Source organism: Cupressus sempervirens, chromosome 6, assembly GCF_028749045.1.
Source record: "Cupressus sempervirens isolate cs-2001-9-10 chromosome 6, ASM2874904v1, whole genome shotgun sequence".
In the NCBI taxonomy this organism is placed as follows: domain Eukaryota; kingdom Viridiplantae; phylum Streptophyta; class Pinopsida; order Cupressales; family Cupressaceae; genus Cupressus; species Cupressus sempervirens.
The window spans coordinates 262,374,111-262,446,199 of record NC_143123.1 but is presented as its reverse complement, the minus strand read 5'-3'; the positions used below and the strand labels follow the sequence as shown (position 1 = coordinate 262,446,199).

Genomic DNA, 72,089 nt, shown 5'->3' with positions numbered 1-72,089 from the left:
AATAAAACATTAAAATTATTTTAATTAAAACATTCCAATTTCGAGTTAAAACTTTTGAATTAGAACTAAAAAAATAACCTAATAACTAAGTCACCAATCTAACAACAGTTTAAAACTAATCTTATTCAACACTTATTAATAAAATTATCTAAAATTAATAAAAGAACAATTAATAATTAAGATACTATCATTGTTAAATTAACTTATAATCAAGTTCCTAAGATACTAACACTATGTAAAAGCTGCATTTAAAATATTAACAAATCCTATTCTAACTTAAAAATATTATTCTACTTTCTAATGACATGAAACATCTACAAATATAACTAAATTCTTAATGTTACTCTTATTCCAATTTTAAATATAAATTTAAATCCTATCTTAACATTTAATAACCTATCCTAAATCTTCATATTAACTAATACTTAACAATTTACTAACAAAGAAATATAATACTAAACATAGAGATAAAACTCTATGCTACTAACCTAGTCTACAAACTCACACACTACACAAACAAAAAAACAAATATTAAAAATATATATATACATTACCTCCCCCCCCCACCCTCTAGCTACCTACACCTATCCCCACACCCCCCCTCCCCCCCCCATACCCTACCTAGGCCTGCCCATGCGCTGTCCAAGGTCTGCGCATGGTAGGCCTGTCCCCTATCCTTGCAATGGGGAGATGTCATGTAGGAGACATGCATTTGGGGGAAGGAATGGGGAGGTATGAGTATACATATATTTTTTAAACAAATTTTTCTTGCCCTTCCTAATGTAAAGCAAGGTCAATGCATGGAGTGGGGGGGAAAAAAATATGAGGGTGCATGAAGTTAGTTTATATTTAATATTAAAACACTTTCTTGCCCTCCCCACATATGATTTGACACATGTACTTGTTGCAAGGTGGGGGGGGGATTTAATTTAGAGGGTAAATTTGTTTTTTTTTTTTATTATTAATAAAATAAATGGAATGATGGCCTAAGCAAGTACCCTACCCTCTTAGCCACTAGGAGTTTAATGCAAAAGTTTTATGGGTGAGATATGTCAACAAGATATCCACTTAAATATTTTAATTTCAAATGAATTTGATTTATATTCTTTTTAAAAGATTTAATAATGATTTTTTTTTGTTGCAACACAAAGAATAATTCAAAGAATATTCTCTGTGACTTAGGGGGGAATTAAAATTTTCCCCATAAATTTTCCAGAGAGGTTTTTCACTCCTGGAGATGCACATTTTTATTTTGAAGCCAATTTTCTAAGTGATGATATAACTTGATTCTTGATATATATATATATATATATATATATATATATATATATATATATATATATATATATATATATATATATATATATATATATATATATATATATATATATATATATCCTTTTTATTTAGAATACAAGGAGATGCATAATTCTTAATCAAATTTGATTTTGTCAATTATATAATTTAACAAGGAGGGGAATGAATATGTTGTTCACAATGTAGGATTGTTCATTTCCTCTTAATACATATAACATTGAATTGAAAACTTCAACATATCCAATTTACTCATCCTTAACATATTTGAAAACTTGAAATTCATAATTCAATAACATTATCCATTAATCTATTTTCTCACATACATATGCATAGTTTGAAAACACATAAGAGCAATGCAAGGAGGTTTTCACAATTTTTTCCTTTCTCTATTATTGAACCTAGTTCAAGGCTCCATCGAGAAAGAACCAGTAAGAAAACTTGACATCTTTGCCAATACATCAAAGTTTAAAATACAATTTTACAAATATTACAATTCAATTGAATTCTCTTCAAGAGCTTTCACAAGAGATCTTTACCAAAGTCTTCAATGCATCAAGGAAACCATGGGGGAGACAAGAACCAACATGAAGGTAAAACAACACAATAAGATGAAATATTCAAGCATGCATTCCTAACCCAGTTTTGCACAATAGGTTCAACTGTGAACCAAAATAGGGGGGAGGTGGATTTTCTCAATAGGAGATGTCAATCACCATACCATAACATAGCCTTTTTAGGGCTAAAATTCAAGAACTTCCATTCTTCTACAATTGCCCTTTCAGGGCCACTATAACAAGGGTGTTCATTTCTTCTCTTCTTCAAGAATTCAACCTTTCATACAAGGTATGGGATGACAAGTAGGGGCCCATACACCCTACCCTCTTTCCCTCATCTCAACATGAGAGGAGACTCTACATTATTGAGGTCCAACTAAGGCCCTTCCCCCATACATGGCCACTTCTTCCCTATCCAAGGTTGAGTGATGCCAAAACAATCCCCATGAAATCCTCTTAAAACACAAAACATCAAAGCAAGCATGAGAATAACATCAAAAGAAAAACAAGTTAAGATCCCTCCAAATCAACCCCAACACACAAGCAAATAATACAAAAATAACACAATGCCTTATACATGATTCAAGCATGACAAATGAAGAAAACAATTCAAAGAAGTGAAGAACTCCTACCTTCACCAAAAGAGTTATGGCAAAGTGGTGGTTTGAGAATAGCTTTTCCTTTTCTTCCTTTAGTCTTCCAACTTTTCTCCAAAACTAGAGATTGGGTGATAAAACCAAAATTACTCCAAAAATGACTCTAAGTATGACCCTTAACTCAACTAGACTTCAAGTGAACTCAAGATGGAGTTTGAGTCACCAACTCAAGTAAAGAGTCAATCCATTTTCGCAATCAACCAAAAGTAGGGTTTTTGAGTGACCCTAAAAGTCAACCAAGGAGACTAAGGGGTTGGAAAGTGCCCCCCACCCACATCCTTACCCCTAGGGTACTTAAATTTAATTTTTTTAGGCCTTAAAGACTTAATAGGAACAATTAAAAGCTAGGAGAAATAGTAAAACCAAATAACAACCTTTAAAGAATTACAATACAAAGATAGCACAATTTAACAAGGGGTTTAGTTTCATGCTTCCTTTGAGTTTTCTCAGCTAAATTTCTTGCACACTCATTGCACACATCAGGAGTTCAAGAAGCACATGTATATATGTAAAAATACTTATCAAGAAATTCATGTAAATTAAAACATTCATTTTTTACAATTCAATTGTTCATCTCATTCTATTCATTAAAATTGGAAAAATCAAGGTGTTAGTTCTACATTCATTCACTTCATCATCATACATGTTTATAAAGTATTAAATGATGAAACAAATATCTGAAAGTAAAGCATCACACATAATAAATAGCATAATAATATTCAGTGTATCAAATAATGTTCTGACATATCGAGTCATGAGTATCAAAATAATAATGTATCATTGATGCTAGGATGGGTCAGGGCGAGGCCTTACATCAAGCCCTTTGAAGGTTTGAAAAAGTTAGAAGAGCTCCCATTAACTAAGATAGCTAGAGAAGAGGTAGTAACAAGATGCATTAAAATCTTAAGAAATTGTTCACTAAATCCAAATGTCAGTAAAACCTTTTGAAGAAAACTCCAGTCAACTCCATCATATGCTTTCACTATATCAACATTCATCACAAAACCCTAAGAGTTAGATAGAGATAAATAATAAATGTTTTCATGAAAAACAATAATAGAATTCAAAATTTTCCTTCCAAGAGTGAAATCATTCTATTGATCAGAAATCAAATTAGGAAGGATAGTCAATAGACACAAAGTTATAACTTTAGAAATAATTTTGTAGATTGAATTACATAGGCTAATAGGCATGAAATATTCAAGGGAAGCAACACCTCTCTTCTTTGTAATTAGACAAAGAAAATTATAATTGATCTCCTTTAGCATTATTTTAGCCCCAAAGAATTCTTTCACTATATCATAGCATCTTTACCTACAACTTCCCACAGTTTTTGGAAGAAAAAAACTAGAAAACCTTCCAGACTAAGGGATTTATCTCCTTCAAAGGAATAAATAGCTTTATAGATTTCATCCCCAGAAGGAATAACTATCAACATTTTTTTTTATTCATTAGTAATCACTTGAGGACTAGATTCAAGAAACTTCATCTATCTAGTGTCATCAACATCTTGGTCAATAGAGAGGAGGGATGAGAAATAGGATGCCATCTCTCTAGTTATATCATATTCATTTGTGATGTTATCCTTTCCTCTAGTAAAGATAGAAATTTGATTCTTAGCCCTATGTTTCATAGTAGTTAGATGGAAAAAAATAGTATTTTGATCACCCTCTTCAAGCCAGATAGACCTCGATCTCTACCTCCAAAAGGTTTCTTCTTTAGAAATAATATCATGGTAATTTGCTAGGTTTTCATTTTCTTCCTTTACCAATTCCTCTGAATAACCATCAGACTAGATTCTATCTTGGATACTCAGTAGTGCCACTTTCATATTAGATTTACTATCAAAGATATCACCAAAAGAACTCTTGTTCTATTCTGTAAGAATTTGCTTAAGGAAAGAATAAAATGCCAAGATCTAGAACTCAAGAGATAGCACAAGAGAGAAAAGATATGATCAAATGAGAATGGATTAATTAGATAATTAGGTGACAACCATATAGAAGTTCATTTTATATAAAGTCAATCAAGATGACTAGGAGTCATGCAAAGAGATAAGTAACAACTAAACACGTCCATCAAGAGTGGACTATCCTCCATTATGCATGAACGTACGTGAAACAATCAAAGGATAAGAATACAAAGGTGTATCTCATAAAAAGATATAGTAGACAACATGTGCTCACTTGGAGTGCAAACTACTATGTTTTCTACATGACAACTTATATCACTATGCGAACTCCTAGGTGTCTACATGACAACTAATATGAAAATGCATTTACCTAAGTAAACTTAACTAAAGTGTAAATAGTAAATGCTTATTTACACCAACACCCCCCCTAACTGCAACTTAGGAGAATGTACTTAAGCTCACAAAACCTAGATAATAAGGCAAGATGGGTCCAACTACTAGGTCATGTTAGGTACCCATGTACAATATGCAAGTACAAAAGATATGCAATGCAATCTCTCATAAAGTGGAGAAGGAGGGAAAACTAAATGGGAAAAACCCCCTCCAAAAAGAGAGATAAGTGCAATAAAAGAAAATGAGAGAGAAGAAGACGTCATATGAGGAAAGGATCCCCCCCATAAGAGAGAAGAAGTGGAAGAGAGATTGAGTAGCCCCCCTTAATGTAGAATGTACACCCATGGTAGATGCTTTAGGCTCAATATAGAAATTGCACCGTGAGTGTAGAACAACATTCCTCCCCTGAGGAAGAAATAGAACCAAAGGTGTATCAATGAATCCTTTCACATATGTAGGAAGAAACCTCTAAATGTATGAAATCTCTAAAACCTGCTCAAGTGTCCCCTGTCAATACTAAAAGGTGCCTCCTCCAAATCATGTGTACAATGCCACTCTTTTGAAAAAGACAAAATAATATCAACTAAGGATGAATGTAGAACATGTATCAAAGACCCAAGTGTCCCCTCTAAAGAGAAAATGACCTCCTTGACTGATGTATCAAAGTATCCACCATCATGTCAACCTCAAAACATTGATCAAGTAGAGAATGAAGATGAGGGTCAGAGTGTTCCCTCACAAAAATTGAAGGACTGTCTAAACCAAAGAGAATATGAATGTCTTTAATAGTGTCTCACAAATTTGCAATATAGGAATCTACAAACAAACTAGAAATTTATGCCAAGTAGTCATCCCATGGAACTGAGTCTAGAAGACAACGAATATCTTGTTGCACTAAATCACTTGAATCCATAGCTATGTGAATACAAGAATCATAAAGAACAATAGTAGATGGAATATTAGTAGGAGGAGAAGAAATGGAAGGCTCAAGAACTTGATCATATGTTAGAACACCCAAGTTCAAGTAGCCAGAGTTCTCCTCAAAATCTGAATCATCATTGGAAATGTGATCAAGATCTGTTGAATAATCATTGTCATCATCATGACCAAAGTCTAAGAAGTAGTATAGCCAAGATGCATGATCAACCACCCCTATAGAAATGATTTGTCTAGTCTCCAAGTCTCTAATAAAAACTAAATCAGGTGTGAATTCCACAATCCTTCTTTTATCTCCATGAGTGAGCTGACAGATGGAAAGAAGATTATGAATTAGGTGAGATACACAAAACACGTCTTTGAAGTATCCCTCCCCCTTATCAATAGTTCCTTTCCTAATCACATTCATATAATTATGATTTTCCATCAAGATAGGTGGAGTATAGCAATGATGAAATGATGAAAACATAGATTGTGAAGATGCCATATGATGAGAAGCCCCTAAATCTAGAAGCTATCTCCTTGAATCTTGACTTGAAGTAGATACTAAGGCTTGACTTTTGCCCATGTCACCCTTTCCTTTATAAAAATCTAAAAAATGAAGAAGATGATGAAGTAGTCATTCTTGATGGTAGACCAATTTGATTCTTCTTAAGAAGATTCTTGAGTTCATCTATCTCCTTATAAAAATAATGTCCTTCATGTCCATTCTTCTTGTGATATGCATAAGTAAGAAACTCCTTCTTGGATGATTTACCCTTATTGTTGGAGTTGTCTTGTGGTGAGGAAGATTTTTGTGTGGAGGTAGACTGATGTGTAGAGGAAGATCATTATGTGTCATCTTGTGGCTTAGCCTTCCATTGCTTTTGCTTCTTGTTATAACTTTTACCACCTTGATTCCCTCGATTCCCCTTATTAGCTACCAAGGGTTTGGACTTAGAATACTAGAGAATTTCCATACTCACTAACTTTTCATGTTCTAAGACCAACATTCCTAAAAATGACTCAAATGAAGTCTTAGTGAAGACACTTCCCATTATTAACTTGTGAGTATTATAATTTGAAACAAAAGCTACATATTCAAGAGGAAGATGAGTCATTACATGTTTGATAAACTTTACATCCTTGATGGGTTCACCACAATCCTTTATTTGTGCCCTATACATGTCTACTTGGGTAAGATAATCTTTTATGGTATCAAAATTCCTAGGATCCAATTTGAGAAGATTGTCCTCAATGGTGTAGGCCATATCTTCATCTACTATCCCATACAATGCTTTAAGTTTATCCCAAAATTCTATTAGATTGGTAATGTTTCTAATGTGATATTTGATTGGATCTAAGATATATTTTAGCAAGGTTCCTAAGGCCATCTCTTGTTTTGATTCCCATTCTTCTTTACAAGACTCATCAACATCATCATCAGGTTTCTTTGTAGCACCACTTACATATCATAGTAAACATTTTTCAACTAATGGTTCCTTTATCAAAATATGGATGAAAATAAGAGGGTAAAGAACACAAGACACAATCACCCTTTTCACTTAATCAAAGAATCCCCACCCCAAAAATGGATGATTTGGCACTTTATACTTAGTGCATGTACAATTGCTACTATCAAAATGGACCAAAGTGGACTTCTAATTTGGATGGTTACAACAAAAAATATGAAGCTATGTTAGACTCAACAAGATAAAACACAAGACCTCTCAAGGATCTAATTAATTACAAGTAGCAAAATAGGTCAAAAATGACCAAATGTTGAAAGTACTATGTCCACTCAAAATTACTCCAAATTGATACCAGATCTAGAAAGTAGACAAAAATTATGCACTTTCAAAAAAATTGCACATGAATATGTGTCCATATGAGCCCGAACAAAGCCTTTGAAGTTGCAAAAATTGAGATCTATAATTTTTAGAAAAGTTCAAGATTAGGGATTGCAAACTACCTACAGCAATGTGTAGATCACAAAATTCTACCCCAAAAAAAAAATTGCTCAAAACAAGGAGTCTGTATGAGGGAGATATCACTGTTTGAAAATAACCTCTATAATTATTTTTCTTGAATCATTGTCGTCACACTTTCAAAAAAATGACTCTATATTTCACCTCAGATATCCAATTTTGATGAAACAAGAGTCAATTTAGGGGTTTTTTGACCTTCTAAATGTGATACCAACATCTAATTTGCACCAGAAAGCTCCAGTCTTGATCTTCAAAAAAAATCTCTCCAATGGCTATGCAATGACACTCATATGGCTCTGATAGCATGTAAGAATTTGGTATAGCCCTGATACCATGTTAGAATTGCCTAAGGCAAGAATAAAATGCCAAGATCTAGAAGCTCAAGAGATAGCATAAAAGAGACAAGATATGATCAAATGAGAATGGATTAATTAGATAATTGGATGAATACCTCATAGAAGTTCCTTGTGTATAAAGGAAATCAACATGACTAGGAGTCATGCAAAGAGATAAGTAACAACTAAGCATATGTGCACCAAAAGTGGATTATCCTCCATTGTGCATGAATGTACATGAAACAATGAGAGGATAAGAATACAAAGTTGTATCTTATAAGGAGATGTAGTAGACAACATGTGCTCCATTTGAGTGCAAACACTTGTGTTGTCTACATGACAACTCATATGAATATACAAATTCCTAGGTGTCTACATGAAAAATAATATGAAAATGCTTTAACCTAAGTAATCTTAGGTAAAGTGTAAATAGTAAATACTTATTTACACCAACACATTCTTTAACCCTTTTTTTAACATTCTTAAGTTTATTAGCAGCATAGAAAAGAGCATAACCATCTATTTTTATTTTCCATCAAGTTTTCAAAATAGTGATAAAGTTTGGATGTTGCATCCACATTTTCTCGAACCTAAAAGGGAAATTATTCCTTGCTTGAATAGGCTCAACTTTAAAAAGAAGTGGGAAGTGGTTAGAAGCAATCTTCTAAATAGAAGAAAGGGCACAAACAAAATCATTTGTCCAATCTGGAGATATAAGGACTCTATCCAGACAGGCTTGAATATAGTCATCTCCAATTCTTTTATTACTCCAAGTAAAATCAATTCCTTTGAGGTCAATATCCATTAATCCTTCTCTATTAATGAGATCCATAAGATGTAATCTTCCTTCCAATTGGCTCAAATTACCTCCTTTTTTTTTCATGTTCATAGAGAGGAACATTAAAATCCCCAAGAAAAACCCATTTACCATTATAATCTAAACTTTTAAGCTTAGATAGTCCCAGAACTTTTTTCTTACATTTTTATTGTTAAGAGCATATATATTAACCAAATACCAGTAGGTCCCAAAGATAAATTATGAATCTTAATCACAATAAAGTGATTATTAGCATCAATCGGAGTTACAAAGAACATTGAGTTCTTCCACATGACCAAGATGCCTCATAAGGCTGCTTTAGAACTACTGGATAGAAGACCATAGTTATTAAAATATTTCAAATTTTCTATTTTTCCTTTGTCCATTTTCATTTCCTGGATCACCATTATATCAGGTTTGTGATCCTAGATAAAATTTCTAACTACATCTAATTAATGGATACTATTCATCCCCCTTACATTCCAGGATATAATCTTCATTATTTTTTGGGTTAATGTCTAAAATAGTTGCTTTCTTTCCATCAGCTATATTCTACATTTTTTTTGTTTCTCTCTTGTTATTTATAATCTTTCTACCTATTTTTGCTGGGTTTCCAACATCTAGCTTTAATTTTGGTGACCCTGTCTCCAATTTACTTCTTGAGTAGTTATTCCTAATGACAAGACAAGTGATGTTGTTTTCTTTTCAACCTTCTTTCTTTGTCCCATCTTCTATTTTGATTCTTCCTTACCAACTTTATGTTCCATATATTTAGGAGAACTAGATTCAAGAATAGCTGAGGAAATCTCTTCAAAAAGAGGTTCTGATAGAGGGAAATTTTCTCCATCCAAAGAATCCTCCACATAGTTATTTAAAATATCTTCTAGATATCCTTTCCCTTCCTCTGGGATTTCTCCATCCTCAAACTCCCCTTGCCCATCCACATTTCCCAAATCCTCATCATTATTTTGATAAATAACCATTAGGTTCAAACCTTTTTTATTCCTCACATTCCTGTGGGGAAGATAAAATATTTTCCTCTTCATTCATTGTCTTACTTCCTTCATCATCCTACATCCTCCTCTTATCATCTTTAGGCTGATAGCTAAGAAAGGTATTTTTTAGTGGCTAATATTCACAAATTGGCTAATTTTAGAATTTTTTGGCTATGAATTTGGATAATAATATAAGATTTGATACAACCTAAATCGCCATAGTTTTATAAAAAATAATTCTCGAATATTTAAAATTGCTCACTAATTTATTTTTATTAAAAAAATTAAACTCAAATATTGCCACAATATTCATTGCATGATTAGGTTTGAGTCACATAAATATTACATATTATTGGAGAAATTAAATTAAATTAACCAATAATTATCATAATTAGTAGTTACTTAAGGGATATATCACCAATATTTAGTTTTCACTATTGATTTAAAGTATATGTAATGATCCTCATAATATTCCACGAGGTTAAAAAATGTTCAATTTTGATTTGTAATATTCCATGGTGATTAATGGACTTCCTATTATTATTTAGATTCATCTATATTTTATACAAAAAAAATTATGATTTGAAAATAATCACCAATATTAACCATATTTAGAATAAAAAATTAAGAGATTCGCTAATAGGAATTATTTTGTTTTTTCAAAATAATGAAAGATTCACCAATATTTTATATCTTTTTTTGGAGGCAGATTTCTTAAAGTTTACCCTATATCTAAGGACTTCTCATCTTTTTTTCCTTTAGGTAAAGACTCTCCATTTAATACTTTAGGTTTCCATACCCTTTTTGGACCCTTCTTTTCCATAGTCGCCACCTTTTTCTTGGTTTTAAGTTTCAATGGAAATATTTTTCCCAATGACATGTCTTCTTACAGACAAAATAATCATTAGGCAGATCTTCAAGAATAATCTATTGTATTGATTTCCCCATTTGAGTTAATCTCCACCTTCTAAGGTAGATCCTTTAGATGCATCACTTTTACATAGATCCTAGCAAACAAAACTTTATATCAGGATGTAGTCATATTATCAATATAAATTAGCTCTCCAAAGGATCCATCTATCCCTTTAAAAATATCTTCATATCAGAACTCCAGAGGGAGTCCCGAGAGTCTTACCCACATAGGGGTGGTGAGAAAGAATGCATCTAAAAGATCCATCTTAAGTTCTCATTTTTTGATCATTAGGGAATTGTTGCCGAGTAACCATGGTCTACCACATAAAATCATATTCAGATCCTCCTTTCATGTAAATAAAAAGGAGAAAAAAACTTTAGACATTAAAGCAATGTCAACCTGACCTTGGAGGGCCCATTTCCTTTTAATCATATTTCTTAATGTTTCATATCTACTCAAGCCCCTAGAAATTTCCCAACAAGGGTTAAACCAATAGAACAAATAGAAAAATCAACTATCAGATCCAGAACAAAAATTTGGAACTCACCTTTTTTCTTATCATGATTTTGAAGTAACAAGGGGAAAGATTGACTTTAATCTTGGTCTTTTCCCAAAGAGAGAAGACCACTTTCTTTGTCCAAATTCATTTGTATCCTTCTTTTTCTCCCCATCACAAGAACCCTTGATATCCTGATAAACCACAGAGGAAGGGCCCCCCTTTATGATATTCTTGAGTTGGTCCCTATGAGGAGCTAGGAAAGAGGACAGAGGATCATACTGAAAGAAGTCAATATCCCCATGTCTTCTTGAACCAAAACCCAAAAGAACTTTATCTTCTTCCTGCTTTTGAAGTCCACCCAAAGTATCATTCCCAGAATTATCATTACCAGAATCCACATCCACATACCTTGCAATTCCATTGCTAATCCCTATAGCCAAATTCCCACTCAAAACTTCTACCATTCCTATTGTCTTCTTCTATTTTTTTAAAGTGTTACCTACCCATTCACCCATCATTTTATTTTATCTATGCAGTATTTTAATCCTAAGGAACAAAATTAAATTACGAAGATCATAAGTTTCTATTTATTTGTGTTGTAATGTCTAAATCAATACTAGTCTACTTGATCACTTCCATACTTGATATGAACTACAATACTTCCACAAGTGACATGGTTAGGCATAATCTGACTTCCACTAAATATGATGCTAAACATTTTTCTCTCTGATTACTAGGTTATTTACTCATTTCCAATCACATGATTGAAAGACGTTTTAGGATTCTTAACTTAGTTTTCCCCTAAGGTGATAGTTTTCAATATATTTATCTTTTTGTTGGAATACTTTAGAATAACTGAGAGGGGTGGGTGAGTTAGTTATCCAAGGTCTAGATCTATAAATAAAACTTTTCATAGTTTAGTGAACCCATAAAACATTTGATTTCATGCATGCATCCTTAAGATTATGTAATCACTTAAAACTTGTAGGTTAAGGTTAAATCAACTTGCAAAAATGTAAACATGAAACATAATAGATTCATCAACACACTTGACACAATGATTTACATGGAAACCCAATTTGGGAAAAACTCCTAGTAACATGCTACTCATTTTCACTCTTTTGAAGTGATGTTCTATGAAAGGCCAACCTTGTTAAAGGTTACAATACACACTATTAAGTGTGATCCTGTTAAAGGATTTCAATCACCCTGTTAGGAGTGAGCCTTGTTAGAGGACTTTAGACCATTAACTTGGAATGTCACCCAGTTAAAGGATTTACAAATGATTGTTGGGTCAACCTTAATCCAAAGGATTTAACCTAGATTGATACAATTATTAGAGAGTAACAATAAGGCTTAATCTAATAACAACTTACAATGCCATTTGCAAATTACATATCTTTGTGTCAATCCTCCATTATGCTTGGCCTTCACTCATTCTAGCTCTGATAGCTTGTTCACCCTTCAAGCATTCATATGCTTAAGCCTTCTTTCTTAACATGCCATTGTAGATTGTTCTCTTAGGTCACTTGATGAAGAAAAACCCTTCTCTCCTTGACTTCCTTAGGTTCTTGGACATGATAGCCTTACTTCATGACCAGCCATTCCTATAAATAGAAAATTAAGACCTTTTGTTTCTTATTCTCCATCATCTAATTTAGGGCTATGATAGATTAAGTAGGATACAATGAATCTATCCCACATTTCATATCTTTTCTAGAAACTTCTCCTTGAATACTCTTTGAATTCACCTAAAAATGATTCACCTTGAATTTTGTACCTTCAACTCATCAATCTTATCTTCGACCTAGTTCACATAATCCAATAAAACAACTTGTCAACTCAGATCCATCAAATCCATGCTTTTCAAATAATGCAACAACTTGGCATTATCTGGCTTCTGATGCTCAACACATACTGCATTGCTCGGCATCCTCTGTAAAATCACTCATCATAAACTAAAGTTTACTGGTGCTCAACATCAACTAAACTTTACTTGGCATCCACTATTCTTCTTGGCATACACTAGAATGGACATTTACTCGGCTTGCACTGACTTTTCTTGGCACCTACTATCCACTCGGTTAAGCTTGGCAAACAAACTTTGTGTAACTTTTTCTTCTAAACTTTCTTAGCATAACCAACCTTTGTAACCTTAAGTAGATTATCAATACATCATGTTATCACTATCTTAATTGATTCTTGTACTCCTTTACATAATCATAACTCAACCTTTCCTCTAGGTGCTATTGTTACATCTTTTGGTCAAATCCTCTTCATCAATCAAATAAGTGATAGTACTTAAATCATATAAGTAGTTGTCTTACCAGAAAATAGTAGGTTTGATATCAGTGACAAAACAATGATTGAAACATATCAATCATACTTGTATGTTCTCAGCAATCTCCCTCAAAAAATCTCTTTCTTGAATTGTGTTCAATCTATTCTCAACACTTTTATGGTTGAGCATTTATAATTGTTAATACCAATTTCAAATTTTGCTTAGGTTTGCTCCTCAGTGTCACAATTTTTTTTTAAAATATTAGTTTATAAAAATTCTATAATGAGAAATCCCTACTTTGTATATTAACATTTAAACTTCTACACTTAACATGGACCCATTATTGCCCAAGTGTTACGAAGCTAGGCTCTGATACCAGAATGTCATGCCCAAGACTAGGACGAAAATAAACCAATTTTTTTTTTTTAAAGTAATAACAACTATGTTAGCACACATACTAACATAAAATGAGTTGTTGAAGGATTTCAACAAGACAGCATTATTTTTGAGTCACAAAGTCTAGGCAACAATTGAGTTTGTATCACATCCTATGAGGATATAGAGTAGGTATTTAATCATACTACACAAGTTCAAACCCCTAGGTTCTAGTGATATAGGAACACTTAGATCAGGTTGATTAAACTATAGTTTCACATTTAAAATAGTGTGGCATCATGGTCATAAAACATTTGTTAAGAACATAAGTTAGGTTAGGTTGACTTGATACATTTACACTTAATTCATTTTTCTAGTTAAATCCCATAACTGTACTAATCTACATTTATAGGCTGACCTAGAAATAATTTAACACTTAATCCTGATTATAACATAGCCAATTAGAAATAATAAAATATTATATATTTAATGCAAATCTAATTTCAACATACAATCGATCATATAACATAAGCCCTCTTCTATGACACTTCCAACCCTTAACATTTTCCACTTCAATAATTACAACCCATAGAAAATACATGATATTATCATAAACATCATGAGAATTCCTCTTTAATAAATACATATACATATATTTATTTTCTATCATTTAAAATAATACTAGACCATACACATACTTCCTAACTATAGAATACTATCTCCTATACTTAACCACTAACTAGGCCAAATGAACCATAATGTGAAATCAATTAAACTCAAAGACACCAAATTAAAATAATTTAAATAATACATAAAGACATAAAATAGTAAACCTCCTAATAACAATTAATAAAATCAACTAATACTTTCAACAAAACTAATCATAATCCTATCTAACCCTTAAGAACTTATTCCTAGGCACCTAATGACAAAACCCTTCAAACTACTAATTTAAATAAAATTAATTAAAATTCTACCTTTGAAAACATGGATTTAAATAACATTACTTATTACTAAAATTAAATAACAAACAACTAAACTTGATACTAATTTTATTTAAGCCAACACTACACCCTATGTCCACTTGGGAAAGTGGGGGATACCACTCCCAAGGGCCCCTTGGGTGCTCCCCAAGGTTGGGCATGTTGCCCAAGCCCTATGGATGTCTACCAAGGAGGGTATACTCATATTTTAAGTGGGGGACATAAGGAGTGGAGGGATTTTCCATTAAAATGGTTTGAAACTTTTTTAAAACTCTTCCTTCATTAATAATCCAACCTTCACATAAGTATGTACCCATCCCATTGGATATGATAGGTTTGACATAGAGAGGTGCACCAATACTCCAAGTCAGCCACAGGGTGGCCCCAAGGTCATGCATGGGGATTGGAGTGAGGAATTAGGGGGGAGAAAACAAGTGGGGAGGGTAGGTTGAAAATGAAGACCTTTGTGTTTTTCTTTTCGTAAACTGTTAAACCACCACTTGTCTCAACAAGTTAACGTCAAAAGGGGGGAAAGGAAATTTTCATGGGAGGGGTACTTGTTGCCTTACCATGTATGGAGAATGAGGGAAGGATTTTGGAGGGAGTGAGGCAAGTGAGAGGGGTAGGTGGGGTGTTACAGAGAGGGGTGAATTTAATGTAAAAGGTTTATTTTGTAATTTGATTTTTTTGAAAAAAAAAATTGCAGGGAAATTAGCAGAGAATCTAAAGAATATTCTCTGTCACAAATTGGGGAATTAAAAATTTCCCATACATTTTCTAGAGAGCCTTTTTTACCCTCTCAAATACATGAGAGTTGCATTTTTCTTTGCTCCTCCTTAACCATGTGTTTCATTTTAGGAGTTTAGTGGAAGTATCATGGATTATTGTTTTATATATTTCATTAAGTGGATTTTTTATTTGAGTACTAATAAAGTAGTTTTTACTTTATATTTCAATATTTTTAGTAATCCATTAAGCTATCATGGTTTCCCTAGATAGAGTTTAAGGAGAAAAATTATATTTAATGTATAATATGTGATCATTGTATTAAAATTTTATGATCCTAGGGATGATTAATTGCAACTATAATTTAAATAATTCATACCTTAAGATCTTATAATATGAACTTTTGATCACATTGTTTATAAACCAGGATTTAAAAGAAGAAAATAGAGAGTATTCAACTTGAAATTATGCAAAGCAATACATTTCAAAGGAAAGATGTGATTTGCAATCCAATGAAACTTGAACCCATAACTTGATTATTCTCATTCAATAACTACATTTCTATTAATAATATTAGAGTCTAAAAAATTTGATCCATTCCATTAGAAATTCATCTTCAACATCAATGCACAATACAATAGATGGTATTACAATGGAGAATTTTCCAACACAATGACATCAAGAACACCTTCAATGCTCCAATTCCAAAATGGCTCCATCATAAGGGCCTATAAAAAATCTACAAAAAGAAACATATAAAACTAACCATAGAGAGATCACCTCCCATCCTATATCTCAAGGAAACCACCCACCAATCTAGGAGAATTAGTAATCAATTGGTGACAACCAATTCAAATCACACAACATATAACACAACAAAAACACCCATCCAAGGTGTACACAATGGGATTCAGCTTGAACTCATAACAAAGGGGTGAAGGTGGAATACCATGTAGGAGATTTCCAAATGTAAAACATACAATAACCATGTCTTTCCAATGCTAGAATTCATATAAACTTTCCATACTTTCTCCTCCTTATCTCTGCCAAAGCAAGATCAATAACATTGGCATGCAAGGTGCCCATACACATTGTATTTCTTCCCTCTTCTCTCCATGAGAAGAGACTTTACACATCCAAGAAGTCCAACTAACCCCTTGCTCCATACTTGGCCACTTCTTCCCTATCCAAGGGTGAGTAATGCCATTACACGCTTCACAAAAATCCCTCATTAAAAATCAAGATGAACACGATGAGCATGAAATTAAAACCAAAATCCCATCCCCTTACATAACAACAACAAAAATATATTGATCACATATGTAGGATAATGAAAATACATACTAATGTATTAGCAACAAAAACAAAAAAAACTTCCAGGACAATGGTGGAGACCAACCTTCACAAGTGTTATGGTATAATGTTGTTTGACAAGAGCCCAATTCTTCTTTTTCTTCCTTTAGTCCAAAAACCCTAATGTCTCTAAAAGTAAAGAGTGAGTAAGAACCCTCTAACTCCTCAAAGGGCCTCTGAAAAGGCCTCCAAATTCTACCCATCCACCAACATTAAATTTAGAATTGACCCTTGAGTCCTTTGGCTTTCCCTTGTCCCCTATCATAAATACAAGATTGGAAAGGAGTGTGGGTTTGGGGAAAAGGTCAAGACTCACTCAATTTTCGCAACATGTGGGAAATAGAATATTAAAAGGGTCACCAAGGCCACTAGGGGTTTCTATTAGTGCTATAAATGTTCCTAACACATACCCCTAACACTTAGGTACTTGGATTTTCCTAGAACTGGCCCCTATCACCACTTCTGGCCTCTAGAAGTGACTAGAAAAATTTGAATTCAAATAAATTCTTCAATGGGGATTTACAAGAATCTCCAAATCAAAGGGGTTTAATTAGGTTTTTAATAGGTCAGTTAGGTTTAGGGTTACATTTCTAACCTTAGTAGCCATGTTGTTAGATAAACACATGACAAGTGTCAACTAATACTGTAAAATAGCATTATAGAACATTGACATGTCACTAATTACATGGTGAGATCATCTAATACATACATACAATTTATGATCATGAATTAAGTCACTTAACAACAAGGTTTGAATCTTTTTATTAGATTCAACCTTGGCTTTACAATTTGCACATATGGTTGGTTATTGAATCTCTAATAATATCCATGTTAATTTTTCTACACACTCAATTCTAACATTAGTAGCTTGATAAAATCACATGTATATAGAAATAAAATTGTATAACCAATTGACAAAACATTCTACATTCTCATTTTAATAAAAAAAAATCCAATTCTTCACTTGATAACACATAATTGATTGCATAATTCAAATACCATATCATATTCATCAATTTGAATTAAAATACTAAAATAATCATAATGCATGCATATACCCAAACATCATAAACATCATCAATTAAGCATATTGAACTTGTTGGCAATATATCCAATCAATCACATAAGGTAAGTTATGGTTGTCATTTATGGAAATATATTTGTCTTGCAGATCAATCTTGCTCATATATAAAGAAAATTGTCTAAGTGACAGACAGTGTTACAGCAGCATAACAGTTTTGACGATAATAGAATATTCCCTTGGAGTATTCTCTTATGTAGTTAATCAAATATGTAGGACATCATAATGATGTCATATACCAGTGCACATGTCCATATGATCAACCAAGTTTGAGTTATGAAGGAATTAGTAACGCATTGATGATTCGGTGTAGAACAAAGCATGTCAAAAAATTATGTTAAATGACTTGATTTATTATTTTAATTATTATTTCTTTATGAGCCAACTCTAATGATGATTATGTGAGCAGACTAAGGAAGAATTTATCAATATGTTGGTATAAGTAAAGAACTTCACTTGCAAAGTTAAAAAGAGAGGAAGAATATGATGATAATGATGTGTGATTAGTGATTGTGAAGTTGATATGATCTTGTGAAATGTCAGTAACAAGTGAATGTGACATTGTGATATATGATGTGAAGCATTGTTATGCTAGATATTATGTAGATTAAGTTGTATGTAGTCACTCTTGTATGAAGAATTGTCAATTAGAAGATTTGTGAAGTACAACAAGTAACTCAAAATTATATGTAAACTTATTTCCTGAAGATCTCATTATATAGTTGCATGTTAGGGTAGTGGACTCTTCTTCCACACATTTGCATATAATCCACCAACTCCTAACAGGGTTGAAGCAACTCCTAATAGGGTTAAGGCTTCTAATAATGTCTGGTCTCCTAATAGGGACTTGAGACACTATACATTCTTCATAGACTCATAACAGGGTCAATATCCTTAACTGGATTCTTATATATAGTGAATCATCTAGTGTGTTTCATCCCCACCGGGGTTTTCCATTGGCTAGGGCTTCCCTAGTTAACAAAATATGGTATTGTGATCTCTCTTTGTGTATGGTTGTTTATACTATTTAGCATTATTGGTTTACTTTCTTATGTATGTGGTAAAGTAAGTAATGATATCCAATTGTGGGCAAAAAGATTGAAAATACGAATTCATCCCCCCCCCACCCCCCTCAGTATTATCTATTTTTAACAATTGGTATCAGAGCCTAGTTATTTGGAAGAGGCTTAATAGCTTGAATAGATCCCTATGGATATGGAACAATTGAAGAAGCACTTGAACAGATTGATCTCCTTACTGATGAAAGAGATGGCCTTAAAGACAAATACAAGGATGCAAAAGCCTACATTAGTCAATTAAAGGAAAAAATAGATGACCTAAAATAGAAAGGACATAATAATTATACTAATGATGATGACATTGAAGATCTGGAGAAAGAAAATGAGATCTTAAAACATGAGTTAAAGATAGTTGAACTTAAGCTAAGTCTTCAGAAAAATGGAGGAAAGAATGACTTTGAAATTAAAGCTAAAAATGCAAATCTAAGATCCTAGTTAAGCAAGGTAACATCTGAATTCAAATCTATTAAGATAGAGTATGCAGAATTAGAAAAATACAACAACATTGTGAAAGGTGATTTGGTACAAACCAAGCAGCAAATTGAAAAATTATATACTAGTAGTGATAAGATTGAAGAAAAAATATGTGCACAAAGACCCAGTTATGATAAGACTAGACTTGGATTCTTTCTTGGTCAATCCACCAAGAAATTTGTTGAGAGAAAAGAACCTGATACTCCTGAAAGCAATAAGGATCTAAGAAAGATAGATGATACGCCCAAGGACAAAGAGGATATCACTCATTTTGACAAAGATAAAGAATCTTATCAAGATATGGACAAGAAAAGAAAGGAATCTTTTGCCTAGTGTGATGAACTTGAAGACACTGAAGTTGATTGCAAAGGTAAGTCCTTCAAACCCATTTCAAAGTTTTATTTCCATAAGTCTCATGGATATGGTCATTATGCAATAGATTGTAAGAAACCTAAATTTGATAGCAATAATGAAAATAGTAGGATATATAGGAACACTAACCATGCAGGAAATAGAAGAAGATCTCATAGTAATGAAAGTGTAGAAAGAAGACAAATTTTTTGCTATAGATGCAACAATCTTGGACACATTGCAAGGAATTTCAGAGCACCTAACAACTAGCTAAATGAATAGAAAAGAAATGTACCTATATGTTAACTATGCATTAACTTTGGACACACAGTGAAGTTTTGTAGAATGGACAGAAGAGACCTGAATAAGAATTAGAATTATAGACAAAACAATAGAATAAATGATGATAGTCTAAAGAAAGAAATGAATGAGTAGAAAAATGAATTAAAGGAATCATTTGTTAAGGAAAAGGAACTAGAATTCAGAAGATGTACCTGACAAGACAATGAAGTCACTTATTATTTGTGACTCTTCTTACCAGAATTAAGCACTCTCAGTAAGATATAGTATCAGTTATTGATAACTAATGTTAGAGTAACTATCAAAGGTTGTGCAATTGAAAATATGTAGTAGACATTGAGAGAAGTCTACTATGAAGTGCACATTGACTAATTAGGTCAAGATTAGGATATATAAGAAGATTAATCTCTCTGTTGCACAGAGACAATATACTGAACTAGTGACAGACATGCATTTAATGAGAAGTATAAATAGCAAAATATTTAAAGGATACAAACTAACTTGCATACATCATTTTCTTGTGCAAAGTTTGTGTGTGAGATTAAAGCAAGATTTGGAGAATTCAAGAAGCCTGCAATTATGTGAAGTTGCCAAAAACCCTAATACTTGAAATTGAGGTATTTTCTAAATTGTTGAGCATAATCTTTCAAGGATGGAAAGACAAGAAGTCTTTAGTGTAAGCAACAGACCTAGTTACAATTTCAAGAAACACCCATTTGTTTCTTTGCTTGATGACCCCATTGGAGCATTTTTGCAAGTTCCAAAAAATGTTCTTCATGTCAAAGATATAAGAGGATATATTCATTGCAAGATTGAAAGCATAGGTGACTCAGAGATTCATAAGGAATTGGAGAAGATGTGCAATAATGACTTGTTGTTGAAACTTGAACATAGATACCCATAATGACTTAACCTAGTTAAGTATATGTTCTACACAAATTTTGATAATAATGAATGGACAAGGATAATTATGTGCACAATACATGATGATTTTCTATAGCTAGGAGATTCTATCATTTGTATTGACAATGACCTGTTTCACAAAGCCACAGGTTTGAGCAATGAAGGATGCAATCCAATAAACATTAAGAGTGTGTGCAAGATAGTTGAGATGAATCTCAATACATATTTTGATGGCAGAAACATGAAAGTCAACACCATTCAAGATGATGAATTGAGAATAATTTGCAAGATTTTAGGATACAAGTACAATCATGGATCTAGGATAGATTCAATACTTGCAAGATTTCTTCATGCAACTTACTTGGTAGTAAGAGGTGAAGAGGTTAACATGTGTGATATTATCAAAACTTGATTATTGGACAACATATCCAAAATCAAGAAATCAAGGAGTGCATTCTTCAGATTTGAATCCCTATTGACACATATATTTTCCTGTGCTACTAAGAAGTTCCTTGGAATCTCAAACTGGAATGAAAATGAGTGTGCAATGTAGCTAATCACTCAAGCATATAGGTCAAGACCTGAAGTAGTCAAGGATAATGATTGATAGAATAATGAAATCCTTCCAAGCTAAAATGAAGCAAAGGTATATGATACCTCCTGTGCTAGTAGAGAAGTATAAGGATGAATGGTATTTTATGGTTGAGACATATTTCACATGTATGCAGGCAGTAATTCCTTAAGTAAAATTCATTGAACCTATGGGATATGAGATGAGTAAGGAATTGATTGAAGGGTATGTGCAAATAATCCTTTATTCTGATGTTGATTCTGAATGTCCTAGATGGGGGACATATTCTAAGAAAATTAGATAAGTTAAAACTAGTCAAATAATGAAGGATTCCAAGAAAAAGGTGGAGAAATTAATTATTTCTATTTTGAAAGAATATGGGATGACTAGAAAAGAACTTGATGAGGTCAAAGGGATAGCTATGGAAATGAAGGCTAGTGGTCAATCTAAGCTTTTGACCCCTACACCCATTGCAGTAGCAAAAACTATTGAAGAGGACACAATTGCTTAAACAAGTGCACAGACACCTAATGTGCTTTATGCAATAATTATGTAGTAGCAACCCCCAAGCAACCCAGTGAAGTCTAAAGAAACATCAACTATAAGGAAGCCTACAAAGCCTAAAAGGACCAAAACTCCTCCTAAAAGAAGAATGAAATAGACTACAAGTGGCCCAAGAAAAAAGAGAAGAACCTTGCAGATTAGCTCATCTAAATCAAAAGAAGATAGACCAGTTGAGCCAACGGATCAAGAAGCAAAGACATCTATAGGGTGAAAAGCATGGAAGCCAAAGGTAGAAAATCTAAACATGCAAATCATTAATGATAATAATTTTGTACAATTGAATAAATAATATGATTTTTATAATAATATGGATAGGAGACAAGTGGAAAATGTTGTTAGAAACATGATTCTTAAAGATAAGAGATTTGATAGTATAAGAGGTCAAATACCGAAGACTTGTATAATAGATTGAGAAATAGAAAAAGCTTAGTTGTAGAAGAAGACAAACAAATAAGAATGAATATGGTGAGAAAGTTATGTTCTATAAATAATGAGGAATAAATAACAAAAAATTTGAAAGTTATAGCACCATTACTGAGACATAAGAAGAGATTCATTCTCCTCATGGGAGGAAATTATGAAGTTAATAAGGAAACTCTAGAGGCTATAGTTTCATACATGTCTACTATGCCTAAGATAAGTGTGCAAGCAAAGGAGGTAAGCCAGATGCCTAGAGAAAGTGCACAGACAAAGGAGGCAAGCCAGATGCCCAAAGAAAGTGTGCAGCCAAAGGAGGCAAGCCAAACACTTGAGAAGTGTGCATAGACAAAGGAAGCTAGTCCTACAGCATGCAGTCCTCTTGATGCAGAGTTGCATAGTGGAAAGACCCAACAGTCTTTAATCAACTAGGCTCCTTAACACCAATGTTCACCAAACTGCCTCACACCATGTACCTATGTTTAGGAATGGTTAGTATGGGTTTCAACAACCTCTAGGACCACAAAATTTTCCTCCAAACACACTCACCAACTTGCAACAGTGAGTTACTAGGAGGCTTACAAAATAAGGCTACTAGGCCAAATTATGAAATTTCAAGAACTTGTAACTACAAAAAATTCAAACCAATGAAATGGCAATGGATTTTGGTGAGATTTGATGACCCTAAAAACATACCAAAAGATCAAGGATTGGTTTACTCCAGCACTCCAAGGATCAACCTAGGCACACAGTCCTAGTAGGGCCCTAATAGGCTTGGTTTTCAAAGGAAGACCAAAGGAATGGGTACAAAAACCAAATATAAATCTTGAGAACTCCTCTAGGGTCTATTTAAACCACAAATCCACTTCCACTTTTTTAGGATCTTATCACTAATTCACTAACTTCTTCAAATACTAGTAAAATGAGACCAAATCTACCATTAGGTTTAGCCTAGGGCTTGCAAGAATAATTCACTCCTTTTTTTTTTGCAACCAAAACTTCTTGAATATGAAAGGGGACTCCTAAAGCTACCTTTTAGTTTGGGTTTTGTGCCATTTGATTTGTAGAGTTGGAAACTATATGTTCATTTTGCACAAAACCTTCATTTTTAAGGGTTTCTTGGTTATCAGCAATGAAAACTCTATAACTTGAGTTAGGAATCTCCAAATTGGATCAAACCAAGTGCATGAGAAAGATAGATCACCAGAGAAACTTCTCATAGCATCTACCCCCCTTCACGATCTGTACCATACATGAAAAACTTAGAAAAATAGTAAAATTGAGCCAAGAATAAGGGAAACTTTTATTAATGTTTGAAAAATTTGTACATCTAATAGCCTGGTCTTTTGGGAAGGTTTTCTTGGACCTTTATACACCTTCCTAACTGATCAACTATCTTTGAATCGATTTTATTTAGTTCAAACCTCTTATTAGCTTTGTTTGAATACTTTTTAAAGAAAAAATGGAAAGTTGCTCAGCAACTTTTATTGCATTTTTGCAATATTGCAATAAATGAAGTCCTAAGACTTATGAACCTTCCTATGACTCCTATAAACCTATCCTAAATTTTTTCCACCCCTCTTGGAGTATATTACCTATTCTACATCTATTTATTACCCTTATAGGTCTCAAAGGTTCATGGTTTATAAGATCACCAAATGAACCTTGAGCCTTTACAAATGGGCTTATTAGTGACTATAATCTATTCTAAAACATTTATTTCAAGTATCTTAATGTATGGATCTCCTTTGATGTTTGAACTCTATCTTGAACTAGGGTGCCCTGCACCACCACCTCCTCATAGTTTTGAACCAACAACTACATCAAGTTCTTCACCACATATTACTATTGGTAGTGAATCTATGCAAATAGATAACACTAAGGTGATAGTTGAGAAAATAGAGGATCCATTCAAGGATTTTGGTACTAGCATTTTTGGAAATATTGTAGATTATAGCAACTCATCAACTGAAGTAGAAGAAAAGGATCAAGAGCCAAAGGAAGAAGAAGCACCTTCTGTGAAGAAAACTAAGCCTAGTAGTGAAGAAACTACTGCAAATGTACCCTTGACACAAATAGCAGTAACACCATCCACACCACCTACTCAAGAAATAGTTGTAGCACAATCAGATGAAGAAGATAAAGCATAAAGTGACGCAGAGTTGCACAGTGGAAAGACCCAACACTTGTCTTTAATCAACTAGGCTCCTTAACACCAATGTTCACCAAACTGCCTCACACCATGTACCTATGTTTAGGAATGGTTGGTATGGGTTTCAAAAACCTCTAGGACCACAAAAAAATCCTCCAAACACACTCACCAACTTGCAACAATGAGTTACCAGTAGGCTTACAAAACAAGACTACTAGGCCAAATTATGAAATTTCAAGAACTTGTAACTGCAACAACTTCAAACCAATGAAGTGGAAATGGATTTTGGTGAGATTTGATGACCCTAAAAACATACCAAAAGATCAAGGATTGGTTTATTCCAGCACTCCAAGGATCAACCTAGGTACACAATCTTAGTAGGGCCCTAATAAGCTTGGTTTTCAAAGGAAGACCAAAGGAATGGGTACACAAACCAAATAAAAATCTTGAGAACTACTCTAGGGTATATTTAAACCATAAATCCACTTCCACTTGGTTAGGACCTTATCGCTAATTCACTAACTTCTTCAAATACTAGTAAAATGAGACCAAATCTACCATTAGATTTAGCCTAGGGCTTGCAAGCATAATTCACTCCCTTCGTTTCTACAACCAAAACTTCTTGAATATGAAAGGGGACTCCTAAAGCTACCTTTTGGTTTTTGTTTTGTTCCATTTGATTTGTACAGTTGGAAACTATATGTTCATTTTGCACAAAACCCTTATTTTTAAGGGTTTCTTGGTTATCAGCAATGAAAACTCTATAACTTGAGTTAGGAATCTCCAAATTGGATCAAATCAAGTGCATGAGAAAGATATATCACCAAAGAAACTTCTCACATCATCTTCCCCCCTTCACAATCTGTACCACACGTGCTAAACCCAAAAAAAATAGTAAAACTGAGCCAAAAACAAGGGAAACTTTTATTAATGTTTGAAAAATTCATACATTTGACAACTTGGTCTTTTGGGAAGGTTTTCTTGGACCTTTATACACCTTCCTAAGTGATCAAATATCTTTGAATTAGTTGTATTCAATTGAAAACTCTTATTAACTTTGTTTGACAACTGTTTTAAGCAAAAATGAAAAGTTGCTCAGCAACTTTTATTGCATTTTTGCAATATTGCAATAAATGAAGTCCTAAGACTTATGAACCTTCCTATGACTCCTATTAACCTATCCTAAAGTTTCTCCACCCTTCTTTGGGTATATTACCTATTCTAAATTGATTTATTGCCCTTATAGGTCTCAAAGTTTAATGGTTTATAAGATCACCAAATGAACCTTGAGCCTTTACAAATTATCTTATTAGTAACTCTAATCTATTCTAAAACCTTTATTGCAAGGATCTTCATTTATGGATCTCCTTGAATGTTTGGACTCTATCTTGAACTGGAGTGCCCTACACCATATAGTCTCCTATCTTCTTTGAGTAAATTTCTTGAGAAGAAAAAATCAGTCAAGTCAATTGAGAAGACTTTGACCTCAATTTTTATCAGAATAGAAAAAGTAGTAAGCTCTGTTGACATCCCTATAGATATTCAATGGTGCATAGCAATTTGTGTAAAGCTTTTGATGATGAGTTCACAACACTCACAAATGTGACCACAATTCAAGTACAAACAGAGCATGATGGTAAACTTCTTAATACCATGTGCACTAATATGAGAAGTGATATAGAAAATTTGTGTATATGTATTAAAGCATTGAGACAGTGCGTAAGGGAAGGAAAATAGGCTTATGCGAAGTGCAACTTGGCATATAATTATCTTCAAGAATTTGATGATCAGATCAAAGGAAGGGTAATTGAGCTTCAAATGGTCACTCACAATTTTTTGAAGCAAAATTAGAAGATGGATACCATTGAGCCCTCAATGCAAATAGTTCATGTTAGCATCAGGGACTTAGAAGAGAAAAGGAGAAATCTTTGAAGAGATTCATTCTCCTAAGAGAACACTTGCTCCCACAAATAACATTATTCTAGAATCAATTGGAGGAATGTTTGTCAACAAAATCTTCTTATGAAAATTTTGTGGCTACAGACTTGAACACAACAAACTTGGTAGCATATGCTCTATGTGCACTTATCAGTGTATCTGATGCACTGAAAGAAAGTTGGAAGAAACATTTTGCACAGTTAAAAATCAACTTTAGTGATTGTTTTTCCAAGTTTTGATGCAGCTACCAGATTTTGATAGTCTCTTTTTGATATCTTTGTCATTGATGTCAAAGGGGGAGATATATGGAAAATTGTAATTAGTTATAATTGTAAGGGGGATCAATAAGATGTAATAGGAAGTTATAAGGGATGTAACCTCTTTCATAACTTGAATACAAATGTTTTTAATTATGCTATGGTTATTTTTTTTGATTGGTATAATAGCATGTTTGGGACTTAGCCAATTTTCCCAAAATGTTGTCATCAATGCCAAAGGGGAAGATTTTTGGCAATATGTCCAATCAATCAGATAAGGTAAGTTATGATTGTCATTTATGGCAACATGTTCATTTTGCAGATCAGTCTTGCTCATCTGTAAAGAAAATTTTCTAAGTGTTAGACAGTGTTACAACAGCCTAATAGTTTTGATGATAACAGAATATTCCCTTGGAATATTCTCTTGCCCAATTAACCAAAGATGTAGGACATCATAATGATGGATACCAGTGTACATATCTATATGATCAACTTAGTTTGAGTTATGAAGGAATTAGTAACACAGTGATGACTTAACATAGAATAGAGCATGTCAAAAAATTGTGTTAAATGACTTGATTTATTATTTTAATTATTATTTCTTTATAAGCCAACTCTAATGATGATTATCTGAGCTAACTAAGGAAGAATTTATTAATATGTTGGTATAAGTAAAGAACTTCATTTGCAAAGTTAAAAAGAGAGGAAGAATATAATTATAATGATGTGTGATCAATGATAGTGAAGTTGATATGATCTTGTGAAATGCGAGTAACAAGTGAATGTGACATTGTGATATATCATGTGAAGAATTGTTATGCTAGATATGTTGTAGATTAAGTTGTGTGTAGTCACTCTTGTATGAAGATTTTTCAATTAGAAGATTTGTGAAGTACAACAAGTATCTTAGAATTGTATGTAAACTTATTTCCTGAAGATCTCATTATATAGTTGCATGTTAAGGTAGTGGGCTCTTCTTACACACATTTGTATATGATCCACCAACTCCTAATAGGGTTGAAACAACTCCTAATAGGTTTGAGGATTCTAACAAGGCCTAGTCTCCTAACAAGGATGAAGACACTATACATTCTTGATAGACTCCTAACAGGGTCAGTATCCTTAACCAGATTCTTTATATAGTGAATCATCTAGTGGGTTTCATCCCAACTGGGGTTTTCCCTTAGCCAAAATTTCCCATGTTAAAAAAATATGGTGTTATGATCTCTCTTTTTGTATGGTTATTTATACTATTCAGAATTATTGGTTTACTTTCTTATGCATGTGGTGAAGTAATTAATAATATCTAGTTATGGACAAAAAGATTGAAAATATTGATTCACCCCCCTTCTCAATATTACCTATTTCTAACAAAACTATTTGATTGCATATAGCCTAATCATCATAGTACCATAAATAACATCATCATTATAATTTGAAACACCTCATAGCATAATTAGGACAAATCAATGTTTAAATAGTCAAACAATATAGTAAGTCTTGAATCACAGAGTATCAAAACATGAACGTATCAACTAATCTCAATTTCCATTAGGATGCCTAAACCATAAAATCTTAATTCATATCCATTTTCATAATCATCTAATTCCATAAATTTCTAGCACCTAGTTATGCAGATGTATCCTTAGAAAACACAAACAATATTTATGATTTAAATTTTGAGTAACTAAAGAAGTCATCCCAATACATAAGTATAACCTCTTGTACATGATACCCTAACAACCTTAACACATCATAATGTACTTTTAATATTTATACTTAAGATACTTAACGGAACTTCTAGTGAGTTGATAATCTTTATCTTTAGATTTCTAATAATTCATAAGAGGGTTAGTATTAAATTATATAATTGCAATTATCATTATACGTAAGACAACCATAATTTATCACAATGTCCTCTACATGGTTTCCAGCAAGAACAAAAACATTTCCCCATACCATTTCCTTGTTGTGCTTATATATCCATTCAAATATATTTTAAAGGATTTAACAAAAATATATATATTTAAATAAGTACATATGTGGAGGGGTCTTACACCAACTTAAACCTCTCTACTGGTATAGTTGGAGGGAGCATAAGGGAATTCTAACAAGAAAGTCAAGGATAGTCTAAAGGTTTTCCCATTAATACCAAAGGGGATTTTTTTTACTTAAAATTCTCATTGGTATGAATTTTGTCAATTTTTGAGGCTAACACTTAGCACACCAATGTATTTTCATTGATTGATAACTGATCAAGAAAGATGAAGACATTGCAAGTGGTACTATCATTGGTAGAAGAGTGCATCAATGTACATGTGTGCGGTAACAAAGACTAAGCCATTACTAACATAACTACATAAGGTTTAGTTGATCATGAATCATCTAAGGTGAGTCACCATAGATGTAAGAAGACATAAGGAAAGTTACAGTTGATATGATAGGGATACAGGCTGAAGTAAAGGAAGAATGCATGGACAAGGCCACATCTAGGCTCACAAATGGACTGATAGGACTACTATTCTAGACCTTACTAGTAGGTATCAAAGGTTTTCTCTGAATATCTTGAGTATGAATTTCAAATTTTAAATTAAGTGGGATTTTTTTATCGGTAACTATGTCCAAACATTGCAAAGTGTATAAAGGAACTCAAACTTCATTAGTAAAATGTTGTTGTTGGTTCCAAGATAGTAGGTGGTAGTGTTTCTCAAAGGAAGAAGTACAAGATAGTAAGGAACATATTTATAGAGAGAAGAGTGTAATAGTAGATAGGTTATTTAGAACAATAAGACAAGAGAGAGACTCAAGTTCTTGTGAGGCAAGAAGTGAAAGGTAGAAGATTAGTGCATCTTCAAGAATACGCAACAGAGGTCTACAAAGAAAGACAAATATTATTTGAATATTATTTACTTATATCTATTTATTACCATTACATCTATTTGTAAGGTCTTATGTAAGCTTTAACAAAAATATTTTGTAAATCCTCTTACAAGGTGTCTCTTAGAAAGATATTTGTAAATCCTCTAACCAAGTAGTTTTTATAGGCTTTTTATAATCCTAATAGGTTATAAATATTCTTAATAGATTGTGTTCCTAGAAGGAAATATTCTAGCCTTTGATTAGGCAACCATTTACATGCATTATAATGGATAGTGGGTATATTGCTCCCACCATGGTTTTATCCTCTCATCAAGGGTTTCTATGTACAAAATCATTGTGTCACTTGATGTATGCATTTGTGTGTGAATTTGTATTATTTTACTTCATTCCTTTTAGTGTTACTTTAGTTTTGAAATATCTGATGTTCAAAATACTTGTTCCAGTAGAAAAGTTTGTACTAATTCCCCCCCCGCCCCCCCACTCTTAGTATTGATTTGGGACCTATAGAATCATGAATAGAAAGGGAAATTTGAATCCAACTAGTTGGTTCCCTACATTATAAAAAATTCTTTCATCTTAGGCACTAATGAAAACTCAACACCAAAAGGAGAACAACTCACATAACCTATCAACACCATACATTTGAAGAATTTCTATCTGTGACATTCTTTGCAATTCGATTTCCTGTACATAGAAAATATTTCTTAAAAAATACCAAAAAAATCATAAAAAGTTCCTTAAAACATTTTTTTTAAATTATCATATGATCCTAAAAAAAAATTGTGTCTTGGTACTCATCTTTCAGCATACAACATGCTACCACCAAAAAAGCAAAAAAAGTCTAGAACAATGATCATCATAGTGAAAAAAATAGAAAATGGGTGCTCTTTTGTATCCTCAAAAAAAAATTGAAAAATATTAAAAATAAAAAAAATCTAAAAGTAAAGTTTTAAAAAGAGCAAGTAAATCAAAAAAACAAGAAAAGCGTCTTGGCCAAAACCTGGAAACAAGCGTCATGGTAGCAAAAAAAAAATAGAAGTCCTACTAAGTGGTAAAAACATGGAAATAGGTGCCACTTGTAAAATTTTTGCTCCATATATTAGCCTGTGGCTCTAGCCATCAACCAATTGACTTTGTCACACACTTCCATCATCCGGAACTAGTCTATGTCTAAATCTAACTAGGAGGTGGTTCCTTGTCATCTTCATCTCTAGGACAAACATTTATTTCTCAACACCACCTCAACCAATGCTTCTTTAACTATCTCTCTAGACATTGGTGTTTCTTAAACACTTAATTGGATAAGAAAACTTGAACAACTATCTTGATACCAATCATAGTGTGTCTCTTGATACTACCTATATTGATCTCACAAGCATAGCTCTCAGTACATCAATGATGGTCTTCACACATGAGCCTAAACTAAAATAAATGACCTATGACTATGAAATTTTATTTCTGTTTTGTCTTTTCATTGTTGATTTCCACTGATGTTCCTTCCATAGTCTCTCTAGGATCTCTCTCAACTAGATGTTTGTGGGCATGGGGCATATTTTCTTTGACTTCTTTTTGTGGGTGTGGTTTTGATGATCTTATATGTTTGATACATCGGGTGTCTATGGTAAGAGCCTCCATCACAATTGGAATATAAAATATAACTCAAGTTGATCCATTTGAACACTTGGGTGAGTTTGAGATATATCCTTGACTATCTATATCATGTTTGTTATGCAAAATCACATTCAAATTTATCTCAACACTTATGCCTCAATGCTAGTGTAATCTTGCAATTTTAACAAGAAAGTTAACTTTGGTCATCTCAACATCTATGCCTTAATTCATATGTTATTTTCCTACATCTTATTTGATACAAGTCATATTCATATTCTCATTCTCATGGTTGCATTAGCACCAATGATGGTTGTATGATCCTATGATGTCCCCTAATAAGGCTTGATGAGGAAAGTTAAGACCAAATAAAGATCTTTGCACATTGCACTTACATCTTCATCCTAGTTTTCATCTTAGTCTTTTCATTTTGAGGAGTGTGCCTTCATATCTTCAAGGTTGGACACATTCAATCATCATTTTTTAGTAGTCAATTGTACTGATCTTATCACTCTATCATCTCTTCTATCTCCTTCATCTTTTAATTTAAGGGGTCAACCACCATATAATAATATCTAATCTACCAAAAATGTTATGTTTTCAAATTATTTGATATATATCAGTATAAGAGCTCATGATAAGAGATAGATACATTAGGATACTAAAATTAAAAAATAACTTATCTATAACATCACATCAACATGAAGGAAAGTACAAAAGTAAAGTTCATCCATAAGCATGAGTATCAACACATTAAAAGGAGATAGGTATACAATGCTAATCATTAAATCTAGTATTTAATTTATAAATTATGTATTAGTAAAAGTAAAAATGAGATCCAAAATATGGATAAGTCAAAATTACAAAATGATCAAGACATAGATATCAAGATCCAGTCTTTAAGTACAATATATGATAAAGCTCATGACTATCTCTCTCCCTCCTATTTAGGTAGAGGAGGGGGAAGGAGGAGGAGCATGGGTCTTCTCATTACTAAATTGATCTACTTGCACACTAAGAGTAATCAAGTACTCTCATATCATCAAGAGCCATAGTTATGTAAGCACCACAATAGTAACCTACTTGGGAACCATGCCTCTCTACATCCTGCCTAATCCTATGTCACTCCTAAGTTAAAACTTGCTCCTTGGATCTATTGTGCTATAATTTCTAGTCTTGACAAACTGTAATATATTTTTTATGCAACTCTACCTTAAGTATTATGATCTCTATGTGGATTCAAACCATTTTCTCATCATCTCTTAGTTGATCTTATGCTCTTTTCTCAGGCTACTACTAGGGTGCATTCTATTGGGATAATTATCTCTACCCTAGTCCTCTAGCCACTTGGTATCTCACTATTTGATACCCCTCAATATTTTCTCCTCCATGGTTATCAACATTCCCACTCCTCCAAGTGGTCCTCCCTCTCCCCTTTTCTTAGTTTGAGGACCTGACCAACTATTGCAAGGAGCACTACTTTATCCTCTCTAAGTGATTCAAGACCCTCTCCTACTACCACCATCTCTCCCTCTGTACATTCCACCATCATCTTCTTTTTTACTACCCTTGTCCACATCCTCTATCTAGGGATCCCACTCAGCTAGATCATTGAATCTTGGGAAGGGATGCTCCTATATGTCCCTCATATACTCAAGAGTGAAACCTACATCTACCAAAGCTAGAAGGAGATGCTAGTACACATCCTATAGATATTATATCTCATGCAATAACTCATCCTGAGACCCAAGCCTTGGTCCTCCTCTATATGGAAGGGGGTGTAATATGTGTACTTAGTTTTGATACCCTATCTATGCTCAAACTCTCTCCATACCTGACTAATAAAAAAATGCTCAACAAGCCCAAAATGTCTTCCAAGTATGGGTATTCTAACAAACATGAAGGATGTCTCACATTGATCCCATCACCAACAGTCACACTACAAGTATGGTATTCATACTATGGAGGTCAAGTCATCAAACTGCATCTACTAGTATAAGGTATTCCCCAACTAGGTTGATGTATGTATCTAGTATATCGATAGATATAGTGTTGTGCATTCTCTATCATTCTCACTATTAACTATGTAACTGGGATATGCTCCTAGTCTCATACCTAAGCAATCAATAATCCACTAGACCAGCTCTTACCTTCCTCATAAGCCACATCATACAAATCATGGTAAAGGTTGTAACACCCCACCAAAGGATCCAAAAGAAATAACCTAAAGTTTTTCTAAGTTTGTTAAAAAAAAAAAAATTTAAGAATAACATATACAACAATCATAAAGTAGTGGAAGCAATAACATATAATCATACAGAAGTAAACATAATAGACACGTAGAAGACAAAAGATCGAAGAATGAAAACCACAGTACAAATAAATCATGTGATCCTACCTATATCTAATGCTAAGACGACAATCACATGAAGTATGCAAACAAAACCTTTTCTCTAAAAATTTCCTTCCTCAAAATTGCTCCTCCCCCAAAACTTCCATTTTTTGGAAAATGAGCTCTAAATTGTTGATAAGGAGTTCTCTCCTAAATTCAGAGCATTGATTGTGGGATCACCCAAGGGAACTCCTTGATCACCCCCTTTAACTCTTTGTTAACTTTTTTTTTATGTTTTCATGCACGCTTGTTGCAATATAAGATAAATTTATTAAATTTACTTGCTTTATCTTTTAATCTAATTTATTATATTTTAATCCCATGCATAAGCTTTATGCAATTAAAATAAACTTTATTAAATAATTGCTTACTCTCTCTTAAGAATTTTCAAAGCATTTTTAATGTAATATTTATTAACTTAAGTAATAATATTATTTAGTAATTATTTTAAAATGATCTCACAAATATATTATTATTAAATTAATTAAATATTATTACACTCTCAAAATAGATTTATAATTTCCTCTTTAAATTTAATTATTTTATTTATTTAATTTCTCATTTAATTAGATATAATTAAATATTGAAAATATCATAATAATTTTCCATTAAATTAAATCATTAAATAATCTTTTAATTTGACTTAGTTAATAGAAAAATTACCAAAGACATAAAAGATGAAATATGAAAACCCATCAGAAAATACCACATACAAGTTCAAATTCAAGGGTTATAATCACAAATTTGGAATGGTAATCATCACAAATACTTGTCCTAACTTTCTAGGATAAATGGTTTAAAATATTAGGATTTGGACTCAAGAATTTATCTCCCCTCTCTCACCATTGAGATATTGTGATAGGGTATGCTTATCCTGGAAATTTAGGAAAGTCAATACCCAGTACCTGCAATCTGCATAAAATTCACACATGTACAAACACATATATTCTAAACTAAATAGGCAATGGTAGGAAGTGGTGCATCGTGTAGATCTTGACTAGCAGGTTACTACAACTCCCTTCCTTAACCACATCAAAAACATCATACATTAAGAAAACATACACACACACCATACACATGCAATATGGGGTAAGTAAGCATAAGAAAACACATATAAAAAATCCATCTAACTAACATCATCAAATAACTAAAATCACAGTAAATCATCATCATCAAGATATAATCACGCATACATGAACTAACTAATACCAAAGTAGTCTCATCATATAATCAAGTGAGTATGAAATAATATACAATAATCTAGAAAATAATGCCTACTAATCATCAAGCATAAACATAAATTGGCCTAAAAGAGTTCAATGATAATCACTGAATGTAAACTAGGGGCAGGCACTACATCTACCCCCCCAAACTTAAGCTTACTCCTAGAAGCCTAAAAGAATGGTAAAACTAAAGAAATCACTATGCAAGTCCCATTGGACCGTTTCCCCCTATAAATTCAATTTTCAATTTTGTCTATTTTTAGGTTTAAGTATATTTTAATTTTGAAGTTTAAGTGTTCAAGTTTTAGAATATACAACTAATAGTTTAAGTTCTATTTTAGTTCAACTAGTTTCAAGTTTCCAGTTTTGAAATGGATATATATAGTAATTCAAGTTTCATTTCAATTTAACTAGTTCAAGTTTTCAATTTTTAGTAGATATACATAATAATTTAAATTTTGTTTTAGTTCAACTAGTTAACAACTAGTGGCATTTCAATATGCCTAGAGCTCCCAATGTAGAACTCGGGCTCTAATACCAGATGTAGTTTCATCATATAATCAACTGAGTATGAAATAATATCTAGTAATCTGGAAAATAATGCTACTAATCATCAAGCATAAACATAAACTAGCCTAAAAGAGTTTGGTGATAATCACTGAATGTAAACTAGGGGTAGGCACTACAAAGGTCACATAAAATATTTGGAATGCAATCTATAGATGGATCTGCCCCCACCACACTGGAAGTCATGTTGGCTATTCTCTACTCCTAGCACACATCATATCAAATAAAAAAGGATACATGTAATTGGGAACTCATCCTTTTATGTAGTCATCATATACTCCTATAGAATATGTTGATCCAAAATGGTGTCATATACAAACACCCAATGCATAGCAGTTATATGATCTCTCAGGGTTTGATCATAATAGACCTACAAGTAAATTTGAGATTAACATTAGAACAATACACCATATCAAAACCTAGAATAAGAATAAAAGTATACTCACAATCTCTCTGACACATAGAATGCACATAATCCATTACACATTCTCCAATTTAATCATGACCTCACCATTCAAGAGGTAGAATGTGTTATTCTTCAAAATAAATCTCTTTGTGAGTACTATCAGTAATTCATGGTATTCCTGGATATGCGGAAAATGTGGAAGGGACTTCAATCCCAACTAGTCAAATACTACTAAATCATGGTCATCTAAGTAAAAAACCAAGCACGTGCCAATAGGATATAGACACCAAATATATAAGTTTGAGAGACACTTCTACATCACACTAAGTAAGAAACATGTTAGTATCCATCAATGATACATCAAATTGCATCTAAATGTATCAAGAAAAAATTAAAAGTTACTGAAAGATACATCTGACTAATTAAAAATGCAACTAATTCACTAAGAAGATCATACTATATTACATTCTGATCCAACTTTATCATACCATATTTTATCTTAAGACATATAACAAAACATGATTATGTAATACAAGGTATGAAGGAGCAATAAGTAGGTGTTGGTCATGTGATAATATGGAAAAGGAGCATACAATAAAAGAGAGCTAATACTTTTTCGTACAATGGAACATATAAAACTAAATAACAAACTTGTCTAGCATGCAATAAAATAATATTCTTAACTTGAAATCATAAAAAATATATCAAATTTGGACAAAATCAAGATCATTTTTGTATCACTTACGGTGATCTATAGTCTCAAGGTTGATTATGCCTCCTACTCTACTAAAAATGGTATTCATGAATAGGAACCTACATCTTAGCTCTTAGAGGGCTCTATGCTTACAAAAAGACAAATGTGTAAATGATTTTAAAATGACCCTTTTGAGTCCCTTATATAGATCATGACCTAATCTTCAACTAATTTACATGCTTTGAATCCATGTTCAAGATCAAAATCAAAATTTGAAATCAATTTGCTTGTCAAAATCATGATTGAAAATGCTTATGATAGGATGTAGTTGACTAGTCTTATGAGGCTCATCTTTTCATCAAATGAGGAAAAATCATTTGAATATCTTTAAAATCTCAATGCTACATCATTCCGGTCAAATTGGGGAAAAATTTCATCATCGTGTGGACAAACTTGGTCAGCGTGCTCTTCAAATCTCTCTAAATTGATTATCAATCATCTTGGACCCTATCTACTATTGATTTGATCAAATATATCACATTTCTACATCTCCTCGGTATCATTTTAATTTTGATCATGAAGGGGCAAGAATATCTTATCAAAATTGTAGATTGGTTATGGTATCATCTCTAGGGAATCTCGGCTTCATTTCTTCACATAAAATTGGGATTGTTCAATCTTTTTCATGAGTTATTTCATCACTTCAGATCATATATCTCAAGGTAAGTTCTTGATTCGATTATGGGCATATACATTCTCATCGTTTCATATCAATCTAATATTTCCCAATCAACTAAAACTTAGTCCTAATCTCTAGCTTCATCACTTCACATCAAATTTTATATTTAGGGTTATCCTTCATCGATTCTCACTTAATTAGGGTTATATTTGGAACGATGATATCTAAACTCTCTAGTTCAATGTTCCATTAGGTGCAAAATTAGTCTCTTACTAACATTTTTTTGATCAAGTTCAAAGTTAGGTATCTTATCAAACCAATTCATTTTTATTCATTTAATTAGTTTGGAAGTTAGTTCTCTTGAAGTAATTTAGTGTTTCATATCAACTATTTATCATCATCACATTATTTGACTCAATGTGCTCGCTCACACACAGACTCAAAGAGGGCCAAATGTAATCACCCAAATTTTTGGTGTAGTAAACCATAACCCCCCTTTCTTAGTATTAAATTAAAATACTAGACCTTATTATGTATTAGATCAATTTTTCATAATTAATCAATCAAAAATATTTGGTTAGATTGTCACATAATCATTTATTTGATTATATCATAAAGCTGGACTGCTTTATTTTAAGTCTGTTTAATTAAAATAAAATATCCCCTTTTAATTAAATAAATAAATCTCCTTTATCCTATGTGCATACGAAAAAATTACTTTAAAAATAAAATTAAAAATCTAGCCACTTAAAGCACACTTTCCAATGAGTTAAAAATCTTTGACTTTTGCAAAAGCATTTTGCCTCTTTATGTCGCTCACTTATTATTTTGCCTCTTAATCTTAGCCTTTGTTTTTTCCTCTTAAGACTTAAGCACATGGATCAACCCAGAATCAATCTCTATCATTTCTCATTCTTTTGTTTCTTAATCTTGAACCTCCACTCATTTCTAAATTTCTTTAACAAGATGTTGTCTCCTCATCATCTCATCCATGCTTACTTTTTGTTATGTTATATTATTGCTTTTTCATTTTAATTCTTGAGCTCTTGCATCATCATCCAGCTTAGTTTTTAATCTCCTTTCTTGCACCTAGCATAGAAAATCTAGCTTAATTGGAATGGAATAGTAATCATTCATCCATGTTAGTGTAGATGCTCAAAAATGGTTCACATCTATTATTTTATCACTTTTGCAAACTAAACTATCCCATTTTCTCATTTCACTGATTCCAATCTTTTGGCCAACTTGATTATCATTCAAGAATATTGCAACAATATTCTTCATCACTTGTATCCCCTTCCAAATTAATTGTATATCATTTCAAAATCAGCTCCTATTTTATCCAAACTTTACAAAATTGACTCCTAATCATTTCAAGATCATCAAAATCTCATCCAATCAAACTAAAATCATTACAACATCATCAAAATCCTTTCTAATCAGCCCAAAATCATCCCAAAACTATCCCAAATCAACCCTAATCAACTCAAAACATGTTGAATATCTCAAATCTATCATCATATGTCCAACCCTAGGTAGTTTCATGTCCCTCAGTTCCTTGGCAAGCTATCAAACCTATCAAATCTAACCTTAGCACTATCATGTCCCTAGTGCTAGGTCAAATCTATCATTTTTATCATCTAATCACTGACATTTTTTAGTCCCTTAGTGTCAGATCGTGACATTATTAAACCAATTTAATAACATTGACAATGTTTGTCAATGTTATTATGATCAACCCTATCAATCAATTTCAATCCTATGGAATTTACAATGTTCATTAAATGTCACATGTTCTTAATCCATGTCATGTCTCCTTGGCATGTTATCAATCCTATTTAGTCAATCAATTTGGTCATCACTTTGATCTGCCCACCATCATCCTAGTCGATCTACATAATCGTCGCATTTTATCAAAGGATAATATCACATTTATTTCATCAAATTGGCCAATCATTTACTAATTTATCCTATAGTATTAAATAACCCATAATCTAATCCTATTTCATTTCAATCATTTTCATCTCACATTTACTAATTATTCTTGCTAACCAACATTCTCAATTAATTGATATTTATTAATAAATTTATTCATATTTGAAAACTATGGAAATTCTCAAATTTCCTAAGTCTTATTTTCCACCTCTCATTTCCATTTTAATAATTCCCATTTATGTGGAATTATGAATTTTTAATTCAAATATTCTACCTAGTCTTGACACATGGACACATATGTCATAGGTTCTCCCTTTACACTTGGTTAATATGTATCATATTTGACATTTTTTATTCTCTATGCATGACTATAATAAGCCACCTTCATCATAGATTAATCTTTTCTACAAGTGGCTTTGAGGTGTCATATGCACATCATATATTCTCCTCTAGTTTTAGTCATGTTGAATTTCACGCAACATAGAATCTTAAATTTGGAATCATGTGTCATATTTGTCATATATTTTCTAAGGAATATCATGCCAATTTGTACATTTGAGTTGACAAGTGTCCATCGTCTCATTCCATTCTCACCTCTTGAACTTTGGCTATAAATTGAGCCATCTTGCTTTCACTTTTTATCCTTAGATCTCTTTGATCATCCTTAGAGTCTCTACTCTCACATCACACCCAAAAAACACTTCTAGTACTTTCGATAGCATCATCCCATCATAGTCTTTTGATTTCAATTATGTGCATTATAAACAATTTGAACTACATCAAATGGAGAAGAAAGAAGAACATGGGAACTACAATTGAAGAGGGGGTTTACTTGTTTTATTTCCTTTATTTCAATTGGTTTTCATGGTATATTAGAAGGTTTTAGTGTATTTTGATTGATTTTTTTTGGTTGCTCATAGTATGCTAGGTTCTAATCCATTATCTAGTTCTACAATTGATAAACTCTACATGAAGATCATGCTTACTAACTTGGGTTTCTTTGTTTTGTTCTTGTAGGGGCAAAGAAGGAGCTTATTTGAAGGAGTATAATGCTTGTCTTCTCTTTCTTATCACACCTAGTCTAATTAGGAGGCCTAGTAATAAGTTTTTGTGTTTCATTTATGAATTTCTATAGCTCTTTGTCTTAGGTGTGCACTTATCTCTATCAGGGTTCACTTGGGAGCCTTAGGAAGCTACTTTAGGGGCTTAGGAATCACTATAGCCTATGTCTATTGTTCCAACTTATCCAACTGCACTCCAAAACTATGAATGATGTCTTTTTAGGCCCCAAATGCACCAAGGGAACACTTGGCATTATCAGAGTGCACTTGGGAGTCTAGCTTTCAATTTTGCAAGTTGTGGGTGTTATTCTGACCCCATTTTACCCTAATTTTCTCCTTCCTTCCCAACTACATTGTGAAACTACTAATTGTGCTCTAACTAACACCAACTACACCATGAGTACACTTGACACTATCTGAGTGCACTTGGGGACCTCCTAAGTGTTTATGGCCTTCTAGGGCATAGTTTGCACTGTCAGGGTGTAGTCGGTTCATAGAAAGGTCATATTTTAGTTATAATCTAGATCTAGGGTTTCAATTTCATTTTAGGACCTAGGGTAGAGGTTTTTTGTGTTATCGATGATTTGTTTGTAGCATGTGGCATTCATTGGGAGAAGAGCTATACATTGAAAACTACTAATTGTTTAGTGCATGACATTGATGAAGACCGATGTGCTTGTTTAAACTATGTGTGTGTTTTTTCTTAGATTATCTAACACTTAGTTTGGTGCTATAAAATGAACTTTATTTTCTATTTGATGTCTTTGCTTTGTTTAGAACCCTAGGAGTTGTGTAGATGTATCCTCTCCCCTTGTTATTCATGGATCTTGGGTGAAAGAGAAATTTGTGTAATTTCTTTAGAGAGGCCTACCTTGGAACCAAGACTCACCACTTGGTAAGTTCCAGGGGTCAACCTCAAACTAGTAATAGGCCAAAGCCAGATCTACACTCTAGCTTCTATAATAGACTCGATATGCTTAATATCATGTTGGTGGTATTGTTTTGTGATAGCTCTCCTTCAGTACCCTTGTGGTGCGTCAAACCCCAGTTCTTAGTGTTGGGAGACCTTTTGAGGAATTTTATCATTCACTTTCCAAATGGAGTGTCCAAAAAAAATAACTTGTCTTAGTGGCCAAAATCCTTTCTATTCTCTAGCTCAAGGGGTCACCCATGCCCGTGAAGACATCCCATATTCTCACAGTCCTTAATAGAGGCAAGAATCCCTTGAGAAGTGATAACCCTTGAGAAGTGGATCTTGGTATCCCTGAGAAGTGAGTGTATTGTAAGGGGGGAGCCTATGGTGCCAAGATTCTTGGTTTTCCACCCTAGATAAGCATGGTTGAACTTCAGTTCAAGTGGGAATTCAGTGGATACAGTCTCAAATCCTAGGTTGTAATATGTATTTTAATTTTAACAATAGTTATTCTTGTCTATTGTGTCTTGTGTGTGTGAATAATATTAATCAAGATAAAGACAAATTTTCAAACTTGCACCAAAACACATGTGAACCTTCGATACTATCAAAAATTATCAAAATATTACAAACATTTTGCCAAACACTTTGAGACTTTGAAAACATGGAGACTTGTAACCTTAAGAGTCCTTGCCATGATTTAGATTTCATCTTTGTATAGCATACCCTTGCATTTTTCATCTTTTGAACCTCATACTTACATCCTTTAGTCCTCATTTTGCACCTTTTAGTCATCATAAGAACATCCCTTATCTTTCATATTGCGTCTCCTAGTCTTTAATTTCAGCCCTCAATCTTCATCTTACTTCCCCAACTTGCATTCTTACACACCCTAATCCTCATTTCTCACATATTAGTCATCTTTTCCCATGTCCTAACCCCCATTTTTCATCCCATTTTGATCATAGCATTATTCCCTTCCAACTATCTCTCTAGAACAATAATCTACAAGTCACCAAGCCCAAAATCACTCCAGTTTTAGCCCATTTTACCAATTGCACTCTAAAACTGCCAACTGCACTCTAATTAGCCCCAACTCCACATTAGGTGTAGTTGGCTTTGTCTGAGCACACATGGTTTCCACAACATCCACTTTGATTTCCATATAGTATTTTGGGACCCTAGGATTGCCACTAGATGCCTGTATAGGTCCTCATTTTGATCATGTCCTGAACATCATTCCTGCATGTCCTAACCCTCATTGTGTACATCTTAAGCTTAGTTCCTTGAGTCATAACCCTCATTTTGAATGTCTAGTTTGATCTTAACATCATCCCTAGTCAACTAGGTCTTTGGTATAACAATTTGATAGTCACCAAGTCTAGGATGAGAAAACTTTCAACCTAGCTTCCCAATTGCACTATGAAACTACCAACTGTGCTCAAACTAGCCCCAACTATACCCTCAGCATAGTTGGTCCTATCAAAGCACACTTGGTGCTGTCATAGCACACTTGGTTTCTGAAATAGCCAATTTAGATCTCGAGACTACATTTTGGGACCCTATAATTGCCTCCAGATGCCTTATAGGTCCTCACTCTGATAATAACCCTAAACATCATTTTGCACCCTAAACATCATTTTGCATCCTAAGATCCTTGCATCTTGAATAATCACAATAGGATCAATTCCTCATGCATAATCACATGATGTATGTCAACCTGCTATGGCTTTCTACCAAGTCTAACCTAAGTTTGACCTAGTTCTACAAATTTTGACCTTAGTTTGACTAAGTTTGACTATTTCTAACCATATTTGACTAGGCTAACCTATTCTTTGGATTTATTATATGGTTTTGAACCAAGATTTTGAGTCATTTTGAGTTCATTTGCATTATTTTTTACCCTCTACCTACCTATCTATCAAATTTCTCCCAAATCTGACTTAGGTTTGACTAAGTTTGACTATTTCTAACCATTCTTTCCTAGGTTGACCTATTTTTTGAACTCTCTCTAGATTTTTGAGCATGCATACCAAATTTTGGGTCATTATGAGTCCATTTGCATTCTTTCTAACCCTTTGCATCACTCTGTGTCAACTTTCTAATAGGTTTGACCTAATGCTAACCTAGGTTTGACCAAGTTGAGCACATTTGACCATGTTTTCACTAGGTTGACTTGAGTTCTGACCTTATCCTATGGTTTTGGGCATGTGTTCAAAGTTTAGGGTCATTTCAAGCTCATTTCTACTGGTTTTGGGCCCCCAGAGCATCCTGGAGTGCATTTGGGACTTCCAACTATGCTCAGTGCACAATTTATCATGCCAAGTGTGCTCAGTGTGCACTTGGGTGCATTTTGAGTGCACTTGGGGCAATTGGATTCCCTAATCTCCCCCAAGACCCTGATTGGGCCTTGTTTGACCCCTAACCAATCCTAAAATGCATGAAACATAAAAGACACAAAGGGCCCTCAATGTACTCATTGATGGTCCTACATCTGCCTGTCATCGGTAGGTATGCACTTGTTCTCCATGATGTTTCTCCCTAGGTAGCATGTTCATCCTTCTTGCTCCAATGCTCTTTTCTTCCAAATGAGAGGGTTAAAATGACCTTCAAACCCCTCTCCAAACCCTTTTATATTCTTGGTGTTGCTTATATGGATGTGTAAGAGTCATTTTTTATGTTGGTCATGATGCTTTTTGCACCTCAAAGCCCATAACTTTTGCATTAGCACTCTGATTTGTGATCTGTCAGTTGTTATGGATTTGTCTTCCCATTTTTGACAAATTGACCTATCATATACATTTTTTAGTCAATTTCTCAATGGATCACCCATATATACCACCCCTACTAGGGAATGCTTTTATGGCTTTTTCATCAGTAGTCTTTGACACAATGCTCTAAATCACATTCTATCAAAGAGGGGCAAAATGTAGATGCTCAAAAATGGTTTGCATCTACTATTTTATCACTTTTTCATGCTAACCCATCCCATTTTCTCATTTCACTAATTTTGATCTTTTGGCCAACTTGATTATCATTCAAGTGTATTGCGACAATGTTCTTCATCACTCATATCTCCTTCCAAATCAATTGCAGATCATTTCAGAATCGGCTCCTATTCTATCCAAACTTCATGGAATTAACTCCTAATCATTTCAAAATCATCAAAATCTCATCTAATCAACCTCAAATCATTTCAACATCATTGGAATCCTTTCTAATCAACCAAAAACCATCCCAAATCAACCCAAAACATGTCAAATATCTCAAATATATCATCTTATGTCCAACCCTAGGCATTTTTCATCCCTTAGTTCCTTGGAAGGCTATCAATTCTATCAAATCTAACCTTAGCACTATCATGTCCCTTAGTGCTAGGTCAAATCTATCATTTTTATCATTTGATCATGGACATTGTCAAGCCTCTTAGTGTCAGATTGTGACATTATCAAACCAATTTAATAATATTGACAATTTTTGTCAATGTTATTATGATCAAGCCTATCAATCAATTTTAATATTGTGGTATTTATATTTTTCATTAAATGTTACATATTCTTAATCCATGTCATGTTTCCTTGGCATGTTATCAATCCTGATTAGTCAATCAATTTGATCATGGCTTTGATCTACTTGCCATCATCCTAGTTGATCTGCATAATCAACATATTTCAACAAAGGATAATATCACATTTATTTCATCAAATTGACCAATCATTTACTTATTTATTCTATAGGATTAAATAACCTATAATCTAATCCTATGTGATTTCAATCATTTTCTTCCCACATTTACTAATTATTCTTGCTAACCAACATTCTTGCTAATTATCTTTTACAATTGGCTAATACGTGTCATATTTGACATATTTTATTCTTTACGCATGACTATAATAAGCCACCTTCATCAGAGATTATTGTCTACAAGTGGCTTTGAGGTGTCATATACACATCATAGATTCTCCTCCATTTTTATCCATGTCGACTTTTATTCATGTCTCACCGCTTGCACTTTGCCTATAAATTGATCCATCTTGCTCTCATTTTCAACCCTTAGATCCCTTAGATCATCCTTAGAGTCTCTATTCTCACATCATGCCCAAACCACACTTCTAGTACTCTCAATAGAATCATCTCATCATAATCTTATGATTTGAATTGTGTGCACTATAGGCAATTGGAGCTACATCAAATGGAGAAGGAAGAAGGACATGGAAACTACAATTTAAGAGGGGGTTTACCTATTTTTATTTCCTTTATTTCAATTGGTTTTCATGGTAAATTAGAAGGGTTTAGTGTATTCCGATTGATTTTTTGTGGTTTCTCTTAGAATGCTAGCTTCTAACCCGTTTTCTAGTCCTACAGTTAGTTTAACTTGCATTCTTGTATTTTATTTAGCTTACTTTACTTTATCATGAATGCATTCATAGAGACTTGATTCTTGCAAACTCATTACTTTATATCCTTTGAATCTTTCATTTCATAATACACCTTCCAAGGATCTTTCTTGTTTGGTTCATTTGAGAGTCATTATCACTATCCATTTGGGTTCTTGTACACTATGACTAGGTAGTTATAAGTTGCCATTTGGGGATTCAAATCCATTGGATTTCTCAAATACAAAGGTTTATAGAAGTGGCCACACTATTTTATTCACACTATTAAATTTCTTTGGAACTTTGGGGGGTTTTATTACCTCTACATCCTCATGACCCGTGTGTACCTCTCCTTATTGTATTGGTTGTTTACATGTCTTCCAAAGGAATGTGAAACTACTTCTTTCTAACTAATTGTTGCACATCTCCTCCTTTTTCTATTTTTCTTGTTTTTTCTCAATATTTCTTCTTGATTTTTTTTGTATAACTCCTCATGTTTCTTTTTACAATTACTTTTCGGTCTTGAGGGTTTTTCCTTAGTCTTTTGTTTCAATATTTTTACCATTTTAGGCATTTTCTTGTAGGATAAATACTACTAAAGATACTTCCAGGGATTTTAGAAAATTACATAACCCCCTCATCTATACCTCTATTAGAATATATAGTCCACCAATAAAATTGAGAGAGGGGGTGATTCAATTATCCAACTATTTTTACAATTATCAACTTTATTAATCTTTAACCATACAAGAAATATAATTAGTAACCATAATAAGATACTCATGCACAATAACACCATATATGTTTAACTAGGGAAACCCTCAATCAGAAGGAAAACCCTAATGAGGATGATACCCACAAGATGATATATACTAATATAAATATTCCTTGTTAGAGGATGGACCCTGTTAGGAGTTTGTGAAATACATTCAATGTATATTGGTCCCTATTAGGAGACTTTGAATCCCTATTAGGAGATTTCAACCCTATTATGAGTTGTGGCAACCCTATTAAGAGTTGTGCCAACCCTATTAGGAGTTGTAGAAGGTAGATAGACCCACTTTCCAAACATCTTCAGGGGAAAGACCATTAAACCCATTGTCCAAATGTTCTTTGTATTATTCCTTTTAGAATAATAGAAATGAATTTTACATGTACTTCCTCTTCCTCTATCTTGTCAATAGGACTTATGCTCCTTCTGATATTGATACTAGATCACCAAATTTACATACGATAATCCCTTGGATCACTTACTCACATTTACCAAATAATTTTTTCTTATTCACACTTCCTTGATCACATTCACATCAAATTCATGTATTAGACAAGGAAAACATCTTTCATTTATACCATGTCCTCAAAAAAATTCCTTGAGTCGACCTTGAGGCTTTCTCAATTAATTATATTAGGACCACAATAGGATAATTAATTATTTTGCAATCACATAACACTCAGTTCATAGTCTTAATAACTTCTCACATGTGTGACTCTAGACCTTGCACACTCACTGACATCATCATCAGACTATCCTTTTTCATTGTATAACTTTTCATATCTTGATTCTATCTTTGTTAGGAGATACAATCCAATCAATAGATATTGCTTATCAGGTACTATCTCTCTATACTACTCTTTATAAATCAAGTATATCTTCTGCATGTCTTCAACTTATGTCAAATGCACTTAACCCCATCATTAGGACATAGTGTAGAACATGTCCTTAACTATGGTTCACTTTAACATCAAACCTTTGTCTGTACACCTTGATCTCTGTCTACTACTCTACGAGTCTTCACAGAAACCATACTATGTTGTCAGGAATAACAAACATAGTCATGAATGAAACATGCTAGTTACGCTACATGATCTCCAATGCTTAGGATACTCCCCCAAAGGAATACCATCAACATTCATGCTAACAACTTCCCTATTGAAAGTAAATACACAAAGAAATTGAAACCAATTAAAGTAAATTGTTTATAAAAACAATTTACTAATTTTGCATGTAGAAGATGAAATTGTGTCTAGAGACCTTCTTCTAAGGTTTTAGATCACACCTTTACTCTTTTCAATATATGGTGGTGCATTTCACTCACCATAAATTTATATGTGCAACATAGTTGAAAAATTAGGAGTCATACTTTTAAATTCAAATTATTGTCGTTGATTCCCTTTTAATATAAAATCTAGATTAATATTATTATCTTTATTTCCATGATTATGTTTTTATCAAACATGTAACCCTACCATGGATTCCCACTCTTAACTATATTTTGTGTCTTGACTTGTGAGGCAATGTCAGGTAGCCACTTTTCATTCCTTTCTAAATATTGGGTTCCTATAGTACGATAGCTATATATTTTTCAACTCTAGAGGGAGTACATGGTAATCATCTATCATTCCTTTTTGACACCTAAATTTCTAATAGCCTAATAAATATTAATTTTTAAACTCCTAAGGAAATTCAAGAAAATAACACGCTTTGACTTCTTCATACCCTAGGTTTCTACGATAAATCTTCACTCTTCATCTAGCATGACAAGATAATGTAGGGTACTAACATTCTTCTTATGAATTATCATTTTGCAAGCCCTTAGTACATTGATTTATTCATTTAATTTTGCAAAGGAAGACATGATATGACTTTACATTTTATTTTATTTTTAAGTTTATCTCAAAATCTGTGCCTTGACTTCTTCATATTCCTTTACCTGCGGAGAATGCAAGATAACACTACCTCTTATTATCTTAGCACCCCACAACCTCTTGGTTAATTTATTGAAATCATCCAAAAACCTAAGATAATGTGAGATATATCTTCCTCACATCATCATCATGTTCAATAGCCCTTAGTATTCTTAATCATTTCCACTTGGCACTATGAAGGAAGATGAGAGACATTTCACTCTTCATTGTTTCTTGCCCTACAATCCATTGCAATGAAGTTAAAAGGTATGAAGTTTATTTGTATTGATTTAAAAGGCATTTTTATTTAATGGGAACACTAATAAAATATCTTAAAGACAAAATCAACAACTTAAAAGGATTTTAAATAGGATGAATCAGGTTAAAGATAGGAAATAACTTGACCAAAAAGCTAGAAAGATAAATCCAATACTTAGAATATTTTGATGCTCCCATGAGACACAAATATAAAGGAAAAGAGATTATTTTAATACAAATCCAAATTTGGTAATCCTAACACACATTTACAATCAAATTTGAATCAGTGAAAGATATGCGTTGGCACCAAATCAATTCTTGTTTCAATTAAGGGCTCCAACTTTAGAATAAGCCAAGTTAAACAACAGATCTTGTGATAGCTCCACTAAAATAATATTTAATGATTATTAAGATACAAAAAAATAAGTAATATATATAATAATTATAAATAACTATTAATTCTTTTATTTTAAGTAAAGATAGATAAATAAGTAATAATATCAAAATATAATGATAAATAGGTATTAAAATTATACTATAAGAAAATAAATGATCATATATTTAAACGCATGAATATAAATAATATTATAGTAACTATTGACAATAAGATTAATAAATAATCAATTAAGAGATATTACATACTATATTAAATAATATAATATATATAATGTATTACAGATATTATGATTATCATATATTTAGAGATTAAATCATAATATTAGATACTTAAATAATGCAATTATTAATATTGGATATCATATAATTTAATTAAATATGATCTTTCAAAGGACACAACCTTAGAAAAAGGTAATTCTATAGCTATAAAAATCAATATACCATTCATTCTAGGATCAATCAATGAATTAGAAATCAAATAATAATTTTAATCAATCTTTTGTAGTCCTAAACCTAAGTTCCATATGAACACATTACTATGGGTATCAGAGCATGATCTTGCCATCCTGGAGGGTTAGAAAAATATAGAATAATATTGTTCAAAAATCATTTGAATTACTCTCAAAAGAATCTTAATCTAACTGGACTTAAGAATCGTGACAAGCAATGAACCAGAGAAGCTCAGTCTTAGGGATCTTTTTGAGTGTGTATGCTCAGAACAGCGAGCTAATGATTCTAATTTGGTACAAATAAAGAAGGAACTCATAAAAGGAAATGATAAGGCAATTTAATAAAAGCTTGTCATTTATGACAATATAACTGTTCTATAAAATAGAATGATTGCTATTATAAATTAAAGTTTTGGACAGCTTTATTTGACAATGCTTTAGAAAGTACAATTCTAGTACAAAAGTTTGCAGTTAATTTTGGTACTGATCTTAATTGTAAAATATTACTAGTGCTCAGAAATAAGTTGAAATAGAAACACCAACTATTTCATTCATGACTTGATTTATACATTATCCTTTGCAACTTGAATATAGTTATAGCTTTGCCTTATTTCAACGTCATGTGAAGCAAGAGCAACTCCCAGTTACAATTAAAAGATAGTTCTGTAAAAAGGTCCTAGATGATGAAAAGTAATTAAAACTATAGACTAAAGAAATGTAAACAAATAGATGGGAAGATCCTTTTGTTGGAAGTATTAGGATTCTGAGAGGGGGGGGTGAATCAGAATCCTATTAAATTATTCCACAATCTATTTTCAGTAAATTCAATTCACAATTTACAACAGCAGTGTAATTAAATCATACTGAAATATAAACATTCCTTATAAACAGAATAATGCCAACTCACAAAATGAAGAGACACCAATTTTTGCTGAGTGGAAAACCCTCAAAAATCCTCTTGGTTTCGTCATAGGAGAAAAATCACTCCATGAACCTGTATTCTTTACTGAATTCCAACTCTTTTACAATCAGCAGCTTCTACTGCTCAAGGTATTTTAACCCTTTTATCAGTGCTTTAATTACAACCTTATACACACATATAAATGTGTATGTATGACATTTACACATGCATACAAGTTTATAATAAGACTTTTAGTCTTTACAACCTGTTTGAAATATCAGTCTTTTTTTCTTTTTCAACTATCTTGCTTGATTTACAAATGATCTCTATACTTATAGAGAAGAATTTCAAAATTGTTCAGTTACATGGAACCAAAAGAACCAGTTAGGGTTGTTGAGAAACCTTCTTAAAAATTGTTTGAAAAACCAACTCATAATTAGTTATAACTCGAATTTATCTTCCCTTTATAAAACTGTCAGCCATGTCTTCATTTTTTTAACCAAAACTGTACATATAGAATTATGGATTTAATACCAAAATAAAATTTAGCCTTCAAGAGAATTATCAGCAACTTTCAAATCTTGTTCTGGAATATCAGAGCAATTTGACTTAATTCTTCACTTTTAGAAATAGTTTTGAAGAAGTCCTTAAAACATTTTTTAAAATGCCCTAACATTATTGCAATTTGAATCAAGCTAAACTAGATAGTGATAAGTAAATAACAATCTTCATTTTGATTCAACAAACTCTCTCCTTCAAGAATTGTTTTTTTTTTCTCAAAGAATACAATGAGACTTTCTTTCTTGTAAAACCCAAAAAAAAATGTTTTGACAGTGATGCTTGACAAGGCTGAACAAATTCCTTTATAACCAATTCCTTTTTTTTTTTTAAAACATTCTTTGATAATCTCTGAAATAAATTAATACCATTGTGATTTAATTTCTCAAAGACAAAAATAAATGAGTCAGAGATATCTACCTTTGTATTGCTTTTTAAGAAATGAGTATACGCCAACATACCTGAAGTCACTTGATTTATTACTTGCCCTCATCATTTAAAAAATTTCTTGCTTGAAGATACTTGTTTCTCCTTTTCAACTGAACTCATTGTTCATCTCTCAAACATGCACAGGAAAGAAGACGAATGAGAGTATGTAAATATCAAACATGAAGACCTGTTTTTGCATATTCAAACACAAGCAAATTTTCTGCAAACCTTTTCACATTGATAAAAATATTGCCTCCTCTAACACTGAATGATCATAATAGATTATGCCTCCTCAACAAATTTCCAAACACATAAACTAATCAGGGATGAAACCATCGAACTAGTAAAAGAAATGAATGAAAACAAAGTCCTCTTTGTTTTACAACCCACAACCTTAAGAGTTTTAAAATCCAATTTGAAATCTGCCACACAAAATGGACATTTGGCGAGACCTCTTAAACCCTACAAACCTTCCTTAAATGACCGTGTACTGCCAGTGACAGTGTTAGCTATGCAAGAGCCACGTTAGCATCTTTTCTACCATGTTACGATATTGCTGCTGAAAACATTGCCATTTAAAAATTGCTTTTTTAATATAACATTTTCACAAAATGTAATATATACGCCAATGACAATGACCTTTATGTTTACCACCTTTTAAAAGAATCATCGTGGTCAACACCTTTAATGAGGCATGGAGTTGATGACAATGATACAAAGAGAAAAATTAGGAAAAAAAAGAATATACATGTAAAAATTAATTCTAATGAATTCAAAGTTGTGAAATTGAAAGAGGAAGTACTCAAGATAAAGATAGTCAATTGTGCCCTTGATTGATGTTGAAGCGGGAGTCTTGGACCAGTCTAGTAGTTTGGCTAGACCAAAGTCAGCTACCCTTGCATTCATTCTTTCATCCAAAAGTATATAAGTGCACTTTATATCTCTGTGTATGATTAGCGGATTGCAATATTGATGCAAATTTTGCCACACGTAGGCTTTTATGCACAGCACTAAGCCTTTCTAGAGCTGATCTCTTTAAATTAGGGCGATAATAATTACCAACAACTTGGTTCACAATAGCTTTGGCCATTTTTTTGAATTCTCTCCTCAAAATGGACCTGTTGATGTACTTTGCAGGCTTGTGTTGAGACTTTGTCTTTGTCGTTGCAACAGCAACAGCCAAATCTTCACCTCCAGGAAGAATAGAAACTATTTTCTTGTTTGATAAACCTAAAAACTTGTATGAGTTCAAATTGTAGAGATTATTATGCCCGCTGTTGAACTGAACCTTGGCAGAGCTGTTCCCGTTTTGCTTAACGAGGAAGCAGTTCTTCTCTTCAGGATCTTCCATATGAGCTATCAGGATATTGTTGTCATCTTTGAATAGCTTGCTTCTTAGCTCGTCCACCTACAAAATGTATTGTTACACCAAGTTAAATAAAGGTGATCCAGCCAAGGACAGGACCAATTAATACACGATGTGGGTTTCGTTGAGGTAAGTTATAATGTTTAATTAACTTTTGAATATAAAATCTTAAATAGAAAGATTATATATTAAAGCAATAAGTACCTTACTTTGTATAAGGTGCAATTGGATATAGCATAGTTATTAGATAGATATTGTAAACAAGACAAAATTATTAATGTTATATATATATATATATATATATATATATATATATATATATATATATATATATATATATATATATATATATATATATATATATATATATATATATATATATATATATATATATATATATATATATATATATTTATTTATTTATTTTTTTTATTTTTTATTTTTTTTTTGAAATCTTTATAATTATTGATATATATAAGTATTTATCCTTTTTACTATAAATATGTTATTTAACTAAATATTGATTAAAAATTTGGTTAGAATGATATTTATGGAATCATATTATGGGGGAATTATTATTGAAAATAGGAGTATCAATAATATTGTGTAACATATCAATATTAGTAAACTTAAGGGACAAAGAATATTAATATTTTAACGTTACTAGTTAATTGGATATGAATCCCTTTATGTTGTATTACATGATGGATAGGGAGTGTGCATAGGGGGAGGAGTAAATCGGTCATGTTGGGGAAAAATAAATCCCAATATGGACTAAGGTTTGAGGGAGCTCCAAGCTGAGCGTGTCCAAACTCAGAGCCATAGTAAATCTTTCATTCATCATGGGACCTACTGCAAGGGCAACAATTATAAAAATCTACCATCCATGTCAAAATTAAACATGTTCCTAGTGGGTAGGGAGTGTGCACAGGGGGAGGAGTAAATCGGTCGCATTGGGGTAAAATGAATCCCAATATGGACTAAGGTCTGAGGGAGCCCCAAGTTGAGTGTGCCCAAACTTAGAGCCACAATAAATCTACCATCCACTATGGAATTATACACCTATTATAGTACTAGCTATAGAAAATATGCATCTTCAATCTAACTTTTTATTTCAAGATAGGGGAAAGGAGCATGACATTCACGATCAAAGTGGTAAAACATTTCCTTACCTTTTTCTTATTTCAATTTGTAAGCTAGATTCTAACATGTATACTATGTGTCTATATCACGTCTTCATGTATTAATATGTTTGCTTCATGTCTTCTTTGTGTCTTCATGCATTCATGTGTCTACCTCATGATTCCATCGCGTCTTCATGCATTAATGTGTCTACTTTGTGTCTTCATTCATATGTTCTTGTACATGTTATTACATACTAACATGTTTACTTTGCAAGTGTCTAGCACATATCCAGGAAAGAGAATGAATCCAGACTATGGATTAATGAGGGATCAAATCAATTGCTTGAGGACAAGCAAATTTGAGAGGGAAGGATTGTGATAGCTCCACTAAAATTATATTTAATAATTATTAAGATACCAAAAAAAAAAAGTAATATATATAATAATTATAAATAACTAATAATGCTTTTATTTTAAGCAAAGATAGATAAATACATAATAATATCAAAAGTTAATGATAAATAGATATTAAAATTATATTATAAACAAATAAATGATCATATATTTAAACAGATGAATATAAACACTATTATAGTAACTATTGACTATAAGATTAATAAATAAATAATTAAGAGATATTAAATACTATATTAAATAATATAATATAGATAATTTATTAAAAATATTATAATTATCATATATTTAGAGATTAAATAATAACATTAGATACTTAAATAATACAATTATTAATATTGGATATCATATAATTCAATTAAATATGATCTTCCAAAGGACACAACCTTAGAAAAAGGTAATTCTATAGCTATGAAAATCAATAAACCATTCATTCTAGGATCAATCAATGAATTAGAAATCATATAATAATTTTAACCAATCTTTTACAGCTATTATTATGTAGTCCTGAACCTAAGTCCGATATGGGCACATTACTGATCTTGTTACTTTAGAAAGATCAGTCAATATTAAGACCTTTGACCAAATATTAAAAAATTTATTAATTATATCCTACCAACTCTTTATCATAAAACAAGATATAAATATAAAACAGTATGAAAAATGTTAAAGGAAATGATGCATATAGTATTTGGTGAAATAGGTTTGTTTTTTAATTTGGGTTGTGTATTTGGAGGGGGTGACAATAAAGGAATCTAGAGAAATGTTTTTTTGAAATTAGGAGGACTATATTGTATATCACAAACACATGTTATATTTCCCAAGTTCACCAGGTGAATCCTTCATGGTCACATGATGGTCTTCTTATTGCTAACTTATCTGGTTTGGAATCTTGAAATATGTATGTGTGTGAGAGCATCTTTGGAATGCAACACTTTGACCTTTTCATTTAATGCCATCAACAAATCATTTATATTTCCAATGTTAGAAAATTAATTGGGTTGAGTTATTAGATGATGAAGAAAACATGGAAAGACAAAAAAAAACTAAAAATATCTCAATTTGCAATTTGAAGGTTTATAGGTTGCATTGTAGGTGAAGGTACAATATTTATGTTTCTACAAGTAATTAGCCTAAAAGACCAAATAACACCAAAGGATAAATCTTACAAATGTTATTTTAATCAAATTGTTTAGTTCCAATAATGATTAGAACAACACAAATGCAATATACAATGTAATATGTGAAAAAACTAAAATTTCTTATTACACATAAAAAAAAATACAAGAGAAAGGAAAGGAACAATTGAAAATTTTAGTTCCAATTCCACAAATGTCAAGTATGGTTAATAGGTGTAATTCAAAAGTTCTATGTTTTGATTTCAAAAATAATATTATCTGTGGAGTGCAAATTTCCACTAGAGTTATAACCTTGACAATACTTGACGATGCTACACATTCATTGTGTTGGATTATTGGATAGATTCCTACTGTGGTGATATTATTATTTTGTCATTGATGTCAACATCTTCTTTTTTTGTTGAAGATAATATATTTTTCTAGTATTATTATTGGGTCAAATATTACATTGAAGATCCATATGTGTTATTCTTCTCAGAGTTTCTAAGATATGTGTAGTTAATGATTATCGGCTTATAAAGTTTAAAATGGTTGTTTGAATGAGTATTGGTTAAATTTTTTGTTACTAGTGCTATAATGTTACTAAGTGTAGAGGATGTAGATTTGGTTCAGTATGAACTAGTTTTGATGATTTAGAGGTTGATATGTTGGAATTATTCTTGTATCTTAACTTTGTATCTATAGATCTTGTTATTCATGATTTTGAATATTGCAAGTTATATTTTGATTTGTCTAAGTTTGACAGTTTTAATATTCTTGATTTCAGTGCTAAAGGTGAGTTTTATTTTCATGTTGGAGATGTTGAAAAGGTTTATGATGGTATTTATAATTCTTTTTATTGTTCTTGGATTGTTTGATAACTATGTTGACAATCCACATTGGTTGAGCAGATTAGAATTGCTAGTGTATAGATGCTTCTTCATTTGGGTCCTGACCAATCTTATGAAGTAACATGCCCTAATGGTTTAGTATTTCTTTAACGATGGTGTATCATGTCTGTGATTGAAGTCTTGGTTCCTATCTAAGTCTTAACCAAATTATTATGGATCACATTAGTGGTTGAGCTTAGTTGTCACATCTTTTATTGTTCTAGATCAATTATTCTACTTAGTGGTTCTATTGTATAAATGAGATTGAGGATGAAGGAATGGATGTGTGTGTTAATGGGTGAGTATGAGATGTGCAAGGATATATGAGTAGATCAGAGACAGTATAATAGGGATATAATGTGTTATTTTTTAGTTTGGTTATATTAGATTGTATATCCATCTTTTTGTAATCATTATAGTAAGATCAGTGAACCCAACCAAGGACCAGTTTTGAGATTGTATCTAAGTAGTGTATTGTGGGAAGTGTGCCTTGTTGCTTCAATTATAAGCCTTTAGGTGTGTGTGCACCTTTTGTTCTCTATTTTTCATGCTCTAAACTAAGCAATACTTTAGTGGTATACATCATCTTGTGGGTTACATCACCATTGGGGTTTTCCTGAATGTGTTTCCTCAAGAACAAATCTTATGTTCTTTTATTGTGTGTTTTGGATCTTGTTTTGATAATATGATAAAGTTCAATATGAATAATATTGTGATATATTTGCCTAAACTAATAAACCCTAATAATATGTACAAATAATATCAACTAGGAAGATGACTACATCTACTAATGGAATAAAGATGTATACTTAAAATGGTTTATTAGATTTGGTACATAGAGATTTGTATGGTTTTGCAAGGATAAAAAGCTACTATGAAGACATGTAATTTATGTTATTTGAATTGATGACTGTTCTAGGATAATGTGGGTAACATTGCTGAAAAAAATTATAACTTTTTTAGAAATTTCAGATCTTTAAGAAAATGGTTGAGACTGAATCTAGAAGAATATTGATGTTTTTGAGATCAAATAGAGGAGGTGAATGCATATTTGTTGAATTCTATTATTTTGTGAAGATCATGAAATTAAGAGGTAGACTTCTTCTTTGTGAAACTCGTAATAAAAAAAGAGACATAGATATTCTAGACATAACTAGAATCATGATTATTGAAGGAAAGGTGTTGAAATCCATAAGAGAAGCCATATACACTAAAGTAAAATACATTTAATAGAGTTTATTAAAAGCAAGGAACTGGTAATAAATCTTATGATTTATGGCATGGTCATGCTCCTACTATGAAATAATTTAAAATCTTTGGAAGTAAATGTTATATCAAGAGAGATGAAGATATTGAAAAAATTTATCTAATATGTAATGAAGGATTTTTGTTGGTTATTCCACTAAGAGCAAAGCTTACAAATGTTAAAACTTAAGATTGAAGAAAATTGTTCAAAAATAATAATTTTCTAGTTGTTGAAAGTGTGAAAATATTTATAAGTAATTATATGTCTGAAATACATGATGAGGAGAATCAGAGTTAGGAAACTCAAAATTATATTAAATTATTGAATGATCTGGTTAAACATACAAACAACAACATAGAGTTTTTTGATATTGAGGAGAGTACTATAAGACCTCCTCCCAAGGCTCTAAGTTATATAATATTTAATTAATTAGAGAATGATACTACTGGTAATATTAATAAAGGTGTTCAGACTAGAGGGAAGATTTCTATGAATGAAAAATATCTAATATTTTAGATTGGGCCTAAACATGTCAACAAAGCTTATAAGTATGAAAGTTATATCAAAGCTATGGAAGAAAATTTAAATAAGATCTAGAAGAACAATATTTATATTCTTATTACTATAACTTTAAATAAGAATGTGATTAGAACTAAATGGTTATTCATAAATAAGTTTTAAATAAGCAAGGTAAGGTGGTTTGAAATAAAGAAATATTGGTATGTAAAGGTTATTCGCAAATGGAAGGTATTTATTTCAATGAAACAAATTCTCCTTTTGTGAGGATTGGGAAAATTAGATTATTACTTGCATATGATTCTTCTAGAAATTTTGAAATTTATCAAATAGATGTTAAGTCAACTTTTCTTAAAGGTAAGCTAGAGGAAGATGTCTATATTTAACAACCTAATAGATTTACTCTAAGTGATAAAGGATACATGGTTTGTAAGTTTAATAAAGATTTATATGGATTGAAGTAAGCTCTAAGATTTTTGTACAATATATTGGATAGATATTTTTTGAAGATTAGTTTTACAAAAGAGATTGCAGGTAGTAACTTATACTTGAAATTAACAAAGGAAAATATTTTGATTGCTGAAGTTTTTGTTGATGTTATTATTTTTGGAGGTGATGATGAGTTAAACTATATATGATCAATGAATATAATTTCTTTCTACATAATCTAAATATGATAAAGATTTAATGAGTAAGTTTGGAATAGAAGACTCCAAACTAGTTGGTACTTCTAAGGTGTTTGGTTGCAAATTCACTAAATATGATGAATCATCTTATACAATTTTGACTATATAGGTCCATGCTTAGAGGATTGTTTTACTTTACAGAGTCTAGACCTGATACTACAAATTTTTTTGGTATTGTTGCTAGATATTAAATTGAACGAAAGGAATCTCAAGTTTCTACCATAGAAAGAATCTTCAAATATTTGAAAGGAATGTTTGAAAGGTTTGTGTTTTACAAAGAGAACATTTTTTATGGTACTCACATTTCTTGTTGGTGTTCTTAGATTGTGTAATGACTATGTTAGTGGTCTTCATCAATTGAGGAGATCATAATTTCTAGCATAAGGATGTTTACTTATTTAGGTCTTGATTGATCTTATAAAGTAGCATGCTCTAATGCTTGGCATTATTTTGGTGAGGGTGTAGCATTCTCATGATTGAAGACTCGGTGTAATACCCCTAAATTGGCACATTGCTATTCTAAACCAATTTTAGTCTATCAATCTTACTTAAAGTCCTATTGTACTAGGCAATTTTGATTTTGATAATCTCTACTCGACCTAAGTATCAAATGTAGAAAATCATTAATTTGCATTGATCACATAATTTATTTAATTCCTAAATATTTGAAAGGAATGTTTGAAAGGTTTGTGTTTTACAAAGAGAACATTTTTTATGGTACTCACATTTCTTGTTGGTGTTCTTAGATTGTGTAATGACTATGTTAGTCGTCTTCATCAATTGAGGAGATCATAATTTCTAGCATAAGGATGTTTACTTATTTAGGTCTTGATTGATCTTATAAAGTAGCATGCTCTAATGCTTGGCATTATTTTGGTGATGGTGTAGCATTCTAATGATTGAAGACTCGGTGTAATACCCCTAAATTGGCACATTGCTATTCTAAACCAATTTTAATCTATCAATCTTACTTAAAGTCCTATTGTACTAGGCAATTTTAATTTTGATAATCTCTACTCGACCTAAGTATCAAATGTAGAAAATCATTAATTTGCATTGATCACATAATTTATTTAATTCCTAAATACTAATTGATTTAGTTTAATATAATTATAAATCTTAGTACTTTCATTAAATTAAAATCACTCATTTAGCTAAAACACATGAGGAATTAAATATATTTGATTTAATTAATATACCCTCATTCTAATTATTGAATTTAATTATTCAATTAATTAGATTATTCAATTATGAAGTCATATTTAACTTTTTAAATCAAATACTTTCTATTTTATTCTCTCTTCAGTTCAAAATTGGAAACACTGAGTGAACTGAAATCAAAAAAGGAATTAGATCACTTAACTCCTTATTACACTCAGAAGTGATTAGTTAACTTCCTTTTCATAAGGGAATTTTCTATTCTAACTAAATCTCATCTTCAATCTCAACTGTTCATTCAATTTGATCCCAACCATTGATCAAATTCTAGGATTCCATATAAGAAACCTTCAACCTCTCATTTTGGGGAATGCACATGAAAAGTATCAAATTAATGCCAATTTGTTTACTCAAGCATTTTGCATTCACAATTTCACTTATTTTACATGCTTTCTCATATAGATTACAATACATTAATTTAGATTAATTTGCTTATTGTATTTTTAGATTAATGTGCATACATCTTAGCTTAATCTTGCATTCATCTAGATTAAATCCTTGGTACTAGTTAGTATTGTTGTTGATCTCTCAATTTTGAGAGTGTACAGTAAAATTCATCTAGCTAGAAGGCAACAGATCTATTTGTTGGATCATACCGAATGGATAATCCCATGTTTATTTTAGGATGTTTCTAACATGTAAAGATCATGCTAAAGTGTGTGGAGATTTAGAGGCCCATAATTAGTACATACATTTCTAGTGCCCACTGTGGGGCAAAAAAATCAATTTTCTGGCCTCAACTTTTGATCATTTTTTTATACTCTGATATTTTGATAGTTCTGTTTGTATGATTCAGCAAATTCTCGCGTGATAAGATCAATCCTCATGCAAAGAAACTATATTCTTGCCTATATTTCTATACTTTCTTATGTGAAAAGTGTATTCTTGCACAATTTCTCATGCGGTACATAGCATATATTCTTGCACGAGACTATGCAAAAGCTCGTGCAAAACTTGGCACCAGTAAAAGCAAATTGCAATTTTTAGGTTCAATTTTTCATAATGTTGATTGATCTGATGCTTTTTTTTGAAGCATTTTTTTGTTAATTCTAATTTTTGAGATAGCCTAACAATTGTGTGTAGATTTTTAGTCGAAGATACCTTGTCATGAACATACAAATAGGACTAACGGCTTGATTGCAAGATGTTTAGTCAAAGATTCGCTTGTCAAAGAATGTATTCAAACCCACTCAAACAATGTGTTTTTTTAATGCTTTCTTACACACATAATTTAATAGGGCTCATAAACTTTGTAGGCCTTTACACAAAGGAATGGGGGAGTATGCTCTTTGCTACTTGGAAGTGATGCCCAAGAGTAAATTAGAAACCTAGACACCTTTGGAAGATGGTACTTAAGGGAGGCAAAGAAAGTTAGTGGTTCTCCTAAACAAATATTTTTATGAAAAGATGATGACTTCCTTTTAGAAAAATCAAAATATTGAAAAAAGACACATTGGGATCAATAAACTAACTCATTTATGAACATGTTCAGTGTGTTTGGGTAAGGTGACAAGGTAGAGGAGTATGCTCGATTCCCTTTGGGAAAATTAGAAACTTTGACCCTTGAATCTAAGTTACAGTCTGAGTCAACCTTTAGAGGGCCTGTCAGAGAAATCTAACCTCCAAGAATGACCTAATTGAGTACACACCTTTTTCTAGTGATTCCAACTCACAATAATAAAGAAGCTTTGTAGAGAGAAATACTCCAAAGCCATGTTGATTTCCTCTTCTTCATTCTAATATTGCATATAAAGAAGAGGCTATGTCTGTTGCATTGGGCAGTAGTGCCCATAGGCTTGCTAGTCAAGTGTGTGCACTTAAGATATTGGTGTGGATTGCTAGCCTCAACTTCATTCATGAAGCCACCAACAATTAATGTGAATGGAAGCCAAGTAAAAAACTTGTAGATAGTTGCTACCTGATTCACCTCTGAAAGGGGGCATAACCTTTGTACAAGGATGGGGAAGAATCTCTCTTATAGATACTCACTACAGGAATATACCTAGATGTTGGAAGGTGGTATATGCCCTTGACCCCTACCACAAGGGTTCTTATTGAGCATATATATTATTGAGTCCTTGAATTACACCAAAAACATGGGCACCCTCTAGTGGGATGACACAACTATGTGAGGTGAACGCATGCACATAAGTTTTCAGACAAAGGTTTTGCTTCCTCTACCATTTTTGGTTATAGGGATAAAAAGTGTCTTTTTTGAGTCTATAAACTGTCCAAGTCATCCAAACAAAAAAAGGTCAAGACTCCTCCATCCTTTCAAGTTGCTTTGTCCTTCGTTGGATTAGTTATGACTACTACTTGCATGCCTTATCTAAAAAACAATTATTTACTTATAAACTAGCATGATATCCAAAATCTAAAAATGATGTCCATATCTACTTGAAACTTACAAATATTGTCAATCCTCTATTCAAAAATCACTGAAATCATCAGAAATATCTTCAAGTACAATCCAAACTTGTTAATTTTGTCCTTTTCTCACCTATAATTTAGCAAAACTTTGCACGAGAAAACATCTTTATAATTTTTCATTTGTGTTCCCTTGCATGGTTCCCTATATTTCCTCGCGGGAGTTGATAAGAACCCTCTTGCAAAAGTTTACCAAAACACTAATTTTTTTGAATTAAAACCTGTCTTTGTTGTCAAATTATCAAATCCTCGCACGGCTCTATCCATATTCTCATGTGAGAAAACATTTACAAAATTATTGTTCTGAATTCTCACCTAGTTCATTGTACTTCCTTGTACAGCTTTGTGTGAATCTCGCACAAGATTTTGTCCTAAAACTGTCAAAATTGCTCTACTAAAAGGGGTTTTCTCACCTGGTTGTCTATATTTCCTCACCTAAAAGTTATTTCCTCATGCGAGTCTGTCCAAAATTGTCCAAAAAAGTGAGCTATTTTGATCTCCCTCATCAAAACTTGATAAAAAATTGATTTGTGTTTGAAAACATTTGGTCATTTCTCTTTCTACAACAGTGTCAAACTCTAATTTCTTTCTTAGTTGATCACTTATTTGTACATGAACTAGTCTCCTTACTTGGTTGTCTTATTATGTTCTCTTGTGTTTGTTATATCTTGCATCACAATAGTCACAACTATTGGTTGTTCTAGCCATTTCTCAAACTATTCGTACCTAGATATACAACACGCTTACTCACTTTGAGACAACAGTCTAATGTGATCCTTGTTTAAACTTTGTTTTAAGTCAGTGTCTATGACTATTGCCACAAGGAGTGGAAACTTGTTTTCTCCCTATAGACCACAATGTGGTAGAGCTAGAGGTAGAAATCATAGCAAAGGTCATTCCCAAGTTCAAACACAATTTGAATCTCTTTCACCTACTGGTCCACCTAGTCCTTGAAGAACATTTTCCATAAACTTTCAGAAAACTAGGAATCCTTTATATCAAGAGAATCCTGAAATTAATAGAACACCTACATCTTTGAATGAAACAGTTGAATTCTTGTTCAAAACACATTTTCAACCAACACATATTGAAACATTCTACACTCCTAAAATGATTGATCAAGATCAAGAAATGGGAGACCATAGTATGAGACATGACTACCAAATAAATGAAAGATTGAAAGAACCTTAGAACTATACTAATGAGTATGGGGATACTAAAGAGATACCCCTAGAAGACATAGAGAAGTGTCATAAGGATTAAAAAATCAAAAAATGATGGAGATCTTGCTAAATGATGAGAAAGAGAAATATTTTCTCAAGCTCGCTCAAGAAGGATCAAAACTACCTCAACATTTCAATGTTGAAACAATTGTCACACAAGAAGAAGAAACTAAAACATCCAAGTTACAAAAAAAACTCCAAGCCATGCAAGAACAATTGGCCTAAATTATGTGTGACAAGGATAAACCAACAAAAAAATACACTTTAGACATCATTTGTCCATTTCATTTTAATAAGGGTTTGGACATGCCTCCTTTTCCAAGAGGATTTGAGTTACCCAAATACAAAAAATACTTCAAAACATCTGATCCCCAAGATCATTTGAGGGAATTTTTTGCTTTTTCTATGGAATTCATGAATAATTAGATGTATCTTATGCATTTATTCCCACAGAGTCTAGGTGGTCAAGCCATGGAATGATTTTCAAGGTTACCTACTAGTATTAGAACATTTGATGAGGTTGCTAATATGTTTGTTCAACAATACTCACACCATATACAACATCTAGTCAACATACACGATTTGTGTAACCTCAAACAAAAGGTTGGAGAATCTTTCCTCACATTTCTTCAAAGGCGGTGACAATTGTATACCCAATATTCATGAAAATTTCTTGAAATAGAAAAACTCGATATCTTCATGGATAATATTTTTCCTAACTTTGGGTATAAAATACACCTTCAAAGTCTAGGCACCTTTGAAGATATGATTACACAAGTTATTTCAATAGAGGAGTTCATGGTCAAAAAGGGTAAAGTAACACTTCAAAAGGACATTAAGCAAGGATCTACTTCTAGTAAGGACAAATCCAAGTATGTGAACAAGAATCAAGAGGTAGTACATGATGGAGTGGTTGATAACATTACTCCCAAGCCTGCTAAAATAGATTTCAATCTCACAGACAATATCAATGCATCTAAAAATGTTGCCAAATCTACTCCTGATAACAAGACATTTGGGAACAAAACAAAGAGCTCATATTGGGTTATACGACAAAAATGAAAGTACACACCTCTTGGTGAACCTCTAGATGTAGTCTATAAGACCTCGCTTCAAAAAAATATCATTACTCCATTGGATAATTCTCATCCTTATGATCCACAGTCATGACCCACATGGAGGAATGAGAATGCATTTTGTGAATACCATCAAAACAAGGGCCACAAAATAGGCAATTGCATCAACCTACGTCATAAAGTTCAAGACTTAATTGACAATGGTAAAAATTTTATGGATGGACATAATGAGAATTTGGACCAAAAGGCTTTTAAGGAGCCATTTCCACACTATGAGAAAGGAGAAAACTCTAAACATAAAACCAATAACAAGGTCAATTATACATACACCTATATCGATGATGTGATCAACTCTTGGAAATATAAGAGTAACTGAGAGGGAAGGGGTGAATTAGTTACTACAAAAATAAATCCCAGATCCCTTAGATGTCAGTACAAAATAATCTCTAAAAATTGACTATGTTGATGCTTAGCAAACACACTGAAAATGTTGTAACTTGGTAAATATTGAGATTTCTCAAAAAACACTTAATATGAAAATTTTTAGATGATATCTATGATTACCATTAATTTAACTTAGTGTACACTCGAAAGTGTCCCACTCTAAACCCTTCTATCCAAACGATTCCATGAGTTGGAATGCTTGGATGCTGGCTTAGAGCTCCCTATCCACGGAGTGCAAGGAGTTAGTATTTCAGCATGAAGGCTCTCAGCCAAGCCTTAGAAATGTACTTCTTGCTAGTAAACCATGCAACGGGAGGTTCTTTGAGACAAGAGCAAGAGTGCAAATATCTTCAAGGAATCCCTCAAGAATGCAATGCAAGTATGGAAACTAAGCTAAGATGATAATGCAAAATGCAGCTATACTAAGCATGTATGAGATTGTTACAAAACCAAATATTTAAACTATTGGAGATTATTGCAAGAAATCAAAGTTAAACTAAAATGCAACTATGCTAAGAATTCCATATGATCTTATGCTAATGTGATGGAATGAGAGAATGAGACAAGAAATGAGAAGTTCTCCACAAAGCTCCAAAGAAACCTGTTAGAAAACCTGCAGCATAACAATATTCAAATAAGGATGGATTGAGGGGGAAAGCTCTCTCCCTTTTAAAGATGTATGGACGGTAGAGATCAAGATGAAGATGGTGGATGATCAATAGTGGAATTCAAAAAGAGGAGTGATCCATGTGCACACACAAGTCAACCAATAGAATATAAGTTGACTTGTCATATAAGACAAAAGTCACAAAGCCTTTTCTTTTAATTGCAAAATAGAAAAAGGACTTTATGTGTGCACTTTAAGTGGGTTAGAAGAATGGGGTCTTTTATTTAATTAAAAGGGGACATGTTCTTTTAATCAAATAATGAACTTAGGATAGCATAGTCAAACTATAGGTTATAATCAAATAAATTGATTATTAGCAATTTGGCTTAGGTAAGTGATTAAATTAATTTAGCCAAAATGTTGAAAAGGGGGCTAATAGTCTAGATGACCATTTTTAGGTGATTACACTTAGTTGTAAACACATAAAATAAAATGTCATGAGCACATTTGGCACCAAGATTTAATGTGGAAACCTAATTTGGGAAAAACCACCAATTGCAACTAGTTATTGTTTTTCACTCTTCTGAAGGGAGCCCTGTTAGGAGCCAACCCTATTAAAAGTTACAAAACACACTATTAAGTGTGACCCTATTAGAGGATTTAATCACCCTTTTAGGAGTGGCCTTATTAGAGGTCTTTAGAGAAGTCAATATAACTACCACCTTGTTAGAGGATTTACAAATAGTTGTTAAGCCAACTTTGTTAAGAGATTTAGATCATTGCTACAAGGGTTAGAGAGTAACAATGACATGACCTGATTTGGATGCAACCAAATTTTTTATTATAGATCTCAATTCTAGCTTGTACTTGATCCTTCTTAATCAAATATATGTTTTCATCCTCTCAAGGATATTCTTCTTATCCTTCTAATCTACTTCCTCTTTGCATCATTAGATCTTCAAAAATCTTCCATGCATTCACACACTTCACATCCTCAACTTGACCTTACATTTATATCATTCATATTGTCAATTTGGCTCAAATACAACTTAGAATAATTAATATCCATCTTCTCATTTGGCTAGAACCACCAAATAAATCAATTACATTCAATATGCCAAAACAAGAAAATCCTTCTTTAGTCGACCCTACTCGGTAGACACTAACTAAGAAATGATTTTCCTATGTTAACCAAGTGAACTCAGTTAACACTACATATTTGCAAAGTTTCTTTGGTAACTAAGTGAGCTCAATTAGCACTGGTTCCATCCAAAATTTCCTTCATCAACCGAGTGAGTGTGGTTAACACTCAACTTTCCTTTGACACCCAAGTGAACTTAGTAGACACTACCTTCTAAAGTAAACAAACTCTGGAACACTTGGTAGCCATAGAAAACTTTCTTCAATTCCCGAGTGAGCTCGGCATTTACTGACTGATAATGATATGACATTTTATGTAACATCAAAGGAAATACATAATTAAACAATTGTTTCAACATCAACATGATTCAACCCGTGGATTTTAAACATTGTGATGTTATCACAATCAAAGGAAAACATTACAATACAAAACCAAAAACACCATTTGTCTTAAGAGGTGCTACATCTCTTACAACTGATCAGGAACAATCAAAATCTTATGCCAATTTTTTTATGTGTTCTCATGCCAAGATGGTACTTAAAGGCCCTACGCCTTTTGCTTCTAAGGTAGATCAACATAAAGACAAACCTATTGTTGGTCCATCTTGCAAAGGTAAAAAAATTACAACATCCTCTGTGGTTACAAAATATAGTATCCTTGACTAATTGCAATAGACAAATTCTCAAATAACAATCTTTGAATTACTTAAAATCTCACCTACTCATAGGTAAATTCTTGATAAAACCCTCAATGACACAAGCATACCTCAAGATCTTGATCTTGATAGGTTTAAATCTATGGTGGGTCACTTGACCTCACCTCACTATTTTTCCTTCTTTGAAGAGGATGATAATTCATTGAGTCATCCTCATAACCAACCGTTGCACATTGAAGTTATGATACATCAAAAACATGTCCATCATGTACTTATTGATAATGGAGCTAATATAAACATCTGTTCCACTACTTTTCTCAAATAATTGGGTTATTTTGAAGAGTCTATTGATCCTCTCCACAAAATAACCATCAAGGCATATGATGAAGTCGAGTATAAATCCCTAGGTCTTGTTGTGTTGCCACTTTTAGTTGGTCTAGTAGAAAGAGATGTTACTTGTCAATTCCTTGACATTCCATTAGCATACAATATCTTGTTAGGGAGACCATGGATACATGAAATTCAAGTTGTGCCTTCAACATACCATCAATGTGTCAAGTTTCCATTCCAAGGCTCTAAAGTTACTATACCTAATAATACTAGTTACACATGTAACATGCTGAAATATTTGTACTTGCTAATAGGGAATCTACAAATCATCATACTGATAAGTTGAAAGAAATGGAGAAGTCACTCAAGTTGACAAAAATTGGGATGGGTGAGTATCACATAGAACATGTTCTATCTTTGACATCTCTTCCTGAGTCTCCTCATCATTATGGAAGGCCATCTAAAGCAAAGAGACCTTTTGTGCTATCACCTCAGACTAATAATACCTTTATCAAAGCTATTATACCTCTAGAAGAGGAAGAGGAAGACAAAGCCATCACTACATGGATCTATAGAGAGGAAATTTTAGTGGATCTCACAAAATAGTCTCATGAGATTACTCCTAAAAAGTATGGTCTAGGTCTTAAGCTCATGAAATGCTTCAGTTAAAAAGGAAATGGTCCAATTGGATGTAACAACAATGGTTTGATTAATCCTATCCAAGCAATATCTAGAAGGTCTCGGGACACAAAAGGTATAGGTTTTAAGAAGATACCCTTTCATCTAGGGATTAATAACTTCATACTAGAAACTGAAATTTCATCTGAATGTGAGTCACAAACTGAGTCAGATAATCATGAGGACAGCTCTGATGATGAGGATACTTTTCCTTATCCAATTCCTTTAGATCTTTCTAAGTTATTTTCAAAACAATATGACTTTGTACCACATGTCAATACTATGGATGTTGATAGTGATTCTTCTAAAAATGCTACTAATCCTCCCCATATTCAATAGGAACAAGGAGAGTCCATTCATATTGTATTTGTTGAACACCTTTGTAAAAATCAAGATGATAATGAAAGTGGTGAATGGGTTCCCATTAGAGCTGGGGAATTCTATAGTCTGACTCCATGTAGCATAGATTCTCAAGAGTAAAAATTTGATTCTCTCTCTGCGACAACTTCAAACAAGGATGTAGATCAAGTTCACACATATGAAAATTAGCTTGAAATGGGTGAACAATCTAGGGTTCGGTTGGATGAGTCTCATCATACTAGTGTCAATGAGTCTTCAATTAATGTTGTTATAACTCAAAGGCATTTGAATACACCTATGAACAAAATCACTTTAGGTCTCAAATTACTTGTCCAAGCATTTGATGACTATACTATAAATGCCATAAAAACTACCACATCTCTCTCACTCATTCATCCTGAGCTCATAGACTAGAATTCAAATACTTCTAATGAAGTCCATATATTCCAGAATGACTATGCTCTTATCTTCTATTTAAATGCTATCGAACCAATAACGTCCTCCACCAATGAATAGAATATCAATATGACTAAATTTGACATCAAATATCTCAGTCACACAATTAAAAGAAAAAAAATAGAAGGTCTAATGGTGAAACCATATTGTGGTAGTATCAAACCCAAAATAGTAAAACTAAAAGATGCATCCAAAGTTGAAAACCTCTTTAAGGTGCCTAAGGATGAGATATTTTGTGCACTTCCTAGTCATTTTTAGGAGAGATCATTAGTGTTGATAAAGCCAACATAGCCAATCAACATAGGAATAGTGGAACATCCTCATATGATACACATTGCACAATCTTTGTCTATAGAAGAAGAAGAGGAATTTATTTCCTTCTTTCAAAAAAAAAAGATTAATTTTGCATGGACCTACTCAAACATGCCAGGCTTAGATCCTGACCTCATAATGCATCATTTATCTATTGCACCAAGAGTAAAACTAGTCAAACAAAAGCTCAGGAAGATGCATCCTCATTTGGCATTACTTGTTAAAGTTGAACTAGAAAAGCTTCTACTAGTTTCATCTATGCTATCAACTATGTTGAATGGATCTCAAACATTGTTCTAGTCTCCAAGCATGATATGTCTATCTGAGTTTGTACATATTTTTGAGATCTAAACTTACAATTTCCAAAGGATGATTTTCCACTCCCCAATATTGATATGATAGCGGATATGACAGAAGGATATGAAATGTACTCACTCATGGATAGTTTTTCTAGTTATAATTAGATTAAAATTGCACTGGAAGACTAGAAGAAAACTACTTTCACTTTTGCATAGGGCACCTTCTACTAGAATGTGATTCCATTTGGTCTAAAAAATGTTGGTGCCATGTATCAAAGTGCAGTTACAACAATCTTCCATGATATTATGCATAAGAAAATGGAGGACTATGTCAATAACACCTTGTTCAAGAGTACACAATGCAACACTCATCTTCAAGATTTGGAGCCAATCCTAGATCGTATGGAGAACTTCAATCTCAAATTAAATCCCAACAAATGTGCATTTGGTCTAACTTCTAGAAAGTTACTCGTCTATATTGTCTTTGCAAAAGGAATCAAGGTGGACCCGAAAAAAGTTCAAGCAACCATGGAAATGCCTCCACCCCATATTATTAACTAAAAGAGGGAGTTGCAAGAAAGACTTCAATCCATTCACAAATTCATTTCACAATTGGTAGATAGGTCACAACCTTTTACTAAGACTATGCATAAAAGTGTAAAATATGACTGCAACAAAGATTGTGATCAGAGTTTAATGCAGATAAAACAATATCTGGCTAATCCACCAATCTTGATGCCTCATATTTATTGGAAGCCTCTCATTTTGTATATCTCAGCAATAGAGTCATCTCTTGGTATCTTGCTAGCTCAAGAGGACAATTATAACAAGGAACAAGTTATCTATTATCTTAGTTTCACATTAATTTTTTATGAAATGAACTATAGCATCATTGAAAAAACTTGCTTGGCAATCATCTTTGCTTCTCAAAAGTTGAGACCTAAATGCTTGCTTACACTATGCGATTGGTTACCAAAATTGATCCAGTAAAGTACTTACTTAATAAGGCATCTCTAATAGGAATGTTAGCCAAATGGGTCATGATACTAAGTGATTTTGATATTACATATGTTGAAAGAAAGGCTACCAAAGGAGAGGCAATTGTTGATCAATTAGTAGAAGCACCAATGCAAAGTCTACTAACGTTGGATATTGAATTCCTTGATGAATCTATTTTAATGCTAACACATCAAACTTGGGTGATGTTCTTTGATGGTTCCTTCACACAATAAGGATCCAGTGTTGGGCTCTTATTCATAACACCATAGAAGTATTCATTGCCAAAGGCATACAAGATTTTATTTCCTTGTACAAACAATATTGTAGAATATCAAGCCCTAATCAATGACATGAAGATTGCAGTTGAATGGAGAGTAGATGAATTGAATATCTTTGGTGATTCACAACTCATAATCAACCAGGTAAATGATGTTTATCAAACAAAGGATGAGAAGTTGATACCTTATAAACGAATGGTGGATGATTTTAAAAAATAATTTGCTCATGTTACTTTTCAACAAATTCCTTGGGCAGACAATAAGGTGGTTGATGCAATGGCTACTCTCACTTCCATGCTATAGATGCCCAAGAATGATTTTTGACATGAATTCCTAGTGGAGATGTTATTCTACCTCACTTATTATTCACCTGAATCCTAGATGATATGTTCTATTATATGACATGATTCGTCCCACTACCATCATATCTATTCTTAACTACGTGACCAAATCATTCTAGATAATCTAATCTAGGACAAAAAATGTCACCTAATCTGAAATGCATCATAGTATGTCATTATTGCTGAAGACTTTTTTAGGAGAGGCCTTAATGGAATACTCCTTAGGTTTCTAGAACCTAATGATTCCAGACGTGCATTAATCGATGTACATGAAGGCATTTGTGGATCTCACTCTAATGGCCTGATACTAGCTTGTAAGCTTATTAGAGTTGGCTACTATTGTCCAAATATGGAGAAAGAGGCAATTAAATATGCC

General features: G+C 32.5%; 1 pseudogene; it reads right to left on the bottom strand.

Moving 5' to 3' along the window:
* Nucleotides 1-52,419: 52,419 nt before the first annotated feature.
* On the bottom strand, nt 52,420-52,886 carry LOC149552241 (large ribosomal subunit protein eL28y pseudogene; annotated as a pseudogene).
* Nucleotides 52,887-72,089: the final 19,203 nt, after the last annotated feature.